This window comes from Notothenia rossii, assembly GCF_949606895.1.
Source record: "Notothenia rossii genome assembly, contig: scaffold_164, whole genome shotgun sequence".
In the NCBI taxonomy this organism is placed as follows: domain Eukaryota; kingdom Metazoa; phylum Chordata; class Actinopteri; order Perciformes; family Nototheniidae; genus Notothenia; species Notothenia rossii.
The window spans coordinates 33,834-105,922 of NW_027639876.1; the positions used below are offsets into that span (position 1 = coordinate 33,834).

A 72,089-nucleotide genomic window follows, 5' to 3' on the forward strand; every position below is an offset into this window, starting at 1 on the left:
TTCCTCTGCAGGTCTGAGAGTCTCTCCTCAGTGTCTCTGGTTCCTCTGCAGGTCTGAGAGTCTCTCCTCAGTGTCTCTGGTTCCTCTGCAGGTCTGAGAGTCTCTCCTCGGTGTCTCTGGTTCCTCTGCAGGTCTGAGAGTCTCTCCTCAGTGTCTCTGGTTCCTCTGCAGGTCTGAGAGTCTCTCCTCAGTGTCTCTGGTTCCTCTGCAGGTCTGAGAGTCTCTCCTCAGTGTCTCTGGTTCCTCTGCAGGTCTGAGAGTCTCTCCTCAGTGTCTCTAAAGGTAAAGGTGTGTTCCCTCTGGTCTCTATAATAATAATGAAACTGCGTGCAGTGATGAGCAGGAGCTCGGACGGCCTCAGGCGTGTCGTTTCTCACTTCTCTAAATGTGGACTCCTCGATCCTCCGGTCGTGACCCGGAAATCGATGTCAGCGCGTCTAGGTCTATCTTGAAGGAGATCTAGAGGAGAGGAGAGAGGGAAGAGGAGAGAGGAGAGAGGAGAGAGGAGAGAGGAGAGCTGAGAGAGGAGAGAGGAGAGGACAGATGAGAGGAGAGAGGACAGAGGACAGAGGAGAGAGGAGAGAGGAGAGAGGAGAGCTGAGAGAGGAAAGAGGAGAGGACAGATGAGAGGAGAGAGGACAGAGGAGAGGACAGATGAGAGGAGAGAGGACAGAGGAGAGGACAGAGGAGAGAGGAGAGGAGTGAGGAGAGCTGAGAGAGGAGAGGACAGATGAGAGGAGAGAGGACAGATGAGAGGAGAGAGGACAGAGAAGAGCTGAGAGAGGAGAGGACAGATGAGAGGACAGAGGACAGAGGAGAGCTGAGAGAGGAGAGAGGAGAGGACAGATGAGAGGAGAGAGGACAGATGAGAGGAGAGAGGACAGATGAGAGGACAGAGGACAGAGGAGAGCAGAGAGAGGAGAGAGGAGAGGACAGATGAGAGGAGAGAGGACAGAGGAGAGAGGAGAGGAGTGAGGAGAGGGGAGAGAGTACTCACTAATCTCATCTCCTCTGGATGCTAGGCTACTGTTTGTTTCTGCATTTCTCACAAGTCTTTTTCTCAAACAAGGACACAGCCTGTGAAATCCAAGTTTCCCCCAGGATTCAGAAAGGACTTCAGGGTTAACTGCAGAAGAACCTGATGTGTTCAACAGAAATACTGATGATGCTTGATAAATGATATCCAGTATATATGTTCTCTTATAGTGGGCTCATCCAAAAGTAACTCTGGTTAAATCAAGTTGTACTTATTGTGATACTCGGATGGGGTTACTGATTACATTTCCTACAGGTCATTAGTATTTGTAACAGAACACATTTTTAAAGGAATCATGTATACATGCTGCATATTCGCTCATATGTTTTAACCTCTGACTTTGTCTTGTGTTGTGTGCCAAACTAAATGTACCAATAAAGCTTCAATATTTTGATTACCATTTCTGCATTACTTTAAATGTTTCTATATTTACTCTATATACACGTACATAGGAAAAAATATACACAAGAACAGAATGTCAAATGTAATATTGTACAGTAAGATTAAATGAAATACTGTTTATTACGGTGATAACTATTTAAATAAATAGTTTGATGAGAACAGATGAATTCTTACGGATGTTCTTCACAGAGCTCAGGTGGTTCATAGTCTGATTGAAACTGTCCCTGGATCTGGTGGCTTTAGTCCTGATGCTGCGGATCATTAGTTATACCTTTAGTCAGTTCCTTAAGGTATTTATTCACACCTTTTATGGATTCATTGAAACTTGTTATTCATACATTCAATGCAATACTTTCCACCATATATATACATATGTTACAATTTTTAACGATCAATGCATTACTTTATTCCTACCATTTTGTTTCACTTATGTTTGTGAACTCTTTCTAATGAGAGACGACTCGTAGCTTATTTATTTTATTAACATTTTTTGATTACTTTCAAAAACGTTTACCCGTTTTTAATGCATTATATTTATTTCTACTACTTTTATTTTTACGATTTTGATATTATTTATTTATATATTTTATGTATTAATATTAACTCCTTATTTATACCTTTAATGCATTACTTTCAGACATTTATTTTATTAACATTTTTGCAATTTCTTTAAATATTTAATTAGCCCTTTATTTAAGATTTATGCAGTACTTTGTACGGTACTATTTCTACCATTTTGTTCTGCTTTATGTTATTGAACTCTTTCTAATGAAAGATGACAATATGTGTATTTGATTGGTCGGTTGGCGCTCAATGGGCGGGGTTTGTGTCTGTGCTCGGCTTTTGATTGGTTGTTTTAGGGGAAGGGGCTGGGACGTAGAAAACAGAAAACCTAAATAATCCTAGGAAATGTTGGAAAGCCATAAAATCGATATCCACCGGTGATATCCGTAACGAGCTACCTCCATGCATTACCCGGACAACGTAGAACCTTTCTTTTTAAAGATAGCTGCAGATTTTATTGCTCCACCTCTTACTTCTCTTTTTAACCTCTCCCTCAACACAAACACAATTCCAAAAGTATGGAAGTCAGTTTATGTCCTGCCTCTACTAAAAGGAGGGGAGGCAACTATTTTAAATAACTATAGGCCAATCTCTAAATTGTCAGTTCTGGCGAAGGTGCTCGAACGACTTGTGAGTGAACAAGTAAAGGAGTTTTTATGTAAACATGACATCCTGTCTAAACATCAGTCAGGCTTCAGAAAGCAACACAGCACCATCACTGCCACAATGAAAGAGATGAATGACATTACGAGTATCTTAGATAATAAGCAGAGTTGTGCAGCTCTGCTTATTGACCTCTCCAAAGCGCTTGATACCGTTGATCATCGCATCTTGAAGCAGAGGCTACTCAGTATTGGCATATCCAGCCATGCAGTGGGTGGTTTGTGAACTACCTCTCTGAAAGGTCCCAATGTGTTCACTTTGATGGGCTGTCTTCTGAGTGGTTGAACATTACTAATGGTGTTCCTCAAGGTTCTGTTTTAGGTCCACTTTTATTCTCCATATCAACAGTTTAGGTGAAAATGTGAATGAAGCTACTTTACATTTGTATGCGGATGATACCGTGATGTACTGTGCAGGTCCCTCCATTCAGGAGGCTGGTGTTAAATTACAGGCTGTTTTTAACATTATTCAGACTCAGCTCTCTGAACTAAAGCTTCTTTTAAATGTTGATCAAACCAAGGTAATGCTCTTTTCAAAAGCTAAAAAGACACCAGAGCCTGTTTTAGATATTGTTGCTATGCAAGGAACAGTACCTGAAGTGGTTACCTGTTACAAACACCTTGGTATCTGGCTTGATGATTGTCTCTCTTTTAAACTTCATGTAAATAACCTGCTTAAAAAGCTGAGGGTTAGGCTAGGTTTCTTTTTCAGAAACAAGTCCTGTTTCTTGCTTGAGGCCAGGAAAAGGCTCTGTGACCTTTTGACCTGTGCTGGACTATGGTGATCTGATCTATATGAATGCACCTGCCCATTGCCTGGAAAAGTTAGATGCCGCGTATCACAGTGCTCTAAGATTTGTTACTAACTGTAAAGCACTGACTCATCACTGTACCCTGTATGCCAAGGCAGGTCTGCCTTCACTAACTGTACGGAGGCTCAGTCACTGGTACATGTTCATTTACAAAGCCATGTTGGGTAAACTACCTTTTTATATTTGCTCTCTGATCTCTCGACGAATTGAAAGTACGTATTGCCTGAGATCTCGTGATGTGGTTTTATTAAATGTGCCAAGTGCTAGGACTGTCTTAGGGAAGAAAGTCACTCAACAGTCGGCCGTTCACGGAAACAAACGATTATGACGGAGAAATGACATCATGAAAGTTACGGTGCTTATTAAGCATTTTAAAACGTATGGTGGTAAGTTGCCAAAGTGCTTTGTTTTGAACGTTCATCAGTATTATAATCAAAAAGAGAAATACGAATGTTAGTTTTTACTGAAATGATCAAATAAAGTCAACATTTCACTGAGCTGTGTGGGGTTTGTTCAACTTTTAAAAGATGTTTGAATGGTGACGTACACAGTGATAGATGTTAAGGACTAACGTTTATAATAAATACATTTGTATTGATTTTAAGATCTTTATATACAATCATACGTATTGGGATCATTTGTATTAATGTGGACCGGAGGGAGAGGGTGACGAGCAGAAGTTTCACTTTCCTTTTTATTTCAATTAAATTCTCCTATCCACTATCCCTTAACCCCGTGACGTTTCACACAGAGGTCAAGGGATAGATGATAGGAGCTGATTTTTGGACTATTCGACTGCAGCCTTGGCTTTACATGAACTATACAGAAATTACATGCAAAACACTTACCCTGTTCATCGTTGAAAAATCCCTCTCGCAGTTTACACTGGAGACGGGGATGACCAGCCCCACTGAAGATAGAAGGCAGACGTTTTGGGTATATTTCTGCACATTCGTCCTTCTCATTGGCCGGGAGCTGCATGATATCAGCTCGTGTCTTGTCCTTCAGAGATTAGCCAAGGTAGGTCAAATGAGCATACAATATAATTGAAACATTTACAGATGTCAATACAAGCAATTTTAACCGTCAAGACAGATGAGACAGAAATCAATTCAGTTCATATTAATTCAGGTAATTTACCAACCTTAAATGATTCTACGAGAACGTGCTGCTTGTACGAGGTCCACTCTTGTATAACTGTGGCATCCTGCCTTGGGATGATTTTTTTAGTAAGGGTCTGCAACATTGAAATGTTGGTTACTTCATTTAAGGTAACTGCCTTAACTGCCTGTGCTGTGGACACTGAAGGCCCCCAGCACTTCAATATGCTGGAACCTCCTCTCCTCTCTAGGCTACAGATGTAAGGTTTGAGGACCTGGAATGATACATTATAAATGTTTCAGTTCAAGGAAACAAACATTGAAATACAAATTAAGATGGGATGTATTTAAATCTCTGATGAATCACAGCCCACAGCTCCTCCCGGTGGCGCTCCAGATTTCCGTGTCCCCTCCTGATCTTCTCCGGCAATGCTAAAGGCCCCAAGTCCACCTGGGTGGTCCAGGTCTTGGTGTAGGTGAGCAAGGGACGTTCCGGGGAGTGGGGTCTCGCCTGCCTCCAGAATGCTCCCCAGAGCAAGGGGAATGCTCCGGTTTTCTGACAAAATGAACATGGGATCCCTCCCGCCATTGGACGTACTTCGTCTCTCTGGAATATTAACGGCCAGATTGAATACAAAATTGACCCCATTTCTCCGGCCAATGACGCGGAGAGTTTTGAAAGTGACAAAACACTTTTCCATACATTTAAAAACACTTAAACAATTAAACAATGTTTACCCAGGATTCAAGCACCTTCCCTGGCTTGTAAAGTGCGGTGATGCGCCCTGGAGGTATCAGACTATTTAAAACATATATACCGAATATGAATGCTGATGGGCGGACAGAAAAGCACCACAAAATCCACCCCCCTTTTAGGGTTACCAGGGGCATGAGGTTCTGATGGGTGTGAATATCTGGGTTTAGTCCGTGGGGGAGTGCTTAAGTGCGGGTACCCGGGCATTCACGGTGTGCAAGGTTATGGAAGTGCTCATGCTAGGGAGAGATGCTGGAGGTCTCTAGTCCGTCCTTTGGGGGTCTGTGAGCCGTCAAAGAGAGGTGTATTTTCCGGTCTCCCTCATGGAGGTGTGAAATAACCTGAGTGCTCATGTTATGGAGAGATGCTGGAGGTCTCTAGTCCGTCCTTTGATGCACTTTTCCCGCCTTTCAAACACTTATTCCTGGGTTTTTGCCTGTCATTTTGTACAATATCATAAACATGGACCCTCTCTTGCACATGTACATATTCTGTGCATTTCCAGGAGAGGTTCTATGTTAAATGATATCAATGACAGGCTAAAACTCTCTTCCAGACGTTTAAAAACACTTTTCCCGACCATTTAAACATTATTTCTGCCTTGTAAAGTGAGGTTCTCTCCACACTTTCTTCCCCCTCTTCCTCCAGGTGCTGCAGCAGCAGCAGCAGGTGCAGCAGCAGCAGCAGAAGCAGCAAGTGCCTGTTCTCTGGGTACAGTCTGTCTCTATTTAAGACAGTTTCCCCGTACTTTAATCACTATTTCTGCCTTGGAAAGTGAGGTTCTCGCCACACTTTTCCCCCTAAAATGATTTTTAAATCATTATTTTCGCATTTAAAGGTATTTATCTTATCATTAATGGTTCCCTGAAACAATGCACATAGTCTGGAGCTCACTGGGGTCCTGCATATGCTTTAATCAGGCATTTAATCACTTTTCTCCATGAAAATGATTTTTAATCACTATCATGGGGCTATATAAAACATTTAAAACATTTCTGGGTGATTTAGTCAGTTTATGGAGCTTAGTCCATAAATCCTGGAGGTTCCAGGCCGAATTTGGGTGATCATAGGCGGCCTGCTATGCGCCCCCACCCGTGGAAAGAAGAAAAAAGTGAAGAAAACGGTTAATTATATCTTAGAATAATCAAAAAGTACCAACGGAAAAGGGGAAATGGAAAGCTCAACCCTTTGGCCCTTCGGGCAGTTTTAACCCTCTTCTCTGTAAGTTGCAACGGAGAAGTGGAAAAGTGTCACGGTGGTGAAGTGTCCGCTCACCATGCACTCTGGGTCAGTCTTAATTAGTGCCTGAAGACCCTCCATCCTGGTTCTAACAAAACTTTAACTTTACAAATGTGACTCTGGAGGAATGCAAGGGGAGTTGACAGGGGACTCTTGCGGACTCATGAGGCACTTTTTTCGGACACTTTTTTTCATTCCCCCCCCCTTTTGCCTGGTTCTTTTCATTTTAATTTGTTTCTGTGTTGGCCCGTTTCATCCGGTTCCTTCTACCGGGGGCACTGCCCGGTCCCGGTTACACCCCCACGGCTTGTCTCCAGCCGTTCCCCCCCCCCCCCCCCCCCACTCATCCGTACATTAACGGATTTTGACAATTTTTGCTGCGTTCCTCTCCTCTCATCTCACTGATCGAATAGCAAATGTGACCCGCCATCGGAGGGCCTCCTCCCACGGCCCACGTGCCGGTGCATGGCGGTCGGTTTCTCCAAACTGCGGGTTTGACTCTGATGGCCGGGAGGGTGTGCTGCGTGGGGGTAACCCTGCGTGTCTCTTACCTCCCGGGCCGACCAATATGAAGCGTGACCAAGACAAACTGTCTGAATCAGGGGTCCCACCACGGGTCCCGCAGCAGGGTGGAAGTTCCGGGCTGGAACCTCCCCACTTCACCGCGGTGCGCCAGGCAAACATTTGTTTCTCTAACCCTCCACTGTCTCTGCGGTCCTGCCTGACTCTCACCATACTACTTCCCTGATGGCTCCCACAAGATTGCTGATATCCTCGTGGATTCATCTTCTTATTACAGACACATGCATTTCCAAAAATGTGTTTTACCTATGTTGCAAATGTATTATCTTTTCAATTTACACACGGCATCTATTGCACGTCTGTCCGTCCTGGGAGAGGGATCCCTCCTCTGTTGCTTTCCCTGAGGTTTCTCCATGTTCCCCTTTAAACTGTGGGTTTTCTCTGGAAGTGTTTCCTTGTACGATGTGAGGGTCTAAGGACAGAGGGTCTAAGGACAGAGGGTCTAAGGACAGAGGGTCTAAGGACAGAGGGCCTAATGACAGAGGGTCTAAGGACAGAGGCTCTGAGGACAGAGGGTCTGAGGACAGAGGGTGTCGTATTGTCATACTGATATTCTGTACAAACTGTGAAGTCCACTGAGACAAATGTAACATTTGTGATATTGGGCTATATAAATAAACATTGATTGATTGATTGCATAGCGGCCTTCGTCGGCTGCAGCATTCAGCAATTGGCCTTGCCCCAGGCCCGATTCCCCCGGGGACCGGTGCTCGGTGGCTTCACATGATATAGGGTCGACCCTACTTCATCACAGGCTGCCAAGTTGATCCTGCGTAACAACCACATATGCTTGTCTGTAAAGAGGGAACTGCCTGGTCCCGCCCGGGTGTTCCTCTACGGCTAGTGTCCAGCCGTCAGCATTGGTATCAGCAATTGGCCGTGCTCCCGGGCCTTCCGTAGATGAACCTGCGGAAGGATCATTATCATAATTAAAACAAAAACACCAAGCCAAGGGGTGGCGGTCGGTTCCTCCGAACTGCGGGTTCGACTGTGCTCCTGGAGCGGACAAAGATATGTGTATTTGCCTGAATGATGGAAGTAAACAAAGAATGATATTTTACAGGACATGACGGAGCTCAGGACTCTGCACTTTGAAGCTCCTGGAGCGGACAAAGATAGGTGTATTTCCCTGAATGATGGGAATAAACCAAATGTGATGTTTTACAGGACATTACTGAGCTCATTTTCCGACAAGGGTTTCTAGGGCCAGGAAGTTCTTACCGGGATGTCATTATGTGTTTAGTCAGAGTGAGAGTGCTTAAGTTTGGGTACAAAGCTTTGCCAGTCGCACCCACCCGTGGAATGCACCAGGGGCATGAGAAAATCCTCCACAGAAGGGGTGGTGGTGCCGTGAAGAAGGACGAATTTCGATGCTGATGGGCGGACAGAAAAGCACCACAAAATCCACCCCCCTTTTAGGGTTACCAGGGGCACGAGGTTCTAGCGGTGTGAATATCTGGGTTTAGTCCATGGGGGACTGCTTAAGTGCAGGTACCCGGGCACTCACAGTGTGCAAGGTTAACCCTGGGGTTAGGGTTAGGGACACATGCTGGAGGTCTTTAGTCCTTCCTTTCGTGGTCTGTGAGCGGCCAAAGAGAGGTGCTGCATACTGGCCTCTCTCCTGGAGGTTTGAAATAACCTGAGTGCCTATGCTATGGAGACATGCTGGAGGTCTCTAGTCCGTCCTTTGATGCACTATTCCCCGCCTTTAAAACCCTTTTCCAGGGTGGAAAAGCCAGGTGCTGCATGCTGCTCTCTGGATGCACTCTGCCTCTATTTACAGCACTTTTGCCCACGTTTCAAACACTTATTCCTGGGTTATAGCCTGTCATTTTGCACAATATCATTTAACATTGACCCTCTCCTGAAAATGTACAAATTCTTTGCATTTCCAGGAGAGGTTCCATGTTAAATGATATCGTGCAAAATGACAGGCTATAACTCTCTTCCAGACGTTTAAAAAGACTTTTCCCGACCATTTAAACATTATTTCTGGCTTGTAAAGTGCGGTGATGAGCCCTGGAGGTATCAGACTATTTAAAGGGTTACCAGGAGCATGAGAATATCCTCCACAGAAGGGGTGGTGCCGTGAAGAAGGCCAACTATGGATGCTGATGGGTTGACAGAAAAGCACCACAAAATCCACCCCCTTTAGGGTCACCAGGGGCATGAGGTTCTGGAGGGTGTGATCATCTGGGGTTATTCCGTGGGGGAGTGCTTAAGTCCGGGGGCCCGGGGACTCACGGTGTGCAAGGTTATGGAAGTGCGCATGAGAGGGAGCCATGCTGGAGCTGCTTAGTCCGTCCTTTGGGGGTCTGTGAGGGGCTATAGAGAGGTGCTTTTCGCGGTCTCTGTCCTGGAGGTGTGAAACCTGTCTGCCCGTGTTAGGGAGCCATGCTGCATCATTAGTCCGTCTTTTGCGGCTCTTGGCGCAGCCAAATTGGCCATCATAAGATGCATCAACACATGTGTCTTGGAGTCACACACATGTGTCTCGAGTCAACCTCCTGAGATTGACTCCTGGACTCTATTTTCGGATACTTTTTGTTAATTTTCCCCCTTTTTTCCTGGTTCATCAATATTTTCCAAAAAGTGAATTAGACTATTTTGACTCTGGAGGAATGCAATGGGAGTTGACAGGGGACTCTACCCGTGTTATGAGGCACTATTTTCGGATACTTTTTTACATTTTCTGCACAGCCTGTTCTCATGGTTCACAGGTTCACTCTGCCTCTATTTACACCACTTTACCCAACGTTTCAAACCCTTTTCCTGGGTAAAATTAGGTCTGTCACTTTGGGTAACCGCACCACTGTCGGGCGTCTCCCGAGAGTGGACGTCCATTGCCTCTAAATAGGGTTAGGGTTAGGGTTAGCCCTAACCCTAACCCTAACCCTAATGGCTGTTGCTGGATATTGGCAGGAACTGCATAGCACACACAACATTAGCCAGGAACAATTACAAATGATTAAAACATTAGGTAACAGCCAACACATTGTCATCAAACCTGCAGGGGGGCCAAATAGTCATACAAGATAGGGACAATTATATATTGGAAGCACATAGGCAGTTAAATGACAACACATACTACAGATTACTGACGCACCCACTTCAATTAGAAACACACACACTAGTTAGGGACATTACAGCAACACTTTACACAAACAAAATCATAAATAAAAAACAAAAACAATATCTGGATGGTCCGGAGGAGCCCCGCCTCTTCTACCTGCTCCCCAAGATCCACAAGCCTGTGGAGACGTGGACGGTCCCCTCTGTGGTTCCGGCCACCCCATCATCAGCGACTGCGGTTCAGAATCCTACAACATAACAGAATACATAGATCATTTTATTAATCCCCTTTCAAAACTCCACCCCAGTTATCGCAGAGACACGTATGATTATGTTAACAAAGTAAAAAACCTCACAGTACCCAGCCACACTCTCATTTTCTCCATAGACCTAGTTTCACTTTATACTAAAATTGAAACCCCACTTGGCCTCACCGCAGTTCAGCACTCCTTCAATAACAACCCAGACCCATCCAGACCCGACAGCCAAATCATTCAGTTGCTCCACCTCACACTCACCTGCAATGATTTTATGTTTAACAATAACCACTACCTCCAGCTGTGTGGTTGTGCGATGGGCCGGAAATATGCTCCAGCCTACGCAGACATTTACCTGGCCCATTGGGAGGAAACGGCCTTCACTAAACTCCCCCTCAAACCCCTTCTGTACTTCCGGTACTTGGATGACATCTTCGGCCTCTGGCACCACACAGAACAGGACTTCCTCACCTTCTCAGACATCCTCAACACACATCACCCTAAAATAAAACTCAAACACCAGTTAAATACACACACCGTAGAGTTCCTCGACACTGGGGTCTTTTCCCGCAGCTCCAGCGACCACAGCAAGACACTCACCACCAGGGTTTTCTTTAAAGACACAGATCGCCACGCACTCCTCCATAAAACCAGCTATCACCCTGGGCACACATACAGAGGTCTGATTAAGTCCCAGGAGGTGATGGTCGTGGATGAATGGCACAACAATGGGTCTCAGGATCTCGTCACGGTATCTCTGTGCATTCACAATGCCATCCAGCATGTTCACCTCCAAGATCGTCTGAGAGCAGCCACTCGGACAGCTGCTGCAACAATCGGTTTGCATAACCAAAGAATTTCTGCACAAACTGTCAGAAACCGTCTCAGGGAAGCTCATCTGCATGCTTGTCGTCCTCATCGGGGTCTCGACCTGACTCCAGTTCGTCGTCGTAACCGACTTGAGTGGGCAAATGCTCACATTCGATGGCGTCTGGCACCTTGGAGAGGTGTTCTCTTCACGGATGAATCCCGGTTTTCACTGTTCAGGGCAGATGGCAGACAGCGTGTGTGGCGTTGTGTGGGTGAGCGGTTTTCTGATGTCAATGTTGTGAATCGAGTGGCCCATGGTGGTGGTGGGGTTATGGTATGGGCAGGCGTACGTTATGGACGACGAACACAGGTGCATTTTATTGATGGCATCGTGAATGCAGAGATACCGTGACGAGATCCTGAGGCCCATTGTTGGGCCATTCATCCACGACCATCACCTCATGTTGCAGCATGATAATGCACGGCCCCATGTTGCAAGGATCTGTACACAATTCCTGGAAGCTGAAAACATCCCAGTTCTTGCATGGCCAGCATTCTCACCGGACATGTCAGCCATTGAGCATGTTTGGGATGCTCTGGATCGGCGTATACGACAGCGTGTTCCAGTTCCTGCCAATATCCAGCCACTTCGCACAGCCATTAGGGTTAGGGTTAGGGTTAGGGTTAGGGCTAACCCTAACCCTAACCCTATTTAGGGGCAATGGATGTCCACTTGCGGGAGACGACAGACAGTGGTGCGGTTAGCCAAAGTGACAATGGATGTCCACTTGCGGGAGACGACAGACAGTGGTGCGGTTAGCCAAAGTGACAATGGATGTCCACTTGCGGGAGACGACAGACAGTGGTGCGGTTAGCCAAAGTGACAGACCTAATGTTAGACCAATTTACAGGCAATGGACATCCACTCTCGGGAGAGAGACCTCCAGCATGTGTCCCTGACATGGAGACTCTGTTTATTTCACTCATCCAGGACAGAGACCGGGGAAATCTCCTCTCTGTGGCCCCTCCAAGACCCCCAAAGGACGGACCACAGACCTCCAGCATGTGTCCCTGACATGGGCACCTCCATAATCTTGCACACCGTGAGTCCCCGGACTCCCGGACTTAAGCACTCCCCCACGGACTAAACCCAGATGTTCACACCCTACAGAACTTCATGCCCCTGGTTAACCTAAAGGGGGTGGATTTTGCGGTGCTTTACCGTCCGCACATCGGTATCCATATTCGGCCTTATTCACGGCACCACCACCCCTTCTGTGGAGGATATTCTCATGCTCCTGGTAACCCTTTAAATAGTCTGATACTGTCAGGGCTCATCACCGCTCTTTACAAGCCATAAATAATGTTTAAATGGTCGGGGAAAGTGTTTTTAAACGTCTGGAAGAGAGTTGTAGCCTGTCATTTTGCAGGATATAATTTAACATGGAACCTCTCCTGGAAATGCGCAGAGTATGTCCATTTCCAGGAGAGGTTCCATGTTAAATTATATCCTGCAAAATGACAGGCTATAAGCCAGGAACAAGTGTTTGAAAGGCGGGGAAAAGTTGTTTAAAATAGTCTGATACCTCCAGGGCGCATCACCGCATTTTACAAGCCAGGGAAGGTGTCGGAATCCTGGGTAAACATTGTTTAAATAGTCTGACACCTGGCACTGTATTTGCCCCTGGGAAACTTCAAGGTTATATTCATGTTTTATTATTTATTTAATAATCACATGATTTTTACAAAAACAGTATACACAGTATACATATATACAATAATAATAATAATATAACAATATACATAATAAAAACATGAAAAGTGGTGAAAATGAGAAAATGTATCCGAAAATAGTGCCTCCTAATGCGGGCATGTGGACAGTAGCCACAGACTCACAGGCACACACACACATGCAGAGATCCAGGGGGCGGAGCACATGGCTTTTTTTACCCAGAAATAAGTCTATGAGAGGCGGGGAGACTCAGAGGACAGGCTGCGTCACCTCACTTTGTAACCCAGGAAAAGAGCAGGAATTCTGGCTGCGTGAGTGTTAAAAGTGCATTCATCTGTGTTAATCCGACAGCCGCAGAGGTGCTGACGCAAAGCAGGCGGAACAAATTGATTATTTGAACCAGGAATAAATGTTTGCAAGGCGGGGAAAGTGTTCCTGCAGCCCCTCCATAACGGTAATAATGATTAGAAATGATTTCCAGGGCAGAAAGCGTTTTTTAAATGTGGAAAAAAATATGTTAAACTGTTTAAAAAGCACAAAGTGATTTGAGTGCAGTTCTCATGTGTCCCCACAGGAGGGCGCGTCGTCCCAGGGAGCACAGTGCATGGTGACAAGGTACGATTTATACCCTAAAATAGCATGCTAAGTGTGGGTGGATTAGTTTCAAAGCATGCACACTCTGCTCGTGTCAGACTTCCATCAAATAGACCGGGGAAAACACCTCTCATTAGCCCCTCACAGACCACCAAAGGACGGACTAAGCAGCTCCAGCACGGCTCCCTCACATGGAGCTCAGGTTATTTCATACCTCCAGGAGAGGGACCGGGAAAACCACCTCTCTGTAGCCCCTGACAGAGCCCCAAAGGACGGACTAAGGACCTCCGGCAACAGTGGCACTTCCATAACCTCGTGCACCGTGAGACCCCGGGCCCCCGGACTTAAGCACTCCCCCACGGACTAAACCCAGATGTTCACACCCTGCAGAATCTCATGCCCCTGGTCACCTTTAAGGGGGGGTGGATTTTGCGGTGCTTTACCGTCCGAACACAAGCATCAATATTCGTCCTCCTTCACAGCAGCAGCAGCAGCAGCAGCAGCAGCAGCAGCAGCAGCAGCAGCAGCACCTGCCCTGCTGGAGGTTCACACTTTAACTTATTTGTATTCGTTTTTTTTTGTTCCCCTCCTCTGCCTTACACATCCTCCCACGCTCGAGCACTCCTCACTCGGACTAAACCCCTCCATGCACACCGCCAGAACCAGAACCTCACGCCCCTGGTGACCTTAAAGGTGTTTGTCTTTGTTTGTTTTTGTACTCCACATAGACAGGCAGGTGTTCAGCACCACGGACAGAGCGGGCCCGCTGCTGCTGCTGCTGGAAGGTGGAACACTTTGAGTCTTTTTATTTTCTCTTTTCTCCCTGCTCCTGCACACACCTTTTGTTACCCTCCTCTGCATTACACATCCTCCCACGCTCGAGCACTCCTCACTCGGACTAAACCCAGATGTTCACACCCTACAGAACTTCATGCCCCTGGTTACCCTAAAGGGGTGGATTTTGCGGTGCTTTACCGTCCGCACATCGGCATACATATTCGGCCTTATTCATGACACTACCACCCCTTCTTTGGAGGATATTGCAGGATATAATTTAACATGGAACCTCTCCTGGAAATGTACAGAGTATGTCCATTTCCAGGAGAGGTTACATGTTAAATTATATCCTGCAAAATGACAGGCACTGTATTTGCCCCTGGGAACCTTCAAGGTTATACTAATGTTTTTTTGTTTTTTTTTATTTAATTATCACACCACTTTTACAAAAACAGTATACAAAATAAACATAATAACAACATGATTAACAGGGGCCTGGGGGCCATATTAGCCGTCTAACTTGTACAGTGCACCGGGGAAAAAAGGTTGAGTCCACGGCCCCTTTCCCCTCATCAGGAGTACCAATCGGTCCTGAAGAAGAGGTATCGCTGCTCTCCGCCCCTGAATCCTCTTCGGAGGTAGCTGACGGTGGTAGACCTCCTTCTGATGATGATGCTGCTGCAGCTGCTGCCGCCGCCCTGAACATGGAGCGGATCTTCAATGCCTCCTTTATTCCAGGCGTATTCGCGTAGAACCGGTCTGCAGTGCTTACGTCGTGGCACATAAACCTAGCCAGAATCGACCTGCTTTCTGGATCTTGGTGATGCTTGATATTGTCAGCCAGGGCAGTGCGCAAGATGGTGAAGGTGACGGCTGTTTCTAGCCCAGCATCAGCCCAAGCCCTCTTCAAGTGAGCGTTCAGGTTCTTGGAAGCCTGCTTCCCCGATGTGAAAAGGAAGAATTCATTCTGAGGACCCGACAAGCCCTCTTTTATCCCCATCCACCGCATGACCCAGCTAAACTCCTTTATTGTAAGCACCAGCTGTGCTTCACCAAATGTCTTGGCAGTCTTGTGATCCTGCACGTGGATGATGTAGCCCTCAGCAGTGCCCCTTCTGTCCGCCTCAAAGACCTCCGTGTTGGTCATCTTTGCATACACACCCGGACGGTGGCCATACAGGAGGCTCCAATGGAGGGTTAGATAACCATATAGCAGGTACTGGGTGATTGAGGTCGGATTGCTAGCCATCAGGTCAAGGAGATCAGGGATGCGCTTCTCAGCGGCCGCCATGGCGGCGAGAAGCTCCGCCTGGCTCGGCAGACGATCCAGCTTGTCCCTCTTCACCTTAAACTGGTGGAGAGTGACAGACTTTTTCAGATCGTTAATGTTGGCTTTCACCTCTCTGATGATGTTGATCATATCAGACTGGGTGAGCCTGCACCCCCGGAGCTTTGATGCAGACAAGTACCTCAGGAAATGGTTCACAGTCTTCAGGAACAACAGCGATGTTGTGACTGTCCGGCCCGACTCTGAAATATACTTGCTCCAGCCACGGACCCTCTTTGTGTCTTTTAGAAACAGCCAGTCTGACAGCCGGTCAAAACCATGGGCCATGAATACTATGAAGTTCTTTATCCGGCTGACATTGGACATACAATTCTCTTTCCGTTTTACTGTCGGTGCAAGACCCTCACAATGACCTCTGTATGTCTGAATGTACGTCTCCATGCTTTTAGGCAACGTGATTTCACGCATGGTATTCCGCAGTCCCTTCCCAGTGCACCATTGATTTTGGGAAGAGGGCCAGTCCTTAGCCAGATTAGCTTTCAGCTTATTGGAGACAGACGCACGGGTCTTCTGGCATACAGGGGTCTCACTACCGGAGGCTTCTACGGACCGCATGACAGTCTTCACTGGGGTCTTGCTTCCGGAGGCTTCTGGGGACCGCATCACAGACTTGAGAGGGGTCTCACTCGCAGAGGCTTCTATGGACCGCATGACAGTCTTCACTGGGGTCTCACTACCGGAGGCTTCTGGGGACCACATGACAGTCTTCACTGGGGTCTTGCTTCCGGAGGCTTCTGGGGACCGCATCACAGACTTGAGAGGGGTCTCACTACCGGAGGCTTTGTCGGACCGCATGACAGTCTTCACCGGGGTCTTGCTTCCGGAGGCTTCTGGGGACCGCATGACAGTCTTCACCGGGGTCTCACTACCGGAGGCTTTGTCGGACCGCATGACAGTCTTCACCGGGGTCTTGCTTCCGGAGGCTTCTGGGGACCGCATCACAGACTTGAGGGGGGTCTCACTCGCAGAGGCTTCTATGGACCGCATGACAGTCTTCACCGGGGTCTTGAGAGGGGTATTGCTGCCGGAGGCTACTGAGTTCATGTCGGGGGTACTTGGGATTGCTACGCCCTTAAATCGTATACATTCTTCGTCTTCCTCAAGCAGAGCAGCAGTGGCATTCTGCTTCCTGGGTTTTAGACCCTGTTTTAGCGTGGAGCGCAGGGTCTTCACCTCATCAATGAGGGCATCCTTCTGAGCCCTCAATGCCACATTGTCCAGCCTCACCTGCATGCAGTCCTCTTCGTCACACTCGGTATGTGGGGAGAAGGGTGGAGGGTGCACCGGGTATTCCTCCTCATTGTCTATATCCAATGATGTAGCCATTCCAATGATGGGATTAGTCTCTCGGAGGTCATGGAGCAACTGCAGGGCCACACTATGCTTCAGCCTTGCCATGACCTGATGTGCCTCATCTCGGGAGAACTCAGGGTGGTCACGAGTTACATGACGGTGTAGTTTCCTCCCAGCATACGAACACCCTGTGATGGGACAGGGTTTGGTCCGAACATTTATTCTACCACTGGCCATTTTAAGAATGATGCCTCTTTCATCCAGGTTCCGCACTGCATGTTTGTGCTTAAGGTGCTTATTCAAAGCCAGATAGCGGAGGCTGCACACCGGGCATTCGGTCAACATCCTTCCAAAAACACACACAATGAATTCTATTTAAATGGTTTTCTGTTTCTCCGTTTATATGCGTTAGCCAACTGCTGATTGCAACCATGGGTCCGATGCTTCAATGCAGGGAACACGGACCAAGGGGAGGACTTGGGTTACCACCTGGTTAAAATGGTCCCACCTCCGCACCAACGCGACTGGCGATGGGTCCGATACATTGATTGTTTTTTGTTTCATGGTTCTGCCACGAGCTCACAAGACAGTTTTGGGTACAAAAACGTGGGGATAACAGTACCTCCGGGCGCTCCGTCCCGCTCCGGCTTTCGCCGCAGCGGGGGGAGGAGGCATTGAACCCCTCGCACCTGCCCCCGGAGGAGGCAGGGGAGTCAGGTACCTGGAGGCGCACGGTGGACGGCCAGGGCGAGACCGCCACACCGCACTGGAGTCAGAGTTCCGAGTTTTTCGAGCCAGGTCCCGGTGAAACGCAGTACGGAGCACCCGGCAGGAACCTCCAGCAGACCCCCCCGCGCGGTTCCCTCGTCCCTCGGAAGAGGCGGAGAGGTGGGTGTTTTTCATCTGCTGGCGGACTGCCGGGGAGAACGTGCTGCTCGGGAGCCAGGCTCAGAGTTAGTGGAAGTGAGAGCCCGTGCACCTGCCTTTTACAGCAGGCACGCGCTGGTATCGGGGTGGGGAGAGAAGGTAGATGCAGAGGCTGCAGAAACAGCCAGAGCCTTCCCCCTCTAACACACCCCTCATTTGGTTCATGAGCACTGGGCAGAGTCCCCTGTCAACTCTCCTTATATTCCTCCGGAGACCAGTTGGGAAATGGCAGCATCCCACTTCACCTGGTAGACAATATCGTTAAATGAGCTCAGTAATGTACTGCACAACATCACATGGGTAAAATGAGCTATATCATGCACTGCAAAATCACATTTGGTTTATTTCCAAAAAGCCTGGAAAAAACACATATCCATCATGTCCTGTAAAATATCATTCTTTGTTTATGTCCGCTCCAGGATTACCCGTAGTTTGGATGAACCGACCGCCAAGCACCGGAAGCTGGACCCGGGGAGGAGGCCCTCCGATGGCGGGTCAAATTTGATGATACCGCAGCTGGCTGGACACTAGCCGTAGAAGAACACCTGGGCGGGACCAGGCATGTCCCTCTTTGCAGACAAGCATATGTGCTCCCAGGAGCAGAGTCAATCCCACAGTTTGGAGGAACCGACCGCCAAGCACCGGAAGCTGGACCCGGGGAGGAGGCCCTCCGATGGCGGGTCAAATTTGATGATACCGCAGCTGGCTGGACACTAGCCGTAGAAGAACACCTGGGCGGGACCAGGCATGTCCCTCTTTGCAGACAAGCATATGCGCTCCCAGGAGCAGAGTCAATCCCACAGTTTGGAGGAACCGACCGCCAAGCACCGGAAGCTGGACCCGGGGAGGAGGCCCTCCGATGGCGGGTCAAATTTGATGATACCGCAGCTGGCTGGACACTAGCCGTAGAAGAACACCTGGGCGGGACCAGGCATGTCCCTCTTTGCAGACAAGCATATGTGCTCCCAGGAGCAGAGTCAATCCCACAGTTTGGAGGAACCGACCGCCAAGCACCGGAAGCTGGACCCGGGGAGGAGGCCCTCCGATGGCGGGTCAAATTTGATGATACCGCAGCTGGCTGGACACTAGCCGTAGAAGAACACCTGGGCGGGACCAGGCATGTCCCTCTTTGCAGACAAGCATATGTGCTCCCAGGAGCAGAGTCAATCCCACAGTTTGGAGGAACCGACCGCCAAGCACCGGAAGCTGGACCCGGGGAGGAGGCCCTCCGATGGCGGGTCAAATTTGATGATACCGCAGCTGGCTGGACACTAGCCGTAGAAGAACACCTGGGCGGGACCAGGCATGTCCCTCTTTGCAGACAAGCATATGCGCTCCCAGGAGCATAGTCAATCCCACAGTTTGGAGGAACCGACCGCCAAGCACCGGAAGCTGGACCCGGGGAGGAGGCCCTCCGATGGCGGGTCAAATTTGATGATACCGCAGCTGGCTGGACACTAGCCGTAGAAGAACACCTGGGCGGGACCAGGCATGTCCCTCTTTGCAGACAAGCATATATGCGCTCCCAGGAGCAGAGTCAAACCCGCAGTTTGGAAGAACCGACCGCCAGAGCACCGGCACGAAGCCGGGCCGGCGGAGGCCTTCCGATGGCGGGTCACGTTTGCCATTCGATCAATGTCTTTGCAGACAAGCATATATGTGGTTGTTACGCAGGATCAAACAGGTAGTTTGATGAAGTAGGGTCCTGTGCCCGGAGCAAGGCCAATTGCTGAATGCCGCAGCCGACTAAGGCCGCTATGCCACAGTGGAGGATGAGAGAAACAGGTGTTTGTCTTGCATTCCGCGGCAAAGAGGGGAGGTGGAACTTCCACCCCGCTACGGAACCTGTGGTGGGACCCCTGAGTCAGACGGTTCGTCTTGGAAACGTTTCATATCGGTCGGCCTGGGAGGTAAGAGACACGCAGGGTAACGGACACGCAGGGTTACCCCCACGCAGCCCACGCAACACGGAGGAGGCAGGGGAGTCTGGTACCCGGAGGCGCATGGCCGCAACACCGCACTGGAGTCAGGGTTTCGAGTTTTTCGAGCCAGGTCCCAGTGAACGCAAGACTCCAGCAGGAGCCTCCAGCAGACCCCCCCGACGTTTCCCTCGTCCCTCCCGGCCATCAGAGTCGAACCCGCAGTTCGGAGGAACCGACCGCCAGAGCACCGGCACGAGGCCGGGCCGGCGGAGGCCCTCCGATGGCGGGTCGCGTTTGCCATTCGATCAGTGAGAAATCAGAAGAGGAAGGGGGGAAAAAAAGACTAACTTGTCTTTTTGGAGTTCCATAAAAAATGGGTGAAAATGAAAAAATGTATCCGAGAATAGTGCCCCATAAGGCGGGTAAAGTCCCCTGTCAACTCCCCTCACCTTCCTCCACACTCTGAAAAAGTCAGAGTTATTTTTTGGAGTTCCATCAAAAATGGGTGAAAATGAAAAAATGTATCCGAGAATAGTGCCCCATAAGGCGGGTAAAGTCCCCTGTCAACTCCCCTCACCTTCCTCCACACTCTGAAAAAGTCAGAGTTATTTTTTGGAGTTCCATCAAAAATGGGTGAAAATGAAAAAATGTATCCGAGAATAGTGCCCCATAAGGCGGGTAAAGTCCCCTGTCAACTCCCCTCACCTTCCTCCACACTCTGAAGAAGTCAGAGTTATTTTTTGGAGAACCATCAAAAATGGGTGAAAATGAAAAAATGTATCCGAGAATAGTGCCCCATAAGGCGGGTAAAGTCCCCTGTCAACTCCCCTCACCTTCCTCCACACTCTGAAAAAGTCAGAGTTATTTTTTGGAGAACCATCAAAAATGGGTGAAAATGAAAAAATGTATCCGAGAATAGTGCCCCATAAGGCGGGTAAAGTCCCCTGTCAACTCCCCTCACCTTCCTCCACACTCTGAAAAAGTCAGAGTTATTTTTTGGAGAACCATCAAAAAGGGCTAAAAGTGTTGAAATGTATCCGAGAATAGTGCCCCATAAGGCGGATAAAGTCCCCTGTCAACTCCCCTCACCTTCCTCCAGAGCCCAGTTCAAAAACTTTAAGTTTGGTAAGAACCATGCTGGGGGGTCTCCAGGCAACAAAATGTATCCGAGCCAAAGTGCACATACAGCGGATGAATTCCTCCATGAAGTTACACAGCCGTTTTTTTTCTGAGTCCTCTCAAAAACCGGGTTTCCGATTTCGTGCAGAAGGTAGCTTGTAAAACATGAACGGTTTTTTACAACGGAGGAGGGGAAGTCTGGATTCCCCTCTCCGTTGTACCTTGCAACGGGGGAGGGGAAAAGTGTTCGGCGCTTCGTCCCGAAGCGCCGAACACTTTTCCCCTTCTCCAATTTTCAGATCCCCTCTCCCATGTAATTTTAAAAGTTCATTTTTTGATTATTTTAACATATAATTGACCGTTTTCTTTCATTTTTTTTTCATTCCACGGGTGGGGGCCTATGGCAGGCTGCCTATGAGCTCCCAAATTTGGCCCGGATCATCCGGGATTTGTGGGATAAGCTCCATAAACTGACAAAGTCATCCAAATATGTCGCTTTTATCGCCCAAAGATATATCATGCAAATACATTAAAATAGTAAAAGGTACGATTGTGCTCGGCATTAACCGGAATTTGATTTATATAGCCCCCAAAAAATGATTAAAAATCATTTTCGTGGGGAAAAGTGTTAAAACGCCTGATTAAAGCATTTGCGGGACCCCAGCGATCTCCAGACTAGTTGCATTGTGTCGGGGACCCTGGAGAACGATAAGACTCATCATTTAAATACAAAAAACACCATTAAAAGTCACTTTTAGGGGCAAAAAACAGCCTCTGTCCACTTCGTTAACAAACTGATGGGCAAATGGACAAAAGTGTGATTAAAGCATTTGCGGGACACCAGCGAGCTCCAGACTAGTTTCATTGTGTCGGGGACCCTGGAGAACGATAAGACCCATCATTTAAATACAAAAAACACCATTAAAAGTCACTTTTAGGGGCAAAAAACAGCCTCTGTCCACTTCGTTAACAAACTGATAGGCAAATGGACAAAAGTGTGATTAAAGCATTTTGCGGGACACCAGCGAGCTCCAGACTAGTTGCATTGTCTTGGGGACCCTCCACAAGGATAAGACCCATCATTTAAATACAAAAAACACCATTAAAAGTCACTTTTAGGGGCAAAAAACAGCCTCTGTCCACTTCGTTAACAAACTGATAGGCAAATGGACAAAATCGTGATTAAAGCATTTTGCGGGACCCCAGCGAGCTCCAGACTATGTGCATTGTGTCGGGGACCCTGGATAATGATAAGACCCATCATTTAAATACAAAAAACACCATTAAAAGTCACTTTTAGGGGCGAAAAACAGCCTCTGTCCACTTCGTTAACAAACTGATAGGCAAATGGACAGAAGGGGGAACACGGCCCAGCCGCTGCTCCGCTGCTCCAGACTATGTGCATTGTGTCGGGGAGCCAGGTCAAACCCCTCCATGCACACCGCCAGAACCAGAACCTCACGACCCTGGTGACCTTAAAGGTGTTTGTCTTTGTTTGTTTTTGTACTCCACATAGACAGGCAGGTGTTCAGCACCACGGACAGAGCGGGCCCGCTGCTGCTGCTGCTGCTGGAAGGTGGAACACTTTGAGTCTTTTTATTTTCTCTTTTCTCCCTGCTCCTGCACACACCTTTTGTTCCCCTCCTCTGCCTTACACATCCTCCCACGCTTGAGCACTCCTCACTCGGACTAAACCCCTCCATGCACACCGCCAGAACCAGAACCTCACGACCCTGGTGACCTTAAATGTGTTGTCTTTGTTTGTTTTTGTATTCCACATAGACAGGCTGGGGTTCAGCACCACGCACAGAGCCTACCCGCTACCTCCAGGGCGCATCACCACATTTTACAAGCCAGGAAAGGTGCATGGATCCTGGGTAAACATTGATTAAGTGTTTTTAAATGTGTGGAACAGTGTTTTGTCACTTTCAAAACTCTCCTGTCATTGACCGGAGAATTTGGGTCGATGTTGTATTCAATCTGACCGTTAATATTCCAGTGAGACGAAGTACGTACATTGACCGGAGTGATCCCATGTTAATGTTGTCCAAATACCGGAACATTCCCTAACCCGGAGTGGACCAACATTCCACAGGCCACAATCAACAACCTGATCAACTCTATGCCAAGGAGATGTGTTGCACTGCGTGAGGCAAATGGTGGTCACACCAGATACTGGCTGGTTTTCGGACCCCCCCAGACCCCCCCAATAAAGCAACACTGCACGTTTCAGAGTGGCCTTTTATTGTGGCCAGCCTAAGGCACACCTGTGCAATAATCATGCTGTCTAATCAGCATCTTGATATGCCACACCTGTGAGGTGGGATGGATTATCTCGGCAAAGGAGAAGTGCTCACTATCACAGATTTGTTCAGATTTATGAACAATATTTGAGAGAAATGGTTATTTTGTGTATATAGAAAATGTTTTAGATCTTTGAGTTCATCTCATGAAAAATGGGAGCAAAAACAAAAGTGTTTCATTTATATTTTTGTTCAGTGTATTTGAAGACGTTGTTACAGATGTGGCAGGAAGAAAACCATGAGGGCACATATGATGAAAGCTGGAGGAACATATAGTTGGAAAACTCTGGCTGGGAAGAGCAGGGGTCTCTTCAGAGTAAATGATTGGAAGTGCAAAACATGTGGCAATGTCAATTGGGCTAGAAGGTCAGAGTGCAACATTTGTAACACACAGAGTTATGCAAAAGAGAGCTACAGTAACCTCTTTGGGTAAGATGGGGCAGGCAAGGGGAGCTTCGTCCCATTCTTCTTGAAGTTTTGGCCGTACAGGCATTCCCTGTTTCGTCCACTAAGCAGCAGTAGTTGCTTTTCCTGGGGTTAGGCTGTAATGATTGCAGGTTTTGTGCACATTTCGGTAGTCACCTCATGTAACTTTTTTCATAGTTCCTTCTTTGCCTAGTATCACTTTTGATAGGCTTAGAATGCAGTTTTGATGTGCTCCTAAACGTGCTACTCGGATTTATGAATTGGAAGAAAATGTTGTGTCTAATGTTCTTGTTTTGTTTCAGGATCTGAGGTGATACCTCATTCTTAAGGGGGGAGGTGTGACGGCCCCTAGGCCTTAGACTCAGGTCCCTGGTTAGCCACTCCCCAAAGTCAGAGATTGCTGACACCTGATTTGGTTTGACTACTCAGCTACAAGTATGGGTGCCTGAGCAGTCAGTCTCTCTCTCCTCTTCGGTTGCTTGGCTCTTCTGGACCTTGGTTTGTTTGTTTTTGCTTTATATACTGATGCATGATCACACACCCACACACTACACACATTACTGATTAACTGACTTCATAGTTAACTTAGTTTCTTTAAATAAATGCACTTTAATTGGACATGAATCACGTGTGGTCTCCTGCTTTTGTCCGTCCTTGAGCCAGGGCGTGACACAATCAAGATGGCATGGCTAGTGTAGACTTATTAACTGACCTTGATTGGCCGTTTGTGGCTGCTGTGTTATTTGACAGTAGTTACATAAACGAGCTACAACCACGCTCGGGTATTAAAAATAGCACTCCACTCTTGATTATATTACACATAATATATACATGGATTTAATATTTTAAGTTGTTGATAAAAAAAAGTCCCACTTTGTTCCAAACGGACCAAAGAAATATAATGATGTATGGTGGCCCATAAGGTCAGAGAGACATAAATAAAGCAGGGACTTGATCAGCCGGTCCGTAGTTTAAAGAGTTAAACGTCGCTGCCCGGTGAACACACCATTAGTGATCAAAGTGATCAATAAACTAAAGCTCAGCCTCAGAATCAAGAGAGTCTTTTATTCAACAATAATTAGAAACATTGGAAGAGAAAGATCACAGTTTGACATTTAGAACATTACAGTATGATTCCAGATATTACCAGAAGAAGAAAAGAAGGCGATTGGTTTCAGATGTTTACCATTATAAAAACAAGACGCCATTTTGTGAATCCAAACCGAAATGTTACATGTGTCTTTCAGAGTAGAGACCAAGTTAATCAGAGGGATACAAGTTTGAGACAGATCTGCTTCCCAGTGCAGAGTGTGTGAGAGACAGGTGTGTGTGTGAGACAGGTGTCTGTGTGAGACAGATGTGTGTGTGTGAGACAGGTGTGTGTGTGAGACAGATGTGTGTGTGAGACAGATGTGTGTGTGTGAGAGACAGGTGTGTGTGTGAGACAGATGTGTGTGTGTGAGACAGGTGTGTGTGTGAGACAGATGTGTGTGTGGCGGTGAACACACTGAACTGACTTCAGCAGCTGATCTGCAGTCAGTTTCTGTCGTCAGGAGAGACTCTCAGACCTGCAGAGGAACCAGAGACACTGAGGAGAGACTCTCAGACCTGCAGAGGAACCAGAGACACTGAGGAGAGACTCTCAGACCTACAGAGGAAACAGAGACACTGAGGAGAGACTCTCAGACCTGCAGAGGAACCAGAGACACTGAGGAGAGACTCTCAGACCTGCAGAGGAACCAGAGACACTGAGGAGAGACTCTCAGACCTGCAGAGGAACCAGAGACACTGAGGAGAGACTCTCAGACCTGCAGAGGAACCAGAGACACTGAGGAGAGACTCTCAGACCTGCAGAGGAACCAGAGACACTGAGGAGAGACTCTCAGACCTGCAGAGGAACCAGAGACACTGAGGAGAGACTCTAAGACCTGCAGAGGAACCAGAGACACTGAGGAGACTCTCAGACCTGCAGAGGAACCAGAGACACTGAGGAGACTCTCAGACCTGCAGAGGAACCAGAGACACTGAGGAGAGACTCTCAGACCTGCAGAGGAACCAGAGACACTGAGGAACCATCAGAAGAGAACCTAAATCCAGCATAGAGAGGTTCAGTGAATGTGGTTCTGAAGGTGTAGAGGTGGATCAGTGAGTCAGAGGAGACTCTGTAGAAGGAGAGAGAGCCAGCAGGATGATCCAGATACACTGCTACTCTACCAGAGGAGGAGGAGGTGGAGGAGGAGGAGGGGGTGATGCTTGTTATGCTGTTATTGTGCCAGGCAAAGTAACCACCATCATCAGAGCACTCCAGACTCCAGGACTGATCATTCCTTCCAAACACACTGTCCTCTCTCTTTCCTCTCCTGCTGATGATTCCTCTGTAAGTCACTGATATACGAACCCTTCCTCTCCTCTCGACCTCCCAGTAACAGCGACCAGTCAGAGCTTCTCTGCACGTCAGCTGTCTCCAGTAGTCAAACCTCTCTGGATGATCAGGATATGGCTGCTCCTCCTCCACAAGTGTCACCGTCCTGTTGTCTTCAGACAGTTTGAGGTTCCTGTGAGCTGTGTTTGTGTCCAGCTCCAGTTCACAGGCATCTGATGGAGAGAACAGCTGCAGGTTATCATCTGTTCATTTCTTAACTACTTTACTGACTGACAGGAAGTCACTCAGACTGACGTCTCATATTCACTGAGAATGATGTCTAACAACCTGATCTTCATCAGGAGGTGATCCATCAATGATCTCACACCTAATACTTATTATTGTAAAATAAGAGAGAGGGAGGAGAGAGAGAGGGGGGGTGAGAGAGAGGGAGGGAGGAGGAGAGAGAGGGAGGAAGGAGGAGAGAGAGGGAGGGAGGATGAGAGAGATTCCAGCTAGCGGGGAACGTTCTCACAACTTTGGCTAACGTTACCTACAGGTTCTAATGATGTTTTAAAGCAACGTTTTAATCCGATGTTCAAAGAACCTTTTTAGGATGTTTATTATTTCAAATAATGTTCCTATAAGGTTTAAGGTTAACTAAGACATAACGTTTTAACTGCAACATTCAGAGGATGTTTTGAGGATGTTATTAAGGCCTGAGATGACAGAAAGGTTTTTTATAAAACGTTCCTTTAATGTAATATGTTAACAAAGGTGGAACGTTTTGCTTGCAACATTCTAAGGCTGTGTTTTGGGTAACACATTAAATATGTTCTTTAACACTAGAACCGCCAACGGGTACATTTTACCCGCAGCTGTTTTTTTATTGTATGTAACTTTTGTTCAATAACATATTAAAGTCTCCCAGTCCGTGACTTTTCCTGAAAGTGTGTTATGTAGCACCCTCTGTTGTTAAAAACTGTCAATAGGAAGTCAGATTGAAAAAATCGCCCAAAAAAATGCCATTTATACCCATATCCGCCAGCGGGTAATATTTACCTCATAGAAAATGCAGCGCAAACATGACGTGTTGCTATAGCAACGCCTTTTGTCTACTGCGGTTCCTTATAGATAGAGAGAGAGAGATAGATAGATAGATATATTGATAGATGGAGAGAGAGAGAGATAGACAGATAGATAGTTATAGATAGTGTAACATCTTGGAGAATACAAGATCTTGGATGACTGAGCTCACCTTGAGGACGTAATGCATGTGTGCAGGTTACGTGCCAGTTGAATAAAGGTGGACACTCGGCATGAGAGTAGTCTGCGTCGTCTATTTATGTAGACAATTATATGTCCATAGAACAGAACATTACAGATATATCGATAAAGTGAGATAGAGAGATTTGTACCTAAACAAAACACAAGTCTAACACCAAGCGTTTAAATCAGCACTCTTAGCGATATTTTAAACTTCATGCTATCTGCACAACCTATATCATATGAAAAGCTGAGAGTCCACAGATTCTATTGGTATAAGTTTCATCCCTGTGCGATCAAAACTCACTGTTCTGTCTGACAAATAAAAGAACATTGTACCTTGAAAATCTATAGCGGGTACATTTTACCCGTTGGCGGTTTTAGGTATACAGCGACCTCTGGCGGTCCTAGTGTTAAAAAAAACATTCCCTCAATGTTACATGTTAACAAAAGAAGAACATTTTCAAAGCAACATTCTGAAAATACTTTCATGATGTTATTGAGACCTGAGATGACAGAAAGTGTTTTCTAAAATGTTACTTTAATGTGATATGTTAACAAAGGTGGAACATTTTGTTTGTTATACCGTGAGTTCTGTGCTAACGGCGTTAGCATTTTAAGCTCAGGGCTAATTCAGAGGCTCAGTGTTAGTCTTTTGTTTTTTTGTTGCAAAAAATGGTTTATATCATCAGTTAGCTGAGTTTCTTCCCGTTACATGGATATGAAACATTCACAGTTTATTAAACATTAAGAAGCCCTCAGACGCTGTTTCCTGCAAATGATGCGTTTTTACCCCCGGTACCGGGTGGATGGGATTCAACAGGTTAAACTCTCAGGTTCAATGAGTGACACAACAAGGGAACCCTGTAAGCTGTATACATTAAATCCTACTTCCAGATGGGCCCCAGACAGTGGAGACAAATTCACCATGGCCTTGAACTCACCTGATCTGATGAATGACATGTCACTATTTGACCAAAATCAATATGTTCCTACCAAAGATGGTGTAAACATGGCCATTGATTATATCAATATGATATTTCACAAGGCAGCTATTAAAGCTGACCTTGTAAAACAAAAGCGGAAGCCTGTTAAAAGGCAACACGCTGACAAATGGTTTGACCAGGAATACAAGACCATCAGAAAAGACCTGAGAAAAATAGCAAATGAAAAACATCGGAAACCAAACAACCCAGCCTTACGCATTAGATACAATGACCTTTTAAACAAATATAAATGTACAATAAGGAACCAAAAAAAAATGATACCCACATGAAACTTGAGGATATTGAGAAAGCCATTGATCAAAATCAATTCTGGGATCTGTGGAGCAACTTCAACACAAAACAACCGCAAGCATTACCCATCCAAAACGGTGACATCTGGAGAGAACATTTTGAAAGTTTGTACAAAGACATACCAATAAATCTAATGAATTCAGATCAATGTATTACAAAAGAGAAACTCCAAACATTAGAAGAAACTATTAAAGACAACCAAAACCCCCTTGATTTCCCAATGACTTGGGAAGAGTTGACCACACAGACACAATCTCTCCGGCCAAGGAAAGCTTGTGGCCCAGACAACATTAAAAAGGAAATGCTCAGATGCAGCACCCCAGAGATGCAGGTCCAGTGTTAAAGCTGTTCAGTATCATATTGCAGTCAGGATGTTTTCATCTGGTGCAAAGGGCTCATCTCCCCCATTCATAAGAGTGGAGACAAATCAGACCCTAAGAACTACCGTGGCATCTGTGTCAGCAGCTGTCTGGGGAAATTATTCTGTAGTATTCTAAATAAAAGAATACAAGATTTCCTTAACCGACAATCCATCTTGAGTCCAAATCAAATTGGCTTCCTTCCAAAACACCGCACCACCGACCATGTATATACCCTTCACACTTTAGTTAACAAACATGAACACCAAACAAAACATGGTAAGATATTCACTTGTTTCATTGATTTCAAAAAAGCTTTCGACTCTATTTGGCACGAAGGGCTCTATCATAGACTTCTACATTGTGGTATAGGGGGCAAAATGTACGATCTGGTTAAATCAATGTATTTAGGGAATAAGTGTGCTGTTCAAACTGGAGACAAACAAACTGAATTCTTCACCCAGAGAAGAGGTGTTCGTCAGGGTTGCAATTTAAGTCCCACTTTATTTAATATATATATAAATGAACTTGCTGTTCAGTTGGATCACTGTGCTGCTCCTGGCCTCTCCCTCCTAGAGAGAGAGGTGAAGTGTCTGCTTTATGCTGATGACCTTGTTCTGCTGTCTCCTACTGAACAAGGACTACAACAACAGCTGGACATAGTAGACCAGTACTGTAAGAACTGGGCCCTGGCAGTCAATATGAAGAAAACTAATGTCATGGTTTTCCAAAAACGCCCCAGATGTCAGGAGAACAAATACCAGTTTACCATAAATAATCATATCATGGAACATAGTATGAGTTACACCTACCTCGGTTTAACCATAACAGCATCAGGAAGTTTCAACATGGCAGTGAATGCACTCAAAGAAAAAGCCAGAAGAGCTCTTAATGCAATTAAGAGAAGATTTTATAATGTCCAAATTCCAATTAAAATCTGGCTCAAAATCTTTGATAGTGTGATCCAGCCCATTGCGCTGTACGGTAGTGAAGTATGGGGTCCACTCAGTCACCAGAGCTATACCCGCTGGGACAAACATCCAACAGAGTCTTTCCATGCAGAATTCTGCAGATACATTTGTTCAGAGAAAAACACCAACAAATGCATGTAGAGCAGAATTAGGCAGATACCCACTGATCATTAAGACTCAAAAGAGAGCACTGACATTCTTTAACCACCTTAGGTCCAGCCCCCGAGACCCCCTCCACTCCAAAGCCCTCCAAAGCCAAGAGCTAACCCCAGAGAAGAGTCCCCTATGTCAGCTGGTGCTGAGGCCCCTCTCAGAGCCACTCTGACCAGTCTCTCAACAACACTGCTCTCCAAACACCAATCACAGTCAAACGCATTATAACACAATGTAAAGACAACTATTTACAACATTGGAGAGACAAAACATTGGAAACATTGGAAAGACAAAACATTGGTAAATCTGATATGCGCCGGTGAAGACGGTCGCATTGACGTTTGGCTCCTCTCCAACTTTGCCCTTTTTAGTATTTTGTGCGTGTTTATTTACTTTTTGCCGTGTTACTTTTAAAATGGTTCGCAACATGCAAGCCGACCGCACCAACTGTGCTATACAATATAGCAGAGTTGGGATGATATCCGAAAATTGGCTGCAAATATAAAATTCATTTTTCACCAATAGTCTGCCTTTTCCAAAATACCCAGAAAAATAAAATACCCAACTGGATGGCAAATAATTTATGCATCATTAATTTATAAGAAACTGATATTACAAAACTGGTCAGTCTTTGTTTGTTTTGAACAAATGAGCGGGGATGCAGTATCAATTTATTAATTGGTACTATTCTTTTTAAGTCAAATTTTGTTGCAAATTAATTTCTTGGTGTCATAAAAATCTTGAATGTCATTTCATTCTACCCTCACTCATCCTGTTAAAAACATCTAATTATACAAAACTAAAAAAAGAATACATTTGAAACCCTAAATATATGAGAATATACCTATAACAGTGAAAAGAAGAAGTGAGCTTTCTGTTAAGAAATGTGTATCTGTTGGTTCTGTTGGTTCTGTTGGTTCTGTGTTCACTTTGTTGTGTTTGTGGATCTCATGTGCAGTGTAACCTGAGCAGCTCTGAGGAATCAAACTGAAAACACACTCACACTTCCTCACACCAGGTTTCAACCACTGCAGTCCACCATGGTCCATCCTGCAGGAAGAAACACAGTCAGGATCAACTTCATACACCTTCACTCAAATCCACCATTACACAGGAAGCTGTCTGTCTGTCTGTCTGTCTGTCTGTCTGTCTGTCTGTCTGTCTGTCTGTCCGTCCGTGTGTCTGTCTGTCCGTCCGTCCGTCCGTCTGTCTGTCCGTCCGTCCGTCCGTCCGTCCGTGTGTCTGTCTGTCCGTCCGTCCGTCCGTCCGTCCGTCCGTCTGTCCGTCCGTGTGTCTGTCTGTCTGTCCGTCCGTCCGTCTGTCTGTCTGTCTGTCTGTCTGTCTGTGTGTCCATACCTGAGTGTCTCCAGTCTCCAGAGAGGATCCTCACGTCCAGCAGACAGCAGCTTCTCTCCTGAGTCTCCTGGATGATTGTAGCTCAGGTCCAGCTCTCTCAGATGGGAGGGGTTGGAGCTCAGAGCTGAAGCCAGAGAAACACAGCCTTCCTCTGTGACCTGACAGCCTGACAGACTGAACACACACACACACACACACACACACACACACACACACACACACACACACACACACACACACACACACACACACACACACACACACACACACACACACACACACACACACACACACACACACACACACACACACACACACACACACACACACACACACACACACACACACACACACACACACACACACACACACACACACACACACACACACACACACACACAATAATACAGTTAGAGAGTAAACATTGAGGTTCGTGTCTTAGTTAATGAAAGGAACGTTGGAGGTTGCTGTGTTTGTTCTCTAGAAGTCTCAACCCTGAGACGGCTGTGGTAAACTCAAAGAATTGAGAAACCAGACTTGAGATTTCCACAGAAGAGATACCAACTCACAGTAAGCAAAACGTACTTGGGAATTAAATGACTTTTGAAGTTGTATTGGTTAAAGAAAAAAAATGCAGAGAGGTGGATTTAGGATTTACACAGCTATGGTTGAAATCTGTTTGTTGATTGTCGTTTGATGGTTGTTTGTTTTGTTTGTTGGTCTTGTTTTATGTTGATAAATGTTTATACTGGAGAAATCACGTGTATTTGCCTCGTAGTCTGCCTGAGAAGCTTAAGGTTTGACTGAGGGAATATTGATTTGCTTTGCTAGCCGTGTCACTGTGTCTGACCTCGTAGTCTTGAGTTCTGCCTGAGAAGACCCTAATGGCCTGTCTTACGGACCCTACACACGGCGGCGTGCGTTGAAGCTTGCCGGCGGGCATGTCTGACGCTAGACCAACAACCAATCACATGAATCTCCCGTCCCAGACACACAAGCAGCGGTTTGATTGGCTAGAGCTTGTACTGGCATATGATTCGATTGGCTGGCGCTTCCGTCGAAGCTTCAAAAGTAGAACATTGCGCTACGCTTTGCTTCCACAATGCAGTTCGGTGAAGCGTGACGTCACCCCATTCAAAGTGAATGGGCAGAAGCGTTGAAGCTTCAACGCACGCCGCCGTGTGTAGGGACCGTTAAGGTTCAGAGATTTATTGGCTGAGGGGATATGACTTGCTTTGGTAGCCAAGTGCACAAAAACAGGGTGGAGGGGTCTGCCCATGCCTGTTCGGGTCGGTTCGGTAATTAAGAGATTAAAAAGCCCGATCTGAGTTGAGGGAGTTAAAAAGCAGGGCTCAATGCTAACTTTTAAAAGTGGTTGCCAGGCAACCAGGCATCAGCTTTTGGTTGCCAAAACTGAAAATACGGTTGCCATTTTTAGTCACCTTATATTTTAAATAAATAAGATACTACACAGTTATACATCAACTTAATAATGAAATGCTTTACTTATTTGAAACTAAAGCTGTAGTAAACTTGTCCACCCTCAATTGCTAGTATACTAAACACCAGTAGTGCAGCTGTTGTTGTCACGATTCTCATGTTATGTCACGTTTATAGTTTTGTAGGTTTGGGTGTTTTTGCTGTTTTCCATGTCATGTTTTCCTTTGGGTTATTGTCTGGTCCTCTTCCCTGTGTTTTTCCTCTTGTCATTAGTTTCCCTGTGTTTTCCTCTTGTCATTAGTTTCCCTGGTGTGTCTAATTGTCTGATTATGTTCACCTGGGCCCCTGTGTTTTCTCCTCCCTCCTCACCTGTGTCTTGTTGTGTGATTGAGTCTTGTGTGTATTTAAGTTCTGGGTTGTCTGTCTGTCTTGGTCGGTTCGTCTTGTTCCCTGACTAGTTCTGCGGTGAGTGTTCTGTTTTTGTCATTGTATATATATCTCATAGCCTTGAAATAAAGGAAGTTCAGTTTATATCTGCATTTGGGTCCTGCTTGTTTCACAAACCGTGACAATTGTCATGTTCTTCACATATCCCTCACACATGAATTGAGCAAGTCACTAGTTTCTTCATCATCCGTTGTCTCCCTTTCAAATTTGGGTTTTCTTGACCTTTGTGCTGACCCCCACCATAGATCCATTGGCCCTTCAGCATTGAAGTCTTGACCTTTGTGCTGACCCCCACCATAGATCCATTGGCCCTTCAGCATTGAAGTCTTGACCTTTGTGCTGACCCCCACCATAGATCCATTGGCCCTTCAGCATTGAAGTCTTGACCTTTGTGCTGACCCCCACCATAGATCCATTGGCCCTTCAGCATTGAAGTCTTGACCTTTGTGCTGACCCCCACCATAGATCCATTGGCCCTTCAGTATTGAAGTATTGACCTTTGTGCTGACCCCCACCATAGATCCATTGGCCCTTCAGCATTGAAGTCTTGACCTTTGTGCTGACCCCCACCATAGATCCATTGGCCCTTCAGCATTGAAGTCTTGACCTTTGTGCTGACCCCCACCATAGATCCATTGGCCCTTCAGCATTGAAGTCTTGACCTTTGTGCTGACCCCCACCATAGATCCATTGGCCCTTCAGTATTGAAGTATTGACCTTTGTGCTGACCCCCACCATAGATCCACTGGCCCTTCAGCATTGAAGTCTTGACCTTTGTGCTGACCCCCACCATAGATCTATTGGCCCTTCAGCATTGAAGTCTTGACCTTTGTGCTGACCCCCACCATAGATCCATTGGCCCTTCAGTATTGAAGTATTGACCTTTGTGCTGACCTCCACCATAGATCCACTGGCCCTTCAGCATTGAAGTCTTGATCGGCCATACTAATACATTTCGAATGTTAAATAAATGAAAACCATTCACAGTAAGAATTAGATATTAATTATTAATGCTGTAAATGGCCTTTAATATGTCTAACTATATTTAAAATGTGTTACCTTTTTATAGAAGTGATTATATTTGTATGCCAATATTTTCCTATGGTAAAGTTTTGTTTTGCACTTTTATTTTGGTAGTAATAAGATCGGGACTCTTACCGGAAGTGAATGCACAACGGAGCAGAATGTACTTAATATATATTTAGCCTCCCAAGACTTTACACATTTCCTCTCTGCTTTTCGTTCAGGTTCACTTGAGCTTTATCAGTTGAATCACTTTGAACATTCGTTTGCGATGTTGACGGGTTGGCCGAACTTTTTACCCCACAGTCAAACTACTTAATCTGCTTCGCCATTTTTTGTAAAACAAACACATGGCGCACCGCGCACACGAGTAAACGTGCATCGCTTTCCGGCTCCGTAATCACACCAATGCACGTGCAACTTAACCTGCTCATCTCTGAGCCTGTTTTTCAGGTCTCAGGCTCGAAAATGACATTCCCAGAACAAATGACCATATCTTCTCTTCTAAAAGGGTTAAATTAATCATCTTTTTTCTCAAAGTAATGATAAACCTGTGAGTTGGATGTAGAAAAGTCAGAATCAATAAAGATGTTTTTTATTTTAAAGAAAATTCAGATTGAACATGGTAAAAAACTGTAAATTATAGTGTCCGTCCAAAAAATATGTTTTACTTATAGTGAAAACTACCCTTGGATGATGTTAAGGTAGACTAAAAGCTTTAGGAATCCAAACTATAACATATAAGTACCCTGTATCAAGATTGATGCAAAACAAGTGACATTTGACCTTTTTAGAGAGGTTTAGCAAAAAGAACTCCACCTCTGAGGTGATCTGGGTGGAAATGGCCTTTTTTACCATTTATCTGGAACCCAATGGTCGATTATGGTGATTGATATCTCTTTCTGACCGGTAGAGTAGGGCTGTACCCGAATATCTGAATATTCGTTCGTTGGAGTACTATTCGGGTTTCAATTTCGTTATTCGGATATTCGTTTTTTTATTTATTTATTTTTATTTATTGAAAACTCCAATATCAACGTAAGAGCTTGTGCCTCTTCGGGGGGTGCTAACACTTAACCATACACTTTATCGTTTACTTTCTTCTTCCTTATATGTAGATATGACTTTTTCTCCGTTAGTCTCTGTCACGTTGTTTCCATAGCAACAACGACCTCCTGTCAACAGTGCTAACTCTCCTTCAAAATAAAAGCATGTCCATAAAAAATAGGAAGCCAAGCCAAATTACACTTAAGACATATACAACTGCAACAAAAGTAACAAAAACAATGCGATATCCTTTTCAATTTCAAAGAACACAAATTGGGTTACATTAACAAATAACTATAAAACAACAATACTGTAGAACAGGGGTGCTCAATACGTCGATCCCGATCTACCAGTCGATCCCAAAGGTATTATTGGTAGATCGCGTGACATTAAAAAAATTGACGTCAACCTATCATCCATCCTGTCTTTTGATTGATATACAGGGCAGCCAGTCAGATGACATCTGAATTTTGTCTGACACTTAGGTCACTGCGCATGAGCAAACAACTGCACTAAGTGCTAACTAACTAGCAAGCTTGTCAGCGAGTTACGGCCAGTTTTCAGCCTTTGGTTTTTTCTCTCAAACCTATGAAAGGGTATAAAAATGAGTGAGGTAGCTGGACCAAGTAAGAAGAAAAAAACGTATAACTTTCATACGGAATGGGAGGAGGACTTTTTTTTCACGATGACATTTTCCAAGTGCGTTTGCCTCATCTGCCAGTCTACCATAGCAATACCAAAGAAGGGGAATGTGGAGCGGCATTTTCGGACTGTTCATGGAAAATACGACACCGACTTCCCGCCGAAAAGCGAGCTGAGAAAGAGAAAAGTGAAGGAACTGAAATCCCAGTTGTCCGGACAGCAGTCATTTTTCACGCAACAAACTTCAAAAGCGAAAGCCGCCACCGAAGCATCGTTCCGGGTGAGTCACATCATCGTCAATAACAAGAAGTCCTTCCAAGACGGAGAGATGGTAAAAGAGGCATTCGTTGAAGCAGCTGACTCATTGTTCCGAGACTTTAAAAATAAGGCAGAAATATTATCTTCGATCAAAGCTCTCCAGCTGTCAAGAAGCACAGTTACACGGCGCTGTGAAGCCATGGCTGAGGATTTAACCCAGCAACTTTGGAAGGACATTGGAGATTGCGAGTGTTTCTCACTGCAGTTGGACGAATCAACGGACGTGAGTGACACAGCCCAGATGTGCATTTTCATTCGTATGGTGTTTAGTGATATCACTACAAAAGAAGAGCTATTAACAGTACTGCCCATGAAAGAACAGACGCGAGGAGAGGACATATTTCAGTCGTTTAAAAACTTTATCGCGAAAACTCAGCTCCCAGTGTACAAATTGATGTCTATCACCACGGATGGAGCACCCGCAATGGTTGGCCGCTTGAATGGATTTATTGCAAAGTGCAGGCAGGACGATGCTTTCCCGGACTTCCTAAATTACCATTGCATAATCCACCAACAAGCGTTATGCGCTAAAATGCTCAACATGAAAGAGATCATGGATGTTGCAACGAAGATCGCCTGTTCTATTCGCGCCAGATCTCTTCAAAGAAGGCTATTCCGTGCACATCTGGAGAATGCTGACTGCGAACACTCTGAGTTGTTGCTACACACTGACGTGAGATGGCTTAGTCGAGGGAAATTCCTGCAAAGATTTCGAGAGCTCTGTCCGGAGATTAAGGAGTTTTTCCGTGTAGCTGGACATGCAAAATACACGCAACTAAATGACGGTCAGTGGCTGTTAGACTTGGCATTTTTAACCGATCTGACCAACATGTTGAATGACCTTAATCTACAGCTGCAAGGAAAAGACAAAACAGTGATCAATATGATCAGCTCGGTTAATGCTTTCAAACGAAAGATGCAACATCTCTCCTCAAAGCTGCAGCGCCATGATTTGGCAAACTTCCAGAACCTGGCGTCAGAGCTGGAGATGCAAAGGAAGGCCTGTGTGCAACTTGACACTGCACGCTACACAGAGCAGATTGACAAATGTCTGTCAGAGTTTGACAAACGCTTTCAAGACTTTTCTTTGCTCGAGCCAGTCGCTACATTCATGTGCTATCCTTTTCGGGAAGATGCTGAGGTTGATTCACTCGCATCAAAAATTGCAACACTGTTTCACCTGAACTCTTCTGTAGTGGAAGATGAGATTTTGACACTACAAGCTGACATTGAGCTGAAGTCCAGAGCTCATGGACAGTTCTGGAACTTACTCACAGAGGTAAAGTACCCCAACATGAGGAAATGTGCTACCTCCTTGACAGCATTATTCGGCTCCACTTATTTATGTGAGTCAGCCTTTTCCCACATGAAGATCATCAAGTCCAAGTACCGTTCCACCATGACTGATGAACATTTGGAAGTGTGCTTGAGGCTGGCTGTCAGCAGTTACCGTCCGGACTATGCATCCCTGGCTGATTCAATTCAGTGCAAGTCATCAGAGTAAACTCGGGTAATGACAAAAAATGTACATAGTTAATTGTGTTGTGTTGTGCAATATTGGCTCATACGATATAAAGAATCCTCAATATATTTATAAATAAATATATGTTTTGCATTTTTTGTAGTAGGTAGATCATTTTGACTTGATCATTTTATAAGTAGCTCTCATGCTGAAAAAGTGTGAGCACCCCTGCTGTAGAATAACAACATGAATGCCGTGAATAAACCGAAATACACGTGTTGAAGCGGTTAGCTGCTGATTATTACCCCCCCCCCCAAATATTCGCTGCTGATTACTACCGAATATCCGGAGCCCGAAAAATGGTATTCGGGACAGCCCTACGGTAGAGCCAATAGAATCGAAGGGGGGTTTTCACATAGACACCAACGTTAACACAAAAAGGTGGGGGCTTCGCGCATGCAGTTTTGCATGAGAGTGAAGCTGCCTCACGCTCTGACATCTGGAAACGGAAAAGCAGGTTTATTGCTTATGGATCATCAGAAATCATTTCAAAGGGACACAGACACATTGGATTAACCTATGGATTAACTTCCACTTTTGATCAGAAAACAACAAAGGTAGGACATGTTGCCGGTTTCAGCTACCTAGCGCCACATGTTTTGATTTCTGTTCTTGTTAATATCTCCGCGAGTTCCTATCATACAGTGATGATGCATGTACTTATCGATTCTGTGTCGTCTCCCGATGCTAGTCGATATGTTGGATGTGCAGTTAAGATAAATAATAAGGGTGTTATGAGTGGGTTTCTGTGCAGTAATGCGTTAGCATTTTTCGCTCGTTGCTGATTCAGAGGCTGAGCGTTAGCATTGTGGGGATTTAAAAGAATGTTTAAAAAAAGATCAATTAGAGATGTAGCACTTCATTTCAGACTCCAGCTTACAGCTTCCTGCGACCTGCCTAACACCAGTATAGAGGAATGTTAAGCCCTCCCACTATTTTCCAAGAGGGCGTTGCCAGATTTTCAATTTCAGGTTTTAACCAGGAGATGGCGCTTCATTCACAAATACAGAAAGACAAGTTTCATGGACTTTCAGTTGTGTTTTGAAGAGCATTTGAGCACATCAATATTTTAGATCAACTAAAGTATATCTAATCTTGTAATTCAATAATATATAGTCTTTATATATTAAATAATCATAATAATAATGTTTACATTACACTTCTTTATTTGTTATGCTCATATTTAACCTTTACAATCGTTTGCTTTAATATGCAGTATATTTTTTGTATATTTTTGTGTTTGCTTCCTCCTGCTCCCTTTCGGACACATACTGTATGATTTATTATTAATATGAAGATATTATTAAGATAAGATGTTACTTTATTGATTGAACATTTTAGTTTAGAATGTGCTGTCCCACGGTAATTCAGAAGGCTCACAGGTCACATTCAGACCATTATTTAAAACAATAGGTGCTTTCACACCGTCTACAGTTTGATTTGTATAGAGGGAGCTCTGTGGCTGAATGGCCAGCGATTAGGTGTGGCGCATTTATCATAGGTGATCAGAGCTAACTGCCTGCCGTCAGATTTCATTTAAAAAACAGATCTGATTTTAAGACTATTTCTGCGCTCATAAAGAATGATAAGAATAAGAATAATGAGTATTGAACTGGTTTCATTAATTAGTGAGTTTATTTAACACTAGAACCGCCAATCGGGTCAATTTGTGTGATGTGTGTTGTGTGTGTGCAATGTAACTTTTTTTCAATAAAATATTAAAGTCTCCCAGTCCGTGACTTTTCCTGAAAGTGTGTTATGTAGCACCCTATGTTGTTAAAAATGGCATTCTAATAGCGGGATTTGACGGGTTTAGGTAGGCCTATACAAAAACCTCTGGCGGTTCTAGTGTTAAGGTAATTAGGTACAGTAGAAGCCCTTTTTTATCAGTAACGAATTTAGCAGTTGAACATAAAAGTCAACTAACTGAGGGTCACTTGCAATGACAGTGTTGTGTCTAACTTTAAGCTTGTCACTCAGAGTAACCTACCGTTAATTTAGCTGCTGGAGAAGAAAGATCAAGGGGGGAGGGGGGCAGAGAGCTGTGGTTGATGGGCCATTAGTTGTGTAAATACACAGCTGAGAGCTGCCGTTTCATTCAGACTGTTTAAAAAACGGTAACAACGGACTATTTTTCTTAGCGGATGCATGTCAATTTAAATCAATACATACAACTATTTTTTAAATCAATACAAATATTTTCTAAATCCATAAAAGCATTTCAATTAATATTGGGAGTCATGTCGTTACTTTGTTGAGAATGTGGCCGAGTAATAAGCGGGATAATTTGCAGCGACTTGTTCCTTATGGGGAAAATAACACCCGTCATGCAGATCAGGATCCCTCCGCGTATCCTGATCTGCCGACGAGGTTCCATTAAAATATACATATTTTTGGTGAATTACTGAGTTTAGGCACGTTAATAACGTTTTAATGAAGTTGAATACAGTATATTCATATGTGTCAGTGATTTCATGTCAATTCGGCGAACATAAACATAAATGATCGTGGTGAAGATGATGATTAAATTAGGATTACAAATCGAGAGCCGGGCTGCATTTCCTCCCGTTCGTTTTTTTCGACTAAACAACATTATTTTGTTAAATAACAACATGTTGATGTTTTGTAAATGATCACATGTCTCTTATTTAGCACAGAGTATGATATCCGTGACATATGGATCGTAACAAAGTTCCGCTGTACATCCAGCGTACTGTATCTGACTTTATTTCACATGAGCTCCAGTGTGGAACCCCACTGCACCCCCTGGTGGATCAATGATCCATTGCAGCTGGCTTCATTATAATTACATTTATCTATCACGGGGGTGGTCTCAAGTCAAGTTGGAGGTTTTCCCTTGAGCGAGGGCAGATCACGTACCAATCACGGCCCTCGCGTTTCAAACTGTCTGAGATGAAGCACTACATCTGTAGCTGAGTTTCTTCCCGTTACATGGATATAAAACATTCATAGTTTATTAAATATTAAGATGCCCTCAGACGCTGTTTCCTGCAGATGACGTGTTTTTCCTCCCGGTACCGGGGAGGCGGTGTAGAACAGGTTAAGTATCAGGTTCCGACTGGTCACAACAATATTTAAATATCACTCTTAATACAACAAATAATTAACATCATGGCAACCAAAGGCCAAGAAGTGGTTGACATTTTTTCTGAATGGTTGCCAATGGCAACCGTTACTGTCGAGCCCTGAAAAGATAAAACTTGCCTCGCGACTCTGTGAATTCACTAAATACAAAAGTGGAGGTTTCCATGTTTTGTCAGGCCGTAGTGAGTTAGAGACTCAGTAAAGAGCTAAATGTTTTGGTTTACCATGGGTTCTGTTGGTCAAAGAAGCTGCAGCTTGAGATGTGTCCCCCTATCTCCTGATTTTTGTCAGCGGAGACGTTGTTTTTTCAAGGCTGAGAGCTCCAGCCCGGGATGTGTCTGTCTTTGTCTGTGGAAAGTAGTTTTCACTCCTTGTCTCCTCTTTAAACCATAGAGAGGGTTGTTTTTCTATGTTTAGTTTTGTATTGGGAAGTTCATATCCTAACTAAGTATTAATTAGTCCTAAAGACGTCATGATCTAATGACCTTTCGAAATCTGGAACATATCCAAGTTTCGGAGACCTGACAATGTTCGTGTGTGTTTTACACGTATAAAGCACACGAGATATTTGTGCTCGTTGGAGCATTACTGTGACTGCTTGAGAGCAAAGGTAATGTTTCCTCGTTATTATTGATTGTTGTACAACAAAATAATAATTGATCAACCATATCTGTGTTTTATTGATTCCTCTCTGTTTCATTATTTCCTGTTGTGAGAGCTAAATTGCCACAAAAATAGCCTTTTAGTGCCTTGTATTTAATCTTATGTGTGTGTAACGGAGGTGATCTCTGGGGCCATAGATCTCGGCCTCCGTTACGGATTGTGTAGCTTCGTTGGTGGTGAAGTCAATGTAGTTTGTGCATCTGTCTGTGTTTTGGTTTGTCTGTCTCTGTTTCCTGTTTTAGTTTGAAAAGTGTTCCCCCTCCCGTTTTGTCTGTTGCTGCTGATTGTGTTCACCTGGTGTCCTGTGTTGTCTCCTCCCCCCTCACCTGTGTCTTGTTGGTTTGATTGGTCCTGTGTGTATTTAGGTTATGTTTCCTGTTAGTCTGGGTGTGTGTGAGATCCTTGTTGCTGGTGACTCTGTGCATGGGTAACAGTCATATTGAGGCTGTGTATCTTGTACCACAAAGGGGAATAAATGCCCACACCGGGTTATATTTGAACTCTCTGCCTCTGCCTCCTTGCTTGGTCGGGCCGCTCAACGGTCAGCTTCACAGTGTGCTTTTATCTATTCTTGTAATATTATATTTGTTATAATTAGGGCTGGGACTTTAACGCGTTAATTAATATTAATTAATTAAAGTTAGTTAGTTTAAAAAAATTTACGCATTTTAATCGCACTTATTTTTGCACCGCGGAACGTTTCTCACTGGATGAGTTTCAGGGGTACCGATTATACTGGAGCACCAACTAACGTTCATGACTTCAAACAACAACAAACCACAGTGAACAATAGTCAAACATGAACGAAGAAGCTGATGAGACCGCTTTGGTTGGCCCCGTGGATGGGACATTTTGTTTTAAAAAACGGACGGATGGAAGCGTCAATAAGAGCACGGTTGTTTGCAAATTATGCAAAAAGGAATTTGCATATCACCGCAGCACATCAAGCCTCAAGTATCACCTCAATGCAAAACATGTGGAAGCTAGCGTGGACGTTAGCCCGACTCGGAGTACAAGGACCCACACCCAATTCGCGTTGATCAAACAGTGGCCTATGCAACAGAGAGATTTTATTTTTCATCAGGACATTGGAAGAATAGGAGGGATTGAGGTCAATCACTGGAACTTTTTTATTTGATTTTAAATGGTACACTTTATGTTGAACTATTTATTACGTTGTTGGTGCAACTGGCACTTTATGTTGAACTGTTTATTGTTTTGGCCAAGGTTATTGAGAGAGTTCGACTGAAATTGATTAGATTTTTTAAATCAACTGTTGGTAAATCAACAAAGTCTGTTATGGCCTCTGAAGCAACAGAGAGATGTTTTCTAATAGTCAGGGTTTCCAATGTTCTGAATGTACTTGAAAGTATTGTGTTTTACTTCAAAAACAAAGTGTTATAGTTTACAGAAGGTCTACCGACCTATAGGCTACCTGAATCTCTGAAATGTGCTATATTCCTAAATATGCTATTGCTAAACTTTATGGCAAAAATTGCACTTTTCTGTTGGTCTTGGTTAAGTACCATCTTGAAAAAAATAAACAATGCTTTGTTGCTTAAGCTTATGTATTCAGTCATTATTTAATGGTATACTAAAATCCATGTGAAAAAAATTGCTTCTCACTGTTCTCAGGTCAGATATTTATATGTGATTAAAAATGCGATTTAATTTCGATTAATTAATTACAAAGCCTGTAATTAATTAGATAAATTTTTTTAATCGAGTCCCGGCCCTAATTATAATGTTATGTTCATTGTGAAGCACGTTGGCAAACCCTCTGTTTTTAAAATGTGCTAAAGAAATAAAGTGGATTGGATTAAACAGCTTGTCACTAACCTGAGAGTCTCCAGTTCACAGTGTGGACTTTCCAGTCCAGCACACAGAAGCTTCACTCCTGAATCCTGCAGGTCGTTGTTACTCAGGTCCAGTTCTCTCAGACTAGAGGACTGGGAGCTGAGGACTGAGGACAGAGCTTCACAGCTTCTCTCTGAGAGGTTACAGCCACTCAGTCTGGAGAGGAATCAGCAATACAGAAAAAACTTATTACAACTGTTATTTGTTGCTGAATAAATAAAACTACATTTAACCTGGGTAGTTATGTGTTCACATACAGAGCTTTGTTGGAGGCTTTGACCACTGGCAGCAGCCTCAGAAGAGCCTCCTCTGAAGCAGAGTATTTCTTCAGGTCAAACACGTCCAGATCTTCTCCTGATGACAGTAAGATGAAGACCAGAGCTGACCACTGAGCAGGAGACAGTTTATCTGTGGAGAGACTTCCTGATCTCAGGGACTGTTGGATCTGCTCCACTAGAGAACCATCATTCAGTTCATTCAGACAGTGGAACAGGTTGATGCTTCTCTCTGGAGACAGATCCTCTTCAATGTTCTTCTTGATGTACTGGACTGTTTCCTCTTCAGTCTCTGAGCCACTTCCTGTCTGTGTCAGCAGGCCTCGTAGGAGTTTCTGATTGGTCTGCAGTGAAAGACCCAGGAGGAAGCGGAGGAACAAGTCCAGGTGTCCGTTTGGACTCTGTAAGGCCTGGTCCACAGCACTCTGGTAGAGATGTGTTAGTTTGGGTTGAACTTCAGACTCCTGGGAGGTTGTTGGTTCTTCTGCCAGCAGGTTGACTCCAGAGGTGATGAAGGTCAGATGGACATGAAGAGAAGCCAGAAACTCCTGAACGCTCAGATGGACGAAGCAGAACACCTTGTTCTGGTACAGTCCTCTCTCCTCTCTAAAGACCTGTGTGAACACTCCTGAGTACACTGAGGCTGCTCTGATATCGATGCCACACTCTGTCAGGTCGGACTCATAGAAGATCAGGTTGCCTTTCTGCAGCTGCTCAAAAGCCAGTTTCCCCAGAGCCTCCATCATCTCCCTGCTCTCTGGACTCCAGTGTGGATCTGTCTCAGCTCCTCCATCATACTTGATGTTCTTCACTTTGGACTGAACCACCAGGAAGTGGATGTACATCTCAGTCAGGGTCTTGGGCAGCTCTCCTCCCCCTCTGGTTTTCAACACCTCCTCCAGAACTGAAGCAGAGATCCAGCAGAAGACTGGGATGTGGCACATGATGTGGAGGCTTCGTGAGGTCTTGATGTGGGAGATGATGGTGCCGGCCTGCTCCTGATCTCTGAATCTCTTCCTGAAGTACTCCTCCTTCTGTGGGTCAGTGAACCCTCGGACCTCTGTCACCATGTCCACACACTCAGGAGGGATCTGATTGGCTGCTGCAGGTCGTGTGGTTATCCAGAGACGAGCAGAGGGAAGCAGCTTCCCCCTGATGAGGTTTGTCAGCAGCACATCCACTGAGGTGGACTCTGTGACATCAGTCAGGATCTCAGTGTTGTGGAAGTCCAGAGGAAGTCGACACTCATCCAGACCGTCAAAGATGAACACAACCAGGAACTGATCAAACCTGCAGATTCCTGCGTCTCTGGTTTCAGAGAAGAAGTGATGAACAAGTTCCACCAAGCTGTACTTGTTCTCTCTCACCACATTCAGCTCTCTGAAGGTGAATGGAAATATGAACTGGATGTCCTGGTGGGCTTTGCCTTCAGCCCAGTCCAGAGTGAACTTCTGTGTTAAGACTGTTTTCCCAATGCCAGCCACGCCCTTTGTCAGCACTGCTCTGATTGGTGCATCTCTTCCAGGTGAGGCTTTAAAGAGTTCTTCTTGTCTGATGGGTGTTTCTGGTCTGTCTGGTTTCCTGGATGCTGTTTCAATCTGTCTGACCTCATGTTCAGCATTGACCTCTGCAGACCCCCCCTCTGTGATGTAGAGCTCTGTGTAGATCTGGTTCAGAAGGGTTTGGTTTCCTGCTTTAGCGATGCCCTCAAACACAAACTGGAACCTCTCCTTCAGGGAGGATTTGAGTTTACTGCACACTGCAGCAGGAGTTCCTGAATGAACAAACAACAGGTGGAATCAGTGAGTGGGTCCTGCAGAAACACTGAGACTCTGAACATTTAAGTGTGGCTGTATAGTTTGAATCAGCTCCTCAGAGGACACACTGATGCAGACGTGTGCAGCATATGAACAGCAGAGTTTGTAAATGTAAACTTCTCCATGTTCCTCCATCTCCTCTCCATCATGTGAAATGTGTTAAACCCTCTTACTGCTCTGCAGACGCTCAGCCAGCTCCTCCTGCTTCATGCTCCTCAGGAAGTGCAGAGTGATGTTCTGAAATGCCTCTCTGCTGCTCCTACTCTGCTCTTCATCCTCAGCGTCCAGGGCCTCCTCTTCCTCCCTCTGACTTTCTGAGCCTTCTGGGTAATCTGAACTCAGAGCCTTCTGGATCTTCTTCAGCTCGTTCTTCACAAAAGTCACGATGTTCTCCTCCAGCAGCTGGAACAGATTGATCAATCAATCAATCAATGTTTATTTATATATAGCCCAATATCACAAATGTTACATTTGTCTCAGTGGACTTCACAGTTTGTACAGAATATCAGTATGACAATACGACACCCTCTGTCCTTAGACCCTCTGTCCTTAGGCCCTCTGTCCTTAGACCCTCTGTCCTTAGACCTTCACATCGTACAAGGAAAAACTTCCAGAGAAAACCCACAGTTTAAAGGGGAACATGGAGAAACCTCAGGGAGAGCAACAGAGGAGGGATCCCTCTCCCAGGACGGACAGACGTGCAATAGATGCCGTGTGTAAATTGAAAAGATAATACATTTGCAACATAGGTAGTCCAAATGTTTGGAAATGCATGTGTGTATAATAGGAAGATGAATCCATGAGTATATCCATCCAGGACTTATGATCCAGGACCACAGCCAAGACTCAAGATCCAGGACTCGCAATCCATGACACAGGACCGCAGGATCATCCATGACTTCAGATCCCGGCGTATATAGACACCAAAAAGAAAGACATTTGGGGAAGCTGGGTTAATCGGAACATGAGAGTACACAGGTATAGACAGAGAGAAGGAAGAAGTAAGATGTCCCCCGACAAACTAAGCCTATATCAGCAAAACTAGGGGCTGAATCTAATCAGCCCTAACTATAAGCTTTATCAAAAAGGAAGGTCTTAAGCGCACTCTTAAAAACGGATAGGGTGTCTGCCGTCCGAACACAACCTGGAAGCTGATTCCACAAAAGTGGAGCTTGATAAGAAAAGGCTCTGGCTCCCATTGTACTTTTAGAGACTCTAGGAACAACCAACAACCCTGCATTCTTGGAACGCAATGCCCTAGTAGGACAGTAGGGTATAATGAGTTCTTTAAGGTAAGATGGCGCCTGCCCATTAAGGGCTTTGTAGGCAAGAAGAAGAATTTTAAATTCTATCCTGTGTTCTATAGGGAGCCAGTGTAAGGCAGCCAGAACAGGAGTAATGTGGTCCCTTTTCCTAACTCTGGTTAGTACACGAGCTGCAGCATTTTGAATCAGCTGAAGCGACTTGACTGACTTCTTGGTACACCCTGATAATAAGGAGTTACAATAATCCAGCCTTGAAGTAACAAATGCATGGACTAGTTTCTCTGCATCGTTTTGAGGCAAGATATGCCTGATTTTTGCAATGTTACGTAGATGGAAGTAGGCTGTCCTTGAAATGGATTTTATGTGGGTGTTAAAGGATAAATCCTGATCAAATATAACACCAAGATTCCTTACAGTCTCACTGGAGGCCAAATTAATGCCATCCATAGTTAGTATATCTTTAGATAATTTGTTTCGTAGATTCTTCGGGCCAAGTACAATAACTTCAGTTTTGGTCGTGTTTAACATCAAAAAATTTAAGGTCATCCACGTTTTTAAGTCCTTGAGGCAGTCTTGAATTTTATTTAGATGATTAATTTCATCAGGCTTGATTGATAAATATAGTTGAGTATCATCCGCATAACAATGAAAGTTTACAGAATGATTCCTCATAATATTGCCTAACGGAAGCATATATAGGGTGAACAAAATAGGTCCAAGCACTGAGCCCTGTGGCACTCCATGGCTAACTTTGGTTTGCATGGAAGATTCATCGTTGACACGTACAAACTGAGAGCGTTCAGATAGATAGGACCTAAACCAGCCTAATGCAGTTCCCTGTATGCCAACTAAGTGCTCTAGTCTTTGCAATAGGATATCATGGTCGATAGTATCAAATGCAGCACTAAGATCGAGCAAAACAAGAATAAAGAAAAGTCCCTTGTCAGAGGCTATTAGAATGTCATTTGTGACTTTAACCAGAGCTGTCTCTGTGCTATGTTGTTTTCTAAAGCCAGACTGAAAATCTTCAAATAAATCATAGTTTTTTAAGTAATCACACAGCTGTTTTGCGACTGCTTTCTCAAGAATCTTTGAGAGGAACGGAAGATTAGAAATAGGTCTATAGTTGGCTAAAACCTCTGGATTGAGGTTGTGCTTTTTAAGAAGCGGTTTTATCACTGCTACTTTGAATGATTGTGGAACATAGCCTGATAATAAAGACATATTCATAATATTTAATAAAGAAGTGCTAATTAATGGAAAAACTTATTTTAACAGCTTAGTTGGAATCGGGTCTAAGATACACGTTGATGGTTTAGAAGAGAGAATCATTGAATTTAATTGTTCAAGGTTTATGGCTGAAAAGCATTCTAGTTTACTATCCAGTGTAATATTAGAACTTACGTTTCCGGGAGCTGTTGATAACACTATACTGGTTAAAGGCAAGAGGTCTTTGATTTTGTACAGTGCTGAAAATAAATCTTGCATTATTCTTATTCTCATCTATTAATGAAGAGTAGTATGCTGCTCTCGCTTTACGCAGTGCTTTCTTATATTCATTGAGTGTAATATGCCAAATTAAACGAGATTCTTCAAGTTTAGTGGAACGCCATATCCTTTCAAGTTGTCTCGACTTTTGCTTTATTTTGCGGGTTTCGGCATTATGCCATGGAGCTAATCTATGTTGTTTTATTTTCTTCTTTTTCAAAGGAGCAACAGAGTCTAATTTTATTCGCAGCGCACCTGTAGCACTATCAACAACATGATCAATTTGGGGTGGTGTACATTTTGTATAAGTTTCCTCCCCTACATGCAGACATGCTATCGAGTTAAGTATTGGTGGAATCTCTTCCTTAAATGTGGCTATAGCACTAACAGATAGGTTTCTGCTGCAGGAGCTTTTGGCTAATGCTTTGTAGTCTAGTAACAGTACTTCAAAAGTTACTAAGAAATGGTCGGATAAAGCAGGATTATGCGGTTCGACTAATAGTTGCTCAATTTCAATACCATAAGTCAGAACAAGGTCAAGAGTGTGATTATAGCAGTGGGTTGGTTTATTTACACTCTGACAGAAACCAACAGAATCTAATATAGAGTTAAATGCAACAGTAAGGCTATTTTTATCATCGTCAACATGAATATTAAAGTCACCTACGATAATTACTTTATCTGTTTTAAGAACCAAAGCTGATAAAAACTCAGAGAATTCTGATAAGAATTCTGAATAAGGACCTGGTGCACGGTACACTGTAACAAATAAGATTGGCTGCAAAGTTTTCCAGGTCGGATGCGTAAGACTAAAAACGAGGCTTTCAAAGGAGGTATCATTTAAGTTTGGTTTAGTATTGATAAGTAAACTTGAGTCAAAGATTGCTGCAACTCCACCTCCTCGGCCCGTGCCTCGGGCAATATGAGTATTGATATGGCTGGGTGGAGTGGCCTCATTTATGCTGACATATTCTTCATGTCTCAACCAAGTTTCAGTGAGACAGCATATATCAATATTATAATCTGATATTAAATCATTTACCAGTATTGCTTTAGATGCTAGAGATCTTATGTTTAAGAGACCACATTTAATCTTCCTGTTTTGTTGCACTGTAGTAGTTGTTACATTTACTTTTATTAGGTTATTATGTATGACACCTCTATTAGGTTTTACCTTAAATTGTCCTTGGGCAGACACACACACCGTTAATATTGGGTATTTTATTGGGTTCGGGATTCCTATGGATGACTGCCTAGGAGAGAGCGCAGTGAAGCGTGTAAGACTGCGACTCTGCCTCCTGGTCTCAACTCCAGTTTGTCATGGATTAAGTCACAAAGCCCTGAAATGTTTGCCGAAATGAGATTTGCACCTTCCAAATTAGGATGAATGCCGTCTCTCTTAATCAGACCAGGTTTTCCCCAGAAGGCTGTCCAATTATTCACGAAGCCCACATTGTTTGCTGGGCACCACCAAGACAACCAGCGCTGAAATGATGACATGCGGCTATACATGTCATCATTGATCAGATTGGGGAGGGGACCAGAGAAGATTACGGTGTCCGACATTGTTTTAGCATAACTACACACCGACGCCACATTAAGTTTGGTGCATTCTGATTGGCGTAAACGAACATCATTACCACCGACGTGAATAACAATCCTACTGTATTTACGTTTATTTTTAGCCAGCAGTCTAAGATGCGCCTCAACGTCGCCCGCTCTGGCCCCCGGAATGCATGTGACTGTGGACGCTTCGGTCTCTAAATTCACGTGTCTCATAATAGAGCTACCAATAACCAGAGTTGGCTTCTCAGCGGGTGTCTCGCTGAGTGGGGAATATCTGTTAGATACGTGAACGGGTTGGTGGGGACCTGCGGGTTTCGCGTTATGCCCCTTCTGAACAGTCACCCATTCTCCCTGCTGCTCGGGAGTTGCCGGGGGACGGCTAAGAGGAGCTACCTTTTGCCGGTCCGCACCGGCTAACATGGGCTTTAATGTAGCTGAGTTGTTTTCTAAGATGCGGAGCCGAGCTTCTATGGCTATGATTCCCGCCTCCAACCTAACAACTATACTACATTTAACACATGTATCGGTACCAGTAAAGGAGGTAGGGGAGTAACCAAACATGAGACAGTTAGAGCAGGAAATAGCACCCGAGGGTGGGGAAAGAGCCATGGCTAGCTATCAAGCTAAAGTAGCTACCGTTAGCAAACCCGAAAAGAGTGTAGGCAACTGTGGAGTTACAGTCGCTAAGAGAAGGAGGGTTGTGAGTGCTTAAGCTGTAGTAACGTGTGATTGATGAACATTGATCAGATGAATATCGTTAAAACTAAAGTTATTATGTTTGGGATAATGTGCAGCAAGGCGGACATTATTGGAGAAATAACACCAGACGCAAATCTTGACCACACTCACACTTAGGTAGGGCCACCCCTCACTACAGAACCCTCTGGGATCTCTTGAACAGATTTAGTCGTCTGCCTTCAATCAGCAGTTCATTGAATCTGGTTCTCCAGAAGTTAGTAGAGGTGAGACCTTTCAGAGGTGGATCTGATCCTAAACTTTCATAGACTCAAAAGCTTCTGATAGGTCAATCAGTAGGTCTGGTTAATAGTCAGATTAACACAGGCCCCCCGACGCAGCAACAGTTCATTTAAAGAAGACAACATGTGGTCATCTGTCCGTCTGAAGGCCTGCTGGTCTAAACAGAGCAGCGTGGACACTGTCAGGACCTGAATGGTAGATCATCTGTAGTTCATAGTAAATGTATATTTGTACACACCATAAATATGGAGTCCAGGTCTGTGTGATGCTTCGGGGCGGACTGATCACTGGGAACCTCTGAGAACTCCTGCAGAACTCTGTGGAGAAAACATCAAGAACAATTAAAGAGTCTACTCTGCACACAGCTGACTGAAGGTGTTCTGAGATGGAGACAGAATAACAGGGTAACTGTGGCTCAGCAGCTGGAGGAGGGGGGGGGGGGTATTATCTGGAGCCTGATCTGAACCAACCTGTGATGCCTTCTCCAAAGAGAAGTCAGAGAGTAACAGAGTCCAGTTTGAAATTCTTACCTCTCATCAGCACTTTGTCCAGCTTTAAAGTTCATAGGAGACTCCATAGACCAGTCACTCTTCATGGACTCACAGCTGGGTCTAGGTCTCTGCTGCTGGATCCTGAGACTGATAAAGAACAGAGTAATAAAACCACCAGACACCTCATGTCGCCCTTCATGCCATTAACAGCTCACTGCCTGCCGTCAAACAGAAGGGGGGGGTCGTCTAAAACAATCCATGATTAATGTCATAATTTGGTAAAAATAATCTGTCTTTGCTCATTATCTGATTCATAATACAAATAGAAGTCATTAGAAACCAACTCAAGAGAGGCACGTTGGAGGCTGGAGCAGGATTGACTCTTCTCCAAAGAGAGTCAGATAGTAGCCTAACAGAGTCCAGTTTGAAATTCTTACCTTTCATCAGCACTTTGTCCAGCTTTAAAGTTCATAGGAGACTCCATAGACCAGTCACTCTTCATGGACTGACAGCTGGGTTCAGGTCCAGGTCCAGGTCCAGGTTCAGATCCAGGTCCAGGTCCAGGTCCAGGTTCAGGTTCAGGTCTCTGGTGGTGCATCCTAATACTGATATCAGACAAAGATAAAGATGGCGTCTCCTCTCAGTTAACATGAGTCAGCAAAATGACTCCTGAACCCGACATCAATGAGTTCATTCATTCATAAAACAAATGTAACATGTTGATTTGAAAAACTAAAGAAAATTATTATATTTAAAACAAATTTGATTGATTAAAAAATTATTTCAAATTAAAACCTACGTTGATTTAAAAATATTTGTCAGATTTACACATTTAAAAAAAATATATATTTATTTGATAAATGATGTGAATGATTTAAAAAGTAAATGATAAATTGTGTATTATCGTGTTGAATTAGGAAAATTATTTTATTAAATTCAAACTGTTTTTATTTATTTGTTTATTTTACTACTTTTGTTGATTCACTGATTATTTATTTCATTTCAAACCTTTATTTAACCAGGTGAATCCCATTGAGATCATGGATCTCTTTTTCAAGGGAGACCTGCAGCAAGTAGGTTCCACATGAAGACATAAAACAATAAAGGACATCATACAGCAAAGTTACAGGGCTACATTTACATAGCTATCGACATTGACAAGTACCAACAGTATCAGATTGTAAAGCATCTGTCCGAGCTTTAAAAACAGGCAGGGGAACCGAATTGCTCAGTTTCTATTGTTTTGGCAGACTGTTCCAAGCTAGAGGAGCTGCGCATCTAAAAGCTTTCTTCCCTAAGTCAGTCCTAGCACTTGGCACATGTAACAAAACCACATCATGAGATCTCAGGCAATGGCTACTTTCGACTCTCTGTGAGATCAGAGCAGATATAAGGTGGTAGTTTACCCAGCATGGCTTTATAGATGAACATGTATCAGTGACTGAGCCTCCGAACAGTGAGTGAAGGCAGACATGCCCTGGCATACAGGGTACAGTGATGAGCAGTGTTGGCTGTAACGCGTTACAAAAGTAACGGAGTTACAGTAATATATTACTTTTTGCTGTAACGAAGTAATGTAACGCATTACTAATGAAATGTGAGTAATATATTACCCGTTACAATGCTCAGTAACGCAGTTACAACACATTTTAACCCCAAATTAAATGGTGTTTTGTTTTTTAAGAATGTACTAACATAGCGAGACATTCCGACACCGGACAAATTGTGCGGGTAGATTAGTAAACCTGGTGTTTACCCTTCAGGCTTCACGTCGGGATCTTCGGGGAAGTTGAACGTTATGCAACCTCTAATCAAAAAAGAGAACGGAGCGAAAAATAATAACAACAAATTGTGTCAGGTGCGCGTGACCTGCTCCGCTGCGCGTGCATCATTTCCAAAGTGCTTCCACAGCAGTGACACACATCTGTGGATAATCATTTATACGAAAATGGTTAAAGCAACCATCACTAAACGCCAGCAGCACTGCATCTACTGCAGACAGTAGCACCAGGTCAGATGGGGACATCACGTGACCCTCCGTTGTGGACACTAGCTTACTCCCGCCTGACTTGCCGCCTGACAGCCGCCCCTCTGCGGCCCGCAGGTGCCAGGATACCACGGCAAAACAGAGCCTGCCCAGGTATATCTAAACAACTACCCGCCTGTACAGTGGGGTAAGGCGGTCATTTTGCAGCTTGTGGTATACAAATAGACAATGGCTAGAATATTCATGTGAAAATAGTACCATATTCTGACATGCCTGTAGAAATGTTGGGTCAAAAATAATGCATACAATAGCACAGATGCCTTCACCACGAATGGCTACAAAAATATCTCATATCCCAAGCTTATCAACGAGCTGATGTTGCAGCTGAAATGTTCTCCAGGTCACAAAGTCAACCTCACATGATGATGTGATACCAGTTTTCAAGCACAGTAAATATTCTCTTCCCAGAGTATATGATGGGACCAAGGTGATGATGTAGTACATGGTTTTAATAATACTTTTGCTTTTCAATGTTTGCCATTTCAAACCATGAGCTGGTTCAAATCATATTTGCCTTGATTTACAAAATGTTCTCATTTCTTTTATCAGCACAGTTTTGAAGCTTTTGTGCTTTTCTTTGCCATAGCCCACTTTGGACTATATGAAATATTTCAGGATTGCACTTTTAACTCACTTGAAATGTTCTCACTTGCTTGGTTTCAAAACATAACAAAGGCCATAATCTGTTCATTGGGGACCATCAATACTATTTGTCTTTGCTGTTGCCGGCCACTATTGCTCATGTAAACCTACTACTGCTGCCCCCCCTGTAATCTCAGAGGCACCCTGAGTCATGTTGTTCTGGACCCGGGCCTGTACACGGCCATATACTAAACAAACTACAGAGCCCACTCCGTGTCCTGTTAGTGTTTACTTCCTGTCTGTCTTCTTCTGGTGATTTATCTGACGTCCAGTGCTCCGTCTTTTAACCTCTTTTCCTTTCTCTTTCTTGATCCTCCTTAGTAACCTTCATTATAGTCCTTGACAGTGGTCTGTACTGCTGTATTAACAACGTGTCACATGTTAAGAATGTATAACCAGAATCGAGTATTCAACTAAGCCGTGTAATACAAGTCTGTCCTCCTGCTTACCGCATCATTTATGAGAAAACATTTCATAACATTAACACAACATATTCGAGGTGGTTTTAAATAACATATTGTGGTGAAAGCATGTTGGACCATAATTCACCTTTCTTATTGTGTTGCCACACGGACCCTTTAGTGGGAACACCAGTAGCTTTAGCTGTCATTCCTGCTAGCTCGTCAGGCAGAGCAGTTCATGTGTTAACCTCTCTGATGTTAATGAATAATAACGATTGGAACTCCATTCTTAATACACCGCCTCCGACTCCCTTTTCACGGCACTACACTGGTGACCCTGACTTTTCCGAGAAAGTTTCCGGAAAATTAACGAACATGGCTGAGCGCGATGTTTTCATAAAGCTGCCGGAATTCTGGGAGCACGCCGCGGAGGCGTGGTTCACACACACGTGGAGGCGCACTTCGCCTGCCGACAGGTCCGTGACGGGGACCTGAAATACTACCATGTGGTAGCAGCGCTGGGAAGCTCCACGTCGTCCAGGTTGGTGGGATTCATCGCAGACCCCCCGCACCATGGCAAATATGAGGCGATTAAGGCCCTTCTCCTTAAGACATTTAGCTTATCTGCTAAGGAGAGGGCCCGCCAGATACTTGACATTGAAGGCCTAGGAGACAGCAAGCCATCTCAGCTAATGGAGAAGATGCTGAATCTGCTAGGGGGGGAAGATCCCCAGATTTTATTCACTGAGATTTTCCTGCGTCACTTGCCTCCCCGGGTCCAGACGGCGCTGGCCAACACGCCTGTCACGGAGCCCCGTGCCTCGGCTGAAGAAGCGGATCGTTTTTTTCCTGGCTACACAACAGCCCGGTGCAGAGACGTTAGCCGTGACGCTCAGTGGCCCATCTGCAGGCAAGAAAGCATAGCGGAGGCCGGTCACGGCTGTATCGAGCCGGCATGGAGACACCGGAGAGTGCTTTTACCACACACGTTTCGGGACAATGGCGAAGAAATGCATCGCTCCGTGCAGCTACAAACCCCCGGGAAACGGAAGGGCCGGCGCTCAGTAGTGGCCCTGAGTGTCGGCGGCACGTGCAAGCTCCTCTTCGTCAGCGACAGTGTTTCGGGGGGCCTGTTTCTGTGTGACACGGGCGCTCAACGGAGCGTGGTTCCAGCGTCGAGTGAAGACGTCACCCGTGGAGGGCACGGACCGTGATTGACGACGGCTAACGGCGGTCCCATTCGCACGTACGGCGTGAGGCCTATGTGTTTGTGCATCGGAGGACAGCGTTTCAGCTGGGATTTCGTGACAGCGGACATTTATTTTCCCCTCCTCGGAGCAGATTTTTAATGTGCTCATGGACTCTTACGGCCCGTCTACACTACAGGCATGAAAAAATCTTGGAGCTGGGCGTGTCTGAAGCTTGGCGATTTTTTGCGAGCAACCAATCACATGAGCCTCCCGCCCCCGACATACAAAGCAATAGCAATGTTAAAACGAAGTAAACTGGATATAAACTCTCCAAACAGGCGAAAAAACTATCAGTTTCACCCACTGTCTCTGCCACCTCCCTCCATGCCTGGTTCCTCCGGTTTGTATCCCGGTAAATAGTTCCGGTCGTAAAGAACCGGGTGATTTGCTACCGTAATATCTCGTTTGGAATATGAGGAAATGAACTGCGGTCTGGCTCTCCCAGCTTGCACGCGGTTTGATTGGCTGCGCTTGCACTGGCGGGATTTGCATAAACGGGATTTCATTGGCTGATGCCAAGCATCGAGCCTCAAAAGTTGAACATTGTTCAACTTTTGATGCCGATAGATGCTCGTGATGCTTGCAAAGCCATGCCATGCTCCCCACAATGCAGTTCGGCGAAGATTAAAAATCTTCTACGTCACCCCATTCAAGTGAATGGGCGAAGCGTTGAAAGCATTTTTTGATGCCTGTAGTGTAGACGTACCGTTAGTGGACGTTAAGAATAGGCGTTTGGTTGATGCCTTATCGTTTTCTTCCTTCGTGTGCACACTTGGCAGCGCAGCGTACGACGGGCTGTCAGGCTCGCTGTTGGGGGCAGACACGTTTCTTAGACTGTTGGCCGAGTTTCCAGACCTGTCGCTGCCCAACTTCTCTGCGCTTACCACTAAGCATGGCGTGGAGCACCACGTCACTACCGAGGGGCCTCCTGTCCACACTAGGGCCCGGCGGTTGAACCCTTCTAAGCTGGCTGTAGCGAGGGCGGAGTTTGCAACCATGGAGCGCCTGGGCATTGTCCGCCGCTCCGACAATCCTTGGGCTTCCCCCCTGCACGTCGTCCCCAAACCGAACGGCGGGTTCCGCCCGTGCGGGGATTACCGCCGTCACCAAGGGCGCTGCGGCACCTCTGCCGGCGAAGGTGGAGGCTGTTGCGGCTTTTCCTCGCCCGCTCACAGCCCGGTCGCCACGTGAGTTTCTGGGGATGGTGACCTTCTACCACCGTTTCATTGCCCGGGCCGCACACATCATGCGGCCGCTGTATGAAGCATTGAAAGGCTAGACCCCCGTCCAGCCGATCGACTGGACAGCAGAGGCTCAGACGGCTTTGCTGGCACACCCATCATCTAAGGCTCCCATCTCCATCACCACGGACGCGTCGAACTACGCGGTTGGCGCAGTGCACGAGCAGTGGGTGGAGGGCGCTTGGCAGCCGCTCGCCTTTTTCAGCCGCCAGCTGACGCCCAGAGAACGCAGATACAGCGCTTTTGACCGTGAGCTCCTGGGTCTTTGGTTGGCCGTGCGGCACTTCCGTGTCATGCTGGAAGGCCGGGGGTTTACAGCGTTTGTCGACCTCAAGCCGCTCACTTTCGCCATGTCAAAGGTGGCGGAGCCCTGGTCGGCACGTCAGCAGCGGCAGCTGTCCTACATATCTGAGTTCACCACAGACATTAAGCACGTGGTTGGCAAGTCGAACCTGGTTGCAGATTGCCTCTCCAGAGTCGTCATCAGAGCCGTCCAGTTAGAGCCTGGACGCCGGGGTCAGCGACCTGGTCCGCCGCCATGCGAGTATATTCCAGGCTCTGAAGCTGGAGGGCGCAGTGCTGCGCTTGGAGGATGTGGTGTCATCGACCTGGTTGGTCCATTGCCCTCCTCTCAGGGCTTTTCCTACCTCCTCACCATGGTGGACAGGACGACCCGTTGGCCGGAGGCGGTCCCGCTCGTTTCGATGTCGGCCCCAGACGTTACCCGGGCCTTCATTGCAACGTGGGTGTGTCGTTTTGGCACCCCGTCGGACATTTCCTCAGACAGGGGCTCTCAGTTCACGTCCGAACTCTGGAACGCTGTGGCAGGCGGTTTGGGGGTTAAGCTGCACAGGACTACCGCTTACCACCCTCAGGCTAACGGCCTCTGCGAGCGCTTCCATCGCTCCATGAAGGCGGCCCTCAAGGCCGGACTTACGGACGGTAACTGGGTCGACAAGCTGCTCTGGGTGATGCTGGGCCTGAGGACCGCGCCTAAGGAGGATCTGCAGTGCTCTCCAGCGGAGATGGTCTACGGGCAGCCGTTGAGAGTTCCAGGGGATTTCCTCCCAAACACATCAGCTCCCTGGTCTGCCACGGCCCAGCAGGTTTTTCTGAGAGACGCAGCGGAGGCTTTCGCTCCAGTTCCGACTACTCAGCACGGTGCGCCAAGGTCTCAAGTCCCCGCGGAGCTACGCTCGGCTGGGAACGTCTTCATACGTCACGACGCACACAGGAGCCCCCTGCAGCCCCCTCACGATGGGCCTTTCTGGGTCTTGGAGCACGGCGAGAAGCACCTGGTGGTCGACATGGGCGGCAAGGCGGAGCACGTCTCGGTTGACCGGGTGAAGGCTGCTCATTTGGATGTGGACCGGCCGTGGTGCTGGCTCGACCGCCGAGACGGGGCCGCCCTACGGCTTTGATTCCTGTCCGGGAGTGCGGACCTGTTGTTCCGGTCCCTCCTCTGACGGGGGCTGCACAGGCGGAAGTCGCTGTACCAGCTCCGGTGCGCAGGACTCCTGGGGGTAGGAGTGTTGTTCCTCCCCGCCATACGGATTTGGTTTATGTGTGAATTCTGGGGGGGCTTGTGTGGTGACCATAAACTGTATATATAAATGGACGTAGGGTCCGTGACGTCACCCATAGGATTCTGCAGAGTTGCCGAGAAGACCTTGGTAGGCGGAGTCGGCCACTAACAGCTCGACAGTGACGTCAGAGTTCAACTCCCGCCTTCTCCAGCCTGCTCCAAAAAGGGAAAAGAGGCGGAGCCGAGGCGGGACCTGCTGCCACCGAGCTGAAAGTTCCAGAGCTAGCTGAAATTACCAAGCTAAGCTAACATGCTCCCCATCTGCACACTGCCGTGGCATTTTACGTTTCTAAGGTAAGCGGACATGAAACTATTCAGCAAAACTATAAATAATAATCTAAGTTATTGAGTTTTTAGCATAATACTTCAGAATCTTAAAATCCCTTAACGTTTGTATGCAATTGTGCTAAATTCAACACTGGAATCAAGCACATATTAATATGTTTGCATGACATTAGTTATTTATATTTTGATATCACTTAACTATACGTTTAATACATTTTTATAGATTGGAAATAGTTTAATATAAGCTTTATATTGTGTTGAATGTTTCATTTAGTGACCTCAGAAAAGATATACAAATAAGACTCTTCAGTCTGTCTCATTCCTGAAGTATTGATTTGAGTTAGCATGTTGTTAGCATGCTGTTAGAGCAGCTGCAGCTGTTATTATCAATAATATAAATAACTGTTAGCAATAAACACATTAGAGAGATGAGTCTGAGGTGAGAGCAGAGATCAGCTGAGAGTCATTTCACTCTGAAAACTGTCACTTACCAAGAGTTTAACGAGGAGGAAAACTTCTGCTTCACAACGAGAACAAAGTGAAAGTAACTTCTGACACCGCAAGTCCCCACAGAGAACAGGCAGGGAGAGAAGTTGATGTGAATCATTAGCCGTACATCAGCTCCATCCTGTGGCAGCTCATGGTATCACAACTACTGTCAGTTCATATTAAAGGAGACTGCAGTGTAACTCAGGCCCGGCTCCAGGATGAAATGACTGAGGGGGCTGTTAAAAAATCGGAGGGGGCGTTTTTTTTCTCACAACAACGAAAAATACTGGCAATGTAATGAATTGACACACCAAGCTTTTTTCCTTCTCACTGCTCTACAATCTCTTTGCTTCTTTATTTTTATTCCGGATGGACCCCTCTCGTTCTGTTCTTTTACTCTGATCTTTAACACTAGAACCGCAAACGGATACATTTTACCCGCAGCTGTTTTTGATTGTATGTAACTTTTTTTCAATAACATATTAAAGTCTCCCAGTCCGTGACTTTTCCTGAAAGTGTGTTATATAGCACCCTCTGTTGATAAAAACTGTCAATAGGAAGTCAGATTGAAAAAATCGCCAAATAAATTGCCATTTATACCTATATCCGCCAGCGGGTAATATTTACCTCATAGAAAATGCAGCGTAAACATGACGTGTTGCTATAGCAACGCCTTTTGTCGACTGCGGTTCCTTATAGATAGAGAGATAGATAGAGAAAGATAGATAGATATATTAGAGAGAGAGAGAGAGAGAGAGAGAGAGAGAGAGAGAGAGAGAGAGTGAGAGAGAGAGATAGTTATAGATAGTGCAACATCTTGGAGAATACAAGATCTTGGATGACTGAGCTCACGTTGAGGACGTAATGCATGTGTGCAGGTTACGTGCCAGTTGAATAAAGGTGGACACTCGGAATGAGAGAAGTAGTCCGCGTTGTCTGTTTATGTAGACAATTATATGTCCATAGAACAGAACATTACAGATGGATCGATAGATAGTTATAGATAGAGAGATATTGAGAGATGTGTACCTAAACAAAACACAAGTCTAACACCAAGCGTTTAAATCAGCACTCTTAGCGATATTTTAAACTTCATGCTATCTGCACAACCTATATCATATGAAAAGCTGAGAGTCCACAGATTCTATCGGTATACGTTTCATCCCTGTGCGATCAAAACTCACTGTTCTGTATGATAAATAAAAGAACATTGTACCTTGCAAATCAATAGCGGGTACATTTTACCCGTTGGCAGTTTTAGGTATACAGCGACCTCTGGCGGTTCCAGTGTTAAAGATAGTACTTTATTAGATGACTAACATTGATTTCCTCAATTTATAAATTGACAGGCTCTGTAATTATACCATAACCTTTTCTCCTCTATCCCTTAACTCAGGGGTTCCCAACCCCCGGGCCGTGGCCCGGTGGTGTTAATGCCGAGCCGCGAAATAGCTTTGAGTTTATCCTAATATTTGCAGAATTATAAATATATAAAAATATTTTATCATAATGTTTTTTTCGCACGAGAAAGTTACCGGTGCGCCAAGTAGGAAGAGGAGCACACAGGAGACAACCGTTTCTTTGCAGACTGTTATGTTTATGTGGGGAAATGGCAGTGCATACATTATTTGAGATATATTTCAAACTCCAAAAAATGATTTGTTAAACCAACATGATTTAATTACGTGACAAAATTCAACGCAATTACATTATGTTACTCTAATTTAAAGGAAATATGTACATAATACATGATTCACTGTTGTTAACCCAACACATGTTTATCTCATTCATCCAATGTAAAATGAATACTTCAGGTTGATATATTTTACTTTAGCTTAGCTAACATGTGTTTACCATGTTGGTTCTATTTAATCCAATTGCATGGAATTTTGTCACATAATTATAAAATGCTGATAACACTAAATGTAGTCTAACAGAACCATTAAGTCACAGAAACACAATTGTGCTAATAAAAACCTTTATTAGAACAAAGTGAGAAATTAAAATTGTCTTTCTAACATTGACTGATTAAAACACATTATACACATTATAAAAAAGAACCTCACAAATGGTATCAAAAATGTACATCAAATGGTATCAAAAATGTACTTCAATGTACTTCAAATGTTATCAAAAATGTCATTCAAACGGTATCAGACATTTTCCTTAAAATAGCAAATGTCTGAAAACATTAGACATAACTCAAAACTCAAAAACATTCCTAACAGAGAGCAAATTACCCTACAAGCCAATTGTCAGGCTCATCACAGTAATACTCAAATAAAAAAATACATCCTTAGACTGTATGAGCTCTTTCTTACTCACCCTAACCTAGAAACATACATGTCACTGTTTCATTCCTCCTCAAATGTGTATTTATATTAATGAAATATTTCTTCTCTGTTGCAATTTAATGACATGCACACAACTCACAGTGAAATGTGGATAATTCTATACGCTGCTGTGATGTTTGTTTGGCATGGACTCTGTAAATGTGACTTAAAAGATTGTTCCAAGTCTTAAATGTGCATGGACAAGTGGCATAGGCGCATGGATATCGAAAATTACGACCTTAACGGCCATGTCTTAGTTTGAAATGTTACAACACAGGCGCCTAGAAGACACTGACGTACCACAATCTTTGCAGTTCCACATGTACTGTTGTAATCTGAAAATCAAAGAAAATATTTGTATTATTATATGTTATGGCAACCACCATAACATAGCCTATATGCGCCTATATGTTTTAGTAATTTACTGATGTAAATCAAGCAAGCTCAAGCAGTTCTTAAGATTACAATGTGCTAAAACTTCAGACTTGATAAAAAAAAAATTAGATGCTGATTACTTACCACCAGTAAGAAGAGGTTGCCCTGCTGCCAGCAATGTCAATGTGTTTGTTCCCAGGACACATGTGAATAACAGACATGGTTAATCTGCAGTAGCATGCCAACTCCAAGTGCAATATAATTTGGGCTAGAAACTATTATTTGAATTGCTAGACTAAATTAGTATGTAAATGCCGAATGTGAATTATGTTTAAATGTTGAAGTTAAATGCATCCATCTGGTGCACTTTGAGAGCAAAATCAACACCCATGTGAAACAGTACTGTAAACCAGTGGCTGCGTTAACCGAATATTCTTCTGTGAGTTTTTGTTTTACGCTGTGCGCGCACCCGCGAGGTGCAGTGGGCATGCATAACACGGCGCTACAGTTCACGAGCCCGAATCTCCGCCCCCCCCCCCCCACCCACCCCCGTTGTACAGACCGACGGTTAATAATGGATTTTGATGGAAATGTTAAGATCCAGCGAAAAAGTCTAGCGCCACCTGTAAACAGATGTCCTTTTTCTTTATGTATCTTAGTAAGTTGTTTGTTGCTCTTTCCTGGCTGCTAGTTCAGTGAGTCTTGGTCGCACAGTGTTGCTTCTGAAGTGCCGCTCCGGCAGCACTACACCCATGCATTCCAGTAGTTATTGCTCCACTAGCCTTTACATAAATCTAGTGTTGTATTATTATTTCTAATTGATATAACGTGCAGGCACTATGACATCTTTTGATTTGGATCAAAAATGGAAATATGGCGTTTTAGAGTGCATGGCAGCAAGGCACCGTGCACGATATGCCAAGAAGCTATCTAGTTAGCCGCTAGTTGTGAAACACTTCAACATCAATTTAGCTGACTTCACGGGTCAATATTCACGGTAGGTGTATGATATTACCTCATACCAACGATGTTTCATATTTGTAGACCTCGTCAATACATTAATTAATCTAGATAGGACTACTTACCACATGCATGGGGGTTGTTTCCCTCGTGAGTGCTGCGGTCTTCCTCCGTGGTGTGCCTCGCGATAGATTACGACGTCATGCGTCTCAAACTAGCAGGTGTCATTAAACCAATGCATTCCATTCACGTCAGGTCAAACTAAGTGAATCTTGCTCATTTAAAAGCCATGCTTTTTAGCTGGTATAATTAAATCCAATTATGTTTCACCCCTTGCATCAACGTAAACAAATCATGTTAATGTAAAATCACATAGTTATATGTTGGTTCTATTAGATATAAATATGTTCAGTTCAAAACATATATATTTTTCATTAAACAAACTCAAAATAGATAGACTGGAGTAACTCAGACCTATAATCGTTTTTTTGAGTGTAGGTCTCAACCTCACGTTCGCACGAGAAAGTTACCGGTGCGCCAAGTAGGAAGAGGAGCACACAGGAGACAACCGTTTCTTTGCAGACTGTTATGTTTATGTGGGGAAATGGCAGTGCATACATTATTTGAGATATATTTCAAACTCGGACTTCATTTTAAGGACATATCGGCCAGGGGTGTAGAGATATTTGTTTAAGCACCGGATTGGCAAAACAGGAGAGTCTCAGTCTGTAAACCAGTCTGCCTTGATCTATGAATTCATGTCCGGGACTCTCACAGTATCTGCTGCCCACAGCTGTTTTATAGAAGGAAAACCTCCTTCACTTCATGAAATGGCTGCAGCATCAGGAGGCAGCGGGACGTGTACCACCTCTGAGAAGTGCTGCACCAGCGCGCCGAGAGCTGTGCCTTTTTACGCACCGCCTTCACTGTGTTTACCTTCTTCAGAACAGTTTAGTGACTGCAGGCTGCTAAGTGTTAACCACACACACCTCTACACATATCGAACTGCCCGATTATTCCCCCTATTACTCGTTTTATTAAGGAGATGTCCGGTCACCAAGGCGCACGTGTTTGTGCACCGGAACGAACGACACTATCATAATATCTTCTGAAAACAAATGCCAGTGGCACAAACACACACACACACACACACACACACACACACACACACACACACACACACACACACACACACACACACACACACACACACACACACACACACACACACACACACACACACACACACACACACACACACACACAACCTGGCGACCGGACATCTCCTTCATATTGCGCCTTCTCCTCGTTTTCCCAGCATTTCCTGGCTAATCCGTAAGTCATACAGACAAAACCAAAACGTTGATTTATCTCTTTTCCCATTTTGGTTTAAAAATTGAATAACGTCGTTTTTTTGGATTTCCGTTTTTCCGAAAAACACTGGTTCTTTTTTTTTTTATTAAAGGAGGCATGCAGGCATGGAAGCGCATGTTCACCAAATAATTGAAGAGCCTGAAAGAAGCGGGTTGCATCGAGATAGCGCAGATGCATATCTCCTGAGAGCAAGCAGAGCTGATATCAGTAGCCTCAAAGTGCACCAGATTGATGCATTTAACTCAAAAATAAAAAAAACAAATCTCCGCGGGGGAGCATGCCCCCGGACCCCCCTATAGGATTTGAGAGGTCCACCCCCAAATAAAACATGTTCATATGGATAGGCTCCCAAATACATATGCACACTTTTTTTTAACAATATCCTATGTCCATATGTTTCTATTGAAGAAGTTAAACTGTAGGGCTATCACTAAGGGCAGCAACGTTGTAGATATTGACGATACATCCAGCAAAACGCCCCCAAAAAACTGGTAGTGGCCTGGCTGGGTGAATAATTCCCGGCCTAACCTATGGTCCCATGTCCGGCCCTGCTGACACATCACACACCACACACATTACTGATTCAACTGATATCACAATTGAGTTACTCTCTTTAAATAGATATACTGTAATTGGAAAATAATCAAGTGTGGTGTCCTTGTTTTGCCGTCCTTGAGCCAGGGCTCCCTATTGTTGTATGTAGGTTATTCTTGGTTTTTGAATTAATTCAGCAATGGTGTGTGTGTGTAATAATAAATCATTGGATAGTGTTTCTCAAATGAAGGGGGGAAATAATGAAATAAAGTAATGTATCAAGACTCAGTGCGAGTTATTACTTTCTTCCTTTACTTGGCATTCTTCAACAGTACACAGACATTGCAGCACATCGTTTCAGGTCTTTGCACAGCCTGTCTCAGCAGTAGAGTAATGTGTTTGAAAACCTTTGTTTCCTCCTGACAGAAGCACTCACTTAAAGATATACTCCCTCTTGTGGCCAAAGGGGGACACAACTCTTGTCTTCAGATGTAGGCTACTATGCTTGAGTGCAGGAAAATGTAGTACAGTGACTATTTTGTCAACTAAACATCATTAAAACAATACATATTTTAGTAAACGGGACATTATAATCTCCACAGATTAACTCTATATTTGCCTCTGCCATGGTGCCAAAATGAAACGAAATAAAATAAACAATATAGGGATTGCTTCTTCTCTGAACTTCTATGTACTGCATCCCTCCATATCAAATAAACCATAAACAAATACATAAAGTCATGTTTAATGCATTATATCTATTTATACTGCTTTTATTTTTACGATTTCGATATTATTTACTTATATATTTTATGTATTAATATTAAGTCCTTATTTATACCTTTAATGCATTACTTTCAGACATTTATTTTACAAATACATCTTTGCAATTTCTTTAAATATTTAATGAGCCCTTTATTTAAGATTCATGCAGTACTTTATTTCTACCATTTTGTTTTGTTTTATGTTATTGAACTCTTTCTAATGAGAGATGACGATATGAGCATTTGATTGGTCGGTTGGCACTCAATGGGCGGGGTTTGTGTCTGTGCTTGGCTGTTCATTGGTTTTTTTAGGGGAAGAGGAATTTATATTTAACATTTTGCCAGTACTTTCAAATACTTAATTACCCGTTTTAAAATCATTACATATTATTTTTTTTATTTTTACGATTTCTGTTATTTTATTTATTTGACTTGTATGTCAACTCTTTAACTCTTTCTAATGAGAACTGATGATAACGGCTGTTCATTGGTTGTTTTAAGTGGAAGAGGCTCGCTCGTTGCCTGCCCATTGGTTGGTCGATAAGGCAGTGGGCGGAGCTAAATTCGAACCATAACCAGAAAAAGGTTTCAGGTTTCATTAGCATTGAAGCTAAGCTTCGTCACTAACAGCGGAGACTTCTGAAACACTTTCCCCGTCCTGGGTCACTCCTCAGCGGGCTTTAGAGGACCGGTAACTGCCGTGTTGGTGGTTGTATCCGTTGTTACGAAGTGGTTTTTTGTGATCATGGCGGAGGTATCGGACCCGGAGAAGAGGAGAGGAGCCGCGGGGAGGAAGAGCCAGCAGAGCCGCAGGAAGAGGACCAACAACCGGGTAGAGATCCACAGAAAGATCGATATCTATATATGATCGATAGCTGGTCCTGGTTCAACAGAGTACTCAGATCCTCTACTTTAGAAAAGGGAGAAGTACTCGGATATTGTTCTTGAGTAAAAGTAGAAGTACTCAGATATTGTACTTTAGTAAAAGTAGAAGTACTCAGGTCTTGTACTTTAGTAAAAGTAGAAGTACTCAGATCTTGTTCTTGAGTAAAAGTAGAAGTACTCAGATATTGTACTTTAGTAAAAGTAGGAGTACTCAGGTATTGTACTTTAGTAAAAGTAGAAGTACTCAGGTCTTGTACTTTAGTAAAAGTAGAAGTACTCAGATATTGTACTTTAGTAAAAGTAGAAGTACTCAGGTCTTGTACTTTAGTGAAAGTAGAAGTACTCAGATCTTGTTCTTGAGTAAAAGTAGAAGTACTCAGCTCTTGTACTTGAGTAAAAGTAGAAGTACTCAGGTCTGGTACTTGAGTAAAAGTAGAAGTACCAGAGTGTAGGAATACTCGGTTACAGTAAAAGTCCTGCATTCAAAATGTTCCTCAAGTAAAAGTAGAAAAGTATTCTCATAAAAATATAGTTAAAGTACAAAACTAAGTACATTACAAGTACTGTACTTAAGTACAATTTGGAGGTACTTGTAATTTACTTGGCTTAACTATTATGGTTTAATATCTCTCTAAAATAATGACTGAGGAGAAATGAGAGAGGAGAGATGAGAGAAAGAGGAGAGAGAGATGAGAGATGAGAGGAGAGATGAGAGAAAGAGGAGAGAGAGATGAGAGGAGAGATGAGAGAAAGAGAGAGAGAGGAGAGATGAGAGAGAGAGGAGAGAAGAGGGAGGAGAGAAGAGAGAGGAGAGAGAGAGGAGAGAAAGAGGAGAGATGAGAGAAAGAGGAGAGAGAGAGGAGAGATGAGAGAGGAGAGGAGAGAGAGAGGAGAGATGAGAGGAGAGGAGAGAGAGAGGAGAGATGAGAGAGGAGAGAAGAGAGAGGAGAGGGAGAGGAGAGAGAGAGGAGAGATGAGAGAGGAGAGAAGAGAGAGGAGAGAGAGAGGAGAGAGTGAGAAGAGAGAGAGAGGAGAGAGTGAGAAGAGAGAGAGAGGAGAGAGAGAGAGGAGAGAGAGGAGAGAGAGAGGAGGGGAGAGAGAGAGGAGAGAGAGAGGAAAGCGAGGAGAGGAGAGAAGAGAGAGTCAGGAGAGAGAGGAGAGAGAGAGGAGAGAGAGAGAGAGGAGAGGAGAGGAGAGAGAGAGAGGAGAGGAGAGAGAGGAGAGGAGAGAGAGAGAGAGGAGAGAGTGAGAAGAGAGAGAGAGGAGAGAGAGAGGAGGGGAGAGAGAGAGGAGAGGAGAGAAAGGAGAGAAGAGAGAGGAGAAAAAGGAGAGAGAGAGGAGAGGAGAGAGAGAGGAGAGAGTGAGAAGAGAGAGAGAGAAGAGAAAGAAGAGCTCCCGTTAGCTTAGCTTTAGCACAGAGCTCCCGTTAGCTGAGCTTTAGCACAGAGCTCCCGTTAGCTTAGCTTTAGCACAGAGCTCCCGTTAGCTTAGCTTTAGCACAGAGCTCCCGTTAGCTTAGCTTTAGCACAGAGCTCCCGTTAGCTGAGCTTTAGCACAGAGCTCCCGTTAGCTGAGCACGGCCAGGTGCTGGTGCTCGGTCTCTGAATTCAGGGTGCTGTTGTTTCAGGTGACTCTGGAGAAAGTTTTGGGCATAAGCACATCCAGCAGCAGCGGTTTGACCTCTGACCCCAAATCTGGGCTCATCGCCTACCCTGCAGGGTAAGCCCCGCCTCCTTTCACTCACCTGTACCACGGGACATATTTCCCAGCATGCTTTTCTGTGTCCGTCTGGGTGAAAACATGATGAAGCGTTCGCTGTGTTTCAGGTGTGTCATCGTGCTGCTTCACCCCAAGACCAACAAACAGAGTCACATCGTCAACACGTCCAGGTCAGTACTGCAGCGTTCAAAGCTTTATGTATACAGTCTATGGTTCAAACGCAGAGAACAATATCAACACAGTAAATATAAATAAATAAGAAAGGCAGTAAAGAAACGTAGTAGAGTAACCTAGTGAAGATATGAAGTAAAGAAACCTAGTAAGGAAACGTAGTAAATAACAGAGTAAAGGAATGTAGTAGAGTAACCTAGTGAAGATACGAAGTAAAGAAACCTAGTAAGGACACGTAGTAAATAACAGAGTAAAGGAATGTAGTAGAGTAACCTAGTGAAGATACGAAGTAAAGAAACCTAGTAAGGACACGTAGTAAATAACAGAGTAAAGGAATGTAGTAGAGTAACCTAGTGAAGATACGAAGTAAAGAAACCTAGTAAGGAAACGTAGTAAATAACAGAGTAAAGGAATGTAGTAGAGTAACCTAGTGAAGATACGAAGTAAAGAAACCTAGTAAGGAAACGTAGTAAATAACAGAGTAAAGGAATGTAGTAGTTTTCTCACGACACCAACATTTTGGTTTCGATACCAAGTCAAGAATTGCGATTCCGATTCTTTTTCGATACTTTTCTTTTATTATTTTCATGATCGATAAAATTGTAGTTTATCTGTTAAGTGTTTTCTTACAACATGGTCTACTATACAGTTGCAAGAAAAAGTATGTGAACTTGGTCATAAAATGTGTTCTGATCTTCATCTGAGTCCCAACAATAGACAAACACAGTCTGCTTAAGCTAAAACCACAAACAATGAAATGTGTTTATGTTTTTATTGAACACACCATGTAAACATTCACAGTGCAGGGTGGAACAAGTATGTGAACCCTTGGATGGAATAACTGGTTGACCCTCCTTTGGCAGCAATAACCTCAACCAAACGTTTCCTATAGTTGATATCAGACCTGCACAACGGTCAGGAGGAACTTTGGACCATTCCTCTTTTCAGAAGTGTTTCAGTTCAGCAATACTCTTGGGATGTCTGGTGTGAATGGCTCTCTTGAGGTCACAGCATCTCAATTGGGTTGAGGTCAGGACTCTGACTGGGCCGCTCCAGAAGGCCTATTTTCTTCTGTTGTTGATTTACTTCTGTGCTTTGGGTCGTTGTCCTGTTGCATCACCCATCTTCTGTTGAGCTTCAGTTGGTGGACAGATGGTCTTAAGTTCTCCAGCAGAATGTCTTGATCAACTTGAGAATTCATTTTCCGTGGATGATGGCAATCTGTCCAGGCCCTGAGGCAGCAACGCAGCCCCAAACCATGATGCTCCCTCCACCATACTTCACAGTTGGGATGAGGTTTTGATGTTGGTGTGCTGTGCCTTTTGTTCTCCACACATAGCGTTGTGTGTTCCTTCCAAACAACTCAACTTTGGTTTCATCTGTCCACAGAATATTTAGCCAGTAGTGCTGTGGAACATCCAGGTGCTCTTTTGCAAACTTCAAACGTGCAGCAATGTTTTTTCTGGACAGCAATGGCTTCCTCCATGTTATAACCAACTTATGCAGAAATCCAGGTCATTCCAAACGGTTCACATACTTTTTCTTGCAACTGTATATATTTAAGCAATAGCTCACGACAGGCCGTGGTATATGCTCATTATATCACAGCTAAGGGGCGTGGTTCTGCCCGACGCGAAGCGTGGCGTGGCGAGAAAATTGCTCCACTTTCTCCGGTCCCCGAGATTGGGCTTCCAGTAGCTCTGGATAGAGCTTTCGCACCTGTGGCCACTAACGCTCATAATTTCTCTGCTTTGTTTCAAGACCCGCATCAGAAAGCTTTTGAATGGTGCTACTTTTCCAGTTGGTCTACCTGCTCTTCACGTAGCTCTGCATGTCGTAGTTTAGGTGCTCTCTGGAGATAGGCACTGCTCAATCCACTCCTCCATACTATAGTAAGACCCCCCCGGAGGTCGAAGTTAATCTTAAATGTTTCCATTTTATGCTTTGTTAGTTAGTTTCGTAACGGAAGAAATTTAAATATATTTATAAAACTGACGAACCAAATCAAGCAATCTGATTGGTCGATAGCGTTTTTGCGGACCTCTTTGATTACAGATTTGAAAACATCGTTGCTTGCTTTAAAAGTAGCACAATTCATTATGTCAAACCTTCAAAAGTATCTAGATATCCCTGCCCTAATGCCAAAGGAACTGCACACTGAATATGTTTTGCCGTTTGATGTCTATGTCTGGACCGCTGCGTCAAAAAGGAGGGCTTCTGCCCCGTTACTTCTCCGCTGCTTTCTTGTTCCAGTATGAAAAGCAAACTGCAGGCAGTTTGCTTTTCAGCCCAACGGTATACTGTTTTTCTCAGACGCGGAGGGATACTGACTTGTTGTGAAAAGTAACTTACAACTCTACCCGCGGTATACGCTCAGTATATCACGGCTAAGAACCAATCAGATTGCTTGATTTGACTTGTTCGTTTTATAAATATATATATATACTGTATATTTGAGTTTATGTGATTTCTTTGATAGTTAACTTTATATTTTATTAACATGTAATAGTACAGTAATATAAATAATTATTGACAGAATGTACATTGCAGATGTTAGCCACATTGGTAAGTTAGCTAAAAAGATATTAGACAGTTATCATTGCCATTAATTGCCTCGTCAAACTACGAAAACGTTCGTTTGTCACAAAATAAATTTCACTTGTTTGACTTAGATTTGAGGGCATGGGCTTGAGCATGATGTAATTATGATATCACATTCGCTAACCTGCCTGTCTTTAAATTCTTTAAACAGCTCTGGATGCCGGTCGGCGAGGTGCTTAGCCAAGTCTGATGTGTTGGCTCCCTTGGTTTGCAGGGATCTGAAACATGTCCTATACCTCATTCACACCAACGCAACTCCGGTTCAAGCTCCGTGCTAGGGCTTTTCAGGTTCAGAACCGGTTCTTCGGTTTAGCTCCGGCTCTTTTCACACCACCCAGAGTCCAACTGGTGCTGCGTCATTGCGTCATCGTTTGCGTCATGACGTAACCGTTTGCGTGCCTGCTTCATAAAAAACCAAACCGCGTGGAAACCCCTCACAGCTGACACAGACAACAACAACAATGGCCGATTGTGCTCCAGCTTCCTCTGTACCTCTTCAGAAGACCAGCTCCCCAGCAGGTAGCTGGTCTCTTCAGAAGACCAGATCCCCAGCAGGTAGCTGGTCTCTTCAGTGGACCACTGCTGCTTGTTTCTCCATCGTTGTACAAACTGGATAAAACGCCGGCTTGTTGTTGTTGTTCAGGAGTTGATCCCGCCCCTGCCCCTGCCCCCGCCTCTGCCCCTGCCCCTGCCCCTGCCCCTGCCCCTGCCCCTGCCCCTGCCCCTGCCCCTGCCCCCGCCTCGAGGTAAGCGTGACGTATGCGGTGCTCTTGCTCTGGCCGGACAATTTTTTGGTGCTTGAAACGAACCGGATTCCGGAGCTAAGAGGCTGCTCCGCTGCGGTGTGAACAGGAAAACCCGGTGCTTTTCAAGCTCCAACTCCGAACCGGCCCTGAAGCACCGTTGGTGTGAATGAGGTATCTGTCAGAGATATAGCTCAAATACTTCCATATTTAGTTTCTGCCAACAAGCCGAGGTGCAGTGGCAGTTGCA

At 44.7% G+C, this 72,089-nt stretch overlaps 3 protein-coding genes across 3 annotated transcripts in view; 2 read left to right on the top strand and 1 right to left on the bottom strand.

The window, feature by feature from the left end:
- The window catches only part of LOC307027306 (NLR family CARD domain-containing protein 3-like), a gene marked incomplete at its 5' end in the record, with an annotated part of 32,819 nt that extends 31,383 nt beyond the window's left edge, over positions 1 to 1,436 (top strand). The window contains one exon of the mRNA XM_079695529.1: positions 1 to 1,436. This exon is cut by the window's left edge and continues 229 nt beyond it.
- Positions 1,437 to 25,539: 24,103 nt separating this feature from the next.
- Positions 25,540 to 51,978, bottom strand: LOC307027307 (NLR family CARD domain-containing protein 3-like). Its single transcript, XM_079695530.1, has 10 exons — positions 51,878 to 51,978; positions 51,480 to 51,587; positions 51,188 to 51,266; positions 45,826 to 46,054; positions 43,818 to 45,609; positions 43,543 to 43,716; positions 31,497 to 31,670; positions 31,144 to 31,190; positions 25,698 to 26,326; positions 25,540 to 25,619 (listed from the first exon to the last, which is right to left on the bottom strand). The coding sequence occupies exons 1-9, from the start codon at positions 51,940 to 51,942 to the stop codon at positions 25,770 to 25,772; spliced, it is 3,225 nt and encodes a 1,074-aa protein (XP_079551656.1). The 5' UTR covers positions 51,943 to 51,978; the 3' UTR covers positions 25,540 to 25,619; positions 25,698 to 25,769.
- Positions 51,979 to 66,238: 14,260 nt separating this feature from the next.
- LOC307027305 (mitogen-activated protein kinase-binding protein 1-like) overlaps positions 66,239 to 72,089 on the top strand; it is a gene marked incomplete at its 3' end in the record, with an annotated part of 8,813 nt that continues 2,962 nt past the window's right edge. Inside the window, exons 1-3 of the mRNA XM_079695528.1 lie at positions 66,239 to 66,552; positions 68,233 to 68,324; positions 68,432 to 68,494. Coding sequence (XP_079551654.1) covers positions 66,466 to 66,552; positions 68,233 to 68,324; positions 68,432 to 68,494 — 242 coding nt within the window. The remainder of the gene's footprint in view (positions 66,553 to 68,232; positions 68,325 to 68,431; positions 68,495 to 72,089) is intronic.

What these genes read in the sequence shown, in the direction of transcription:
- LOC307027307 (XM_079695530.1), bottom strand. Translation starts at nt 51,942, where the DNA reads ATGAAGAGTGACTGGTCTATGGAGTCTCCTATGAACTTTAAAGCTGGA. An exon ending in GGACAAAGTGCTGATGAGAG is followed by an intron (nt 51,267 to 51,479) that starts GTAAGAATTTCA and finishes TTTTCTCCACAG; the next exon opens with AGTTCTGCAGGAGTTCTCAG. An exon ending in ACCTGGACTCCATATTTATG is followed by an intron (nt 46,055 to 51,187) that starts GTGTGTACAAAT and finishes AATCTGTTCCAG; the next exon opens with CTGCTGGAGGAGAACATCGT.